At 35.0% G+C, this 72089-nt stretch overlaps 2 protein-coding genes and 1 pseudogene across 2 annotated transcripts; 2 read left to right on the forward strand and 1 right to left on the reverse strand.

Annotated features, from left to right (window-relative positions):
- Positions 1-8320: 8320 nt before the first annotated feature.
- LOC133196992 (zinc finger protein 423-like) lies at positions 8321-35376 on the forward strand. The gene is made up of 12 exons (XM_061332834.1): positions 8321-8375; positions 8903-9082; positions 25462-25709; positions 27525-27664; positions 27906-29183; positions 29559-29738; positions 29988-30228; positions 31779-32001; positions 32331-33890; positions 34233-34358; positions 34925-34986; positions 35116-35376. The coding sequence occupies exons 1-12, from the start codon at positions 8321-8323 to the stop codon at positions 35221-35223; spliced, it is 4401 nt and encodes a 1466-aa protein (XP_061188818.1). The 3' UTR covers positions 35224-35376.
- Positions 35377-53479: 18103 nt separating this feature from the next.
- On the reverse strand, positions 53480-54950 carry LOC133196634 (toll-like receptor 6). Its single transcript, XM_061332500.1, has one exon. It carries the CDS (start codon positions 54214-54216, stop codon positions 53509-53511), a length of 708 nt encoding a protein of 235 aa, XP_061188484.1. The 5' UTR covers positions 54217-54950; the 3' UTR covers positions 53480-53508.
- Positions 54951-65621: 10671 nt separating this feature from the next.
- LOC133196635 (uncharacterized) lies at positions 65622-66785 on the forward strand (annotated as a pseudogene).
- Positions 66786-72089: the final 5304 nt, after the last annotated feature.

The raw sequence follows: 72089 nt of genomic DNA on the forward strand, positions 1-72089 counted from the left end.
ACTTAAATTAAGAACTGGGGATTTCCTTGTTGAAGTAGAGACTCTAAATAGTTCAAACTCCATAGAAAGTGTCTGATTGATATTTTTGAAAACGTCAGCATTTACAGTGTATATTTGGACTTTGAAATATGATATCAAGTTATCAACGTTCAAATTCTCAATAATGCAACACCCCAGAGGAAGAGGAGTTTGACCCCTGCATTAGCCAGGTCTCAATAATTGGGCCTTTTCTGCAGGGATTCTTAAGAACAGGGTCTACAATACTAGATTACAGATACTGAATGAACTCAAAAAACAACCCCCAAAAACTTCAAATAAGGAGAGTCTCAGCAAAATTGCACGACAATGGTTATAAAACTTTCAATTAAGAAGCAACTTTCTCTAGTTGTTGAAATATTTGGAACATGTGACGTAAGCGTTTGACGTTGTAAAATTCAATGTAACGAAAATGATGCAATTTAGAAATTTCATTAATTTTCATTATGCTGGTTGATATTTCGTCCAGTGATTAATATTTTGGTTGATGTTTGTAATTATTGAATCTAATGGGTGCATGTATTAATATGATGAAAACAATTTTCTGTATATTTTCACCGTGTTTGTCAATTCGTAGATTCAAAATGTAGCATATATTATGAAACACCCTGTATGTATTTTTAAGATTGGAAACATTTTTGGCATTTTTCAATAATAAATGCTCTTTTTTCGACAAACTCTGTGTTATGTTATCCGTTTGGCAAAAAAACAGAGAAGAATAGACTCACGGCTAAAAAGGTACCTCTATTATATTAGAAGAGGATGGTATGATTAATTAAGTGATGTTGAGACTTGATTATCCACAAGTTGTTCTCTTCATGGTACAAAGTCTTTGAAAGTCTTTGAAACTGAATTCCCCCTTTTTTGTCCCCCGCTTTCCGTCTGTCTGTCTGTCACAAATACTTTAACCTTGCTCATAACTTTTGAATGGGAAGAGATAGGGCTTTCATATTTCACATGTACATTACCTGTGACAAGACCTTTCCAAATATACTATGATTTTTTACCCTGTGACCTTGACCTTGAAGTTTGACCTACTTTTCAAAAATTTTAACAATGCTTTAAATTGGTCATAACTTTTGAATGAGAAAAGATAAGGGCTTTCATTTTATATATACATGCATATTACCTGTGACGAGACCTTTCCAATTATACTATGATTTTTGACCCTCGTGACTTTGACCTTGAACTTTGACCTACTTTTCAGAAATTTTATCTTTTCTTATAACTTTTGATTGCGAATAGATAGGGCTTTCATATTTGACATGTGCATTACCAATGAAAAGGTGTTTCTGAGCATGCTATGATTTTTTTACCCCTTGATCTTAACCTTCATGTTTGACCTATTTTTCAAAAATTTTAACTTTGGTGATTACTTTTGAATGACAAATGATAGGACTTTCATGAATGACAAGTGCATTACCTGTGTCAAAATATTTTCGAATGTGCTTTGATATTTGACCCCATGACCTTGACTTCAAGTTTGACCTATTTTTCAAACATTTCATCAGTGTTGCTAACTTTTGAAGGAGCGAAGATAGGGCATTCGTATTGGACACGTGCATTACCTGTGATGAGCATTTCAAAATGCACTATGATTTTGAATCCCGTCACCTTGACCTTGAAGTTTGACCTCATTTTCAAAAATTTTAGCATTGCTCATAACTTTTGATCGAGAGAAGATATGGCATTTACATCTGACATGTTCATTACCTGTTTCAAGATCTTTCCGATTGTATACTCTGGTTTTTGATATTTTTTTCACATGTGCATTACTTGTGACAAGACCTTTTCAGATTTTATTGTGATATTTGACCTTATGAACTTCATCTTCATGTTTGATGTAGTTTTGAGAAGCAATAATCTATGACATAACTGTTTTTGATTCGATAATATATGTCTTTTTTCATTAATGCACAGACAAGACAGGACAAACAAACAAGACAGTTACATTATGCCATAATTAATGGCATCCCATCCACTAAGACACGGAAAGCAGGGGACCACGATTTTTTTTAATTTGCTTGATTGTATTTCCCTTCTATTTTCTTTAACTGTTTCATTGACACTATATGTTGATGTTTAATAAGTGTATTTTTTTAACCTATGCCACCTTTCATTTGATTCGTTGAAAATGCTTTACACCAGTCAAAATGTCTCAAAAATAAACAGTTCAAAACCTGAAAAGTTTAGTAAACTTCACAATATTCTTGCAGCTTCCAGCTAGGGACCTCCCCCACCCACCCATGCACCACCACCACGGTCTTGGTATTTGAGTCTTCTCTCCATTTTTTTTATACAAATATTTAGTCGTTTCTTGGAATTAAAATGCACGCAAATAATAACGAACGTTTTCAAATCGTGTATGGACTCAGAGATAGCAAATTTATAGAAAACGTGTGGGAAAATGTAAAACTTTGTTTTCCTTTCAATCATGCAACTCTCTCTCTCTCCTGTTTATGTACGTATATTGTATTACATATACATAATATATGACATTATATGAGTATTTTACAATATATCTTCTTGTTGCCCATCGAGGGTCAATAAACGAAATTAATGAAATTGAATTGAATTGTACCAAATGACTCATCTATAACTAGCCATATTTCAGGAATTTTTATTTTACTCTTCTTTGCTTGTTTAATACGAAAGCCCTTTGAGTTCATTTTCGCGTTTATAAAACGTTTGCATAAACGCGACACTTTCGCGTTTTAACACAAAATTAGAGAGAGAGAGAGAGAGAGAGAGAGAGAGAGTCATGCTAATCAGGAACCCGAAATATGGACGTATACTTCATTGTTAAATTTAATGCATTTTCCGATAGTTTTATTGCTCCTTTTCCATGAGGCTTTAATAGCCTAAAATGTCCCTGGTCACCCAGCCCTCCTTAATCAAATGATCAAATTGTTTATAGAGATTAAAGTTTTTTCAAGTGCTTTTCCGTGCAAGCACCTGCTGCGATACGGGACCTCAGTTTATACGGTCGCATCCGAAGAATCGGTCTTCGTCCCGTAGTGGGATTCGAACCCGCGGCCTCCATAGAGCAAGTTTACGCTTTAGTATCAACATCAAAAGGACTGCTGCTGTTTGGTCAGAATATAATATTTAAATGAAAATCTTGACTGATTCTTCAATCAAAATCAAACAAACAATAAAAACTAAGAAACTTAAGTTCATAGCACAATTCATTAGGCCTTCAGTTATTGGGGAGGGGGGGGGGGGATTCCAAATCACGCGCGCCCAATAAATAAATAATTTAAAATGAATAAATACATGTAAATAAATAAATAAATAATGAATGAATGAATGAATGAACGATAAAAAAATGTGATAAATGAAAATGTTTGAAACTGCGATCCTTAGCTCAGTTTTCTTCCACTGTTAGAAAGAAAGGTAGGGTTAATGAAGCCGTCAACAGTATAGGACAACACCAGCCAAAGTAGTGTGGAGAGGAAAAGGAAAATAGTTTTTGGAGACATGATTATATAGGTATATTATGTACAGTTATAGAGGTGTTGATTTTCTGATAGACTTTTCATCTGAGTTGTCTGATGTTCTAAATAACTTAAGATAATTAGCTTAGTGCAATAAAATGAAATATATACAAGAAATACAGGGGCGATACAAGTCTTGTAATTACTTCCGATTATCAAACAAACTTATCACCCTACCTAAATTACAATATATCTCGATCTCTGAAGACGAATTCTACGGAACGTAAGAGTAAATTAACCAGGATTTAAAGGGATATTTTTCATACAGTAAATATTAAATGCAAAGTTTACTAAATGAAAAAAGGTGAACAAAACGAAAGTAGTGTGTTACAAGAGTTATCTCCCATGCACCAGGATATGCGCAAATCTACTTTCAATTTGACTTAGGTAAGACGACTCGATGATTGAAAGGAACCCTGCTGGGACCGCCAGCATGCACCGCCTCCCTCAGGAAAGCTGGATCGGATCATTTATTATAGTTCCATACACCCAGCTAACGCGGCTGAAATTACCAGTATTGATTCGACGATCAGCTCAGGTCGCGCGGGACTTCGAGCCGCGCAGCTGTCGATGCGCGCCGAACTCCCAATGGACCCTCCCCAGGGGGTGCTTTAGTTACAGAGCTATTCAATATTTATTTCTGACGTCGACAGCAAAAATCCCACATGCTGTGTTTAAGCTTTCAGAGGAAACTTGTGCAAACGCTTTCCTCTTTTGACGGCTGATTCGAATAGACGTCCTTTTATTTAAAAAGAGAGAGAGAAAAAAGAAATGAAACGAATTTATTTTCATAGGTGATTTTGTTTGGGATTTAAACAATTGAACACCAAACGGCAATTGTTTTTATTTAGTAGAATAAAATGTCTCGAAGAAAACAAGCTCGACCTAGGCTGTGCAAACGTAAGTAAATTAATAGCATTAATTTTGATGTATTCATTTTAAAATGAAATCTGACACATCAATGAAATCGTAATTTTTGTCTCTTCTCTTTATGTAACCATTGAGTATAAGATTAATTAAGCTTTTGATAAGTTTGGGGCTGGTAAAATTTTTACTTTGTAGAAATTTATTGAAGAAAAACAATTATTTTATTAATTTTATTTTAAGTACAGAACATAAAATTCAAAGATTTTATACTGAAATTCTGCTATGAACCTGTCATTTTAATTGCTTTAGAAGTTCTGTGTATGAAAGACCAACATATGGGGCCACCCTCCCACTGTGTAAATTCCTTACTATAGAGGGAACCCCCCAGTAGTCCACCTGAACTTAGTGAACTAGGTGTTTAATTTTAATTCTGTATACCATTGTTTCCATCATGACACTTGTGAAAAACATGACTTCAGTGCCAGATTATTTTGAATAAAAAAAAAAACCTTAATTGTTCCAGGTGACGATGAAGAAGGAGAAAATAAAAATCTCCCAACAGGAAGTGAAGAAGAGGCCAGCAGAGCTTCCATCTCATCCCAGAAAGGAATGTCTCCTAACCAAGGTAAAATTACTGAATTATGTATGAAGGTTAACTTAAAACTGTTACTAGGTCATGACCTTACATGTACTTAGGTTGAGATTTTTATATATTGCTTCTTTGATGTTCAGAGCCTTTAATATTAACCTTCACCAAGCAAAGAGATTTATTATCTTAGTTTATCTTTTTCATAAAAGCTATTCATCAGGGGAATTACTGAATTACATTTTCCCTTTATTTTATCCTGATATATTTGACAAAGTTTACAAGTGTTTCTGTCTATAATAACTTGTTCTACATTGAGGCCTCATCATGGCTATATACATCTCTCTGAGTATTCATAGCCAAATTTTTGCTATTTTCATACCCCTATTAAAACTTATTCATGGTTACCGTAGATGTCATATTTTAAGTTGATATTTTATGTAGCTTTCAGAAAAGCAGAGGGTCCTCTAATGTGCATTACTATGGAAAATTATCTCTTAATGTGACTATTAATCCCGTACCTGTGAAACTGGAGGGGATTATAGGTTTCCTCCTTGTCTCTCTGTCCTGTTTGTCTGTCCCACTTGGTTTTCCACACTTCTTAGCTCACCTGAGCTGAAAGCTCAGGTGAACTTTTCTGATCACATTTTGTCTGTAGTCTTTCTGTCGATCTGCCCATTTGCTGTCTGTCTATCCATCTGTCCATCTGTAAACTCTTCACATTTTCAACTTTTTCTCCAGAACCACTGAGCCAATTTCAACCAAACTTGCCACAAAGCATCCTTGGGTGAAGGGAATAAAAGTTTATTCAAAATGCCTTCTTTCAAGGGGAGATAATTCAGAAATCGTGAAAATTTGGTGGTATCTTTTAAAAGTCTTCTTCTCAAGAACCACTGGGTCAAAAAAGTTGAAACTTATGTGACAGCTTCTTTACATAGTCTAGATTGAAGTTTGTTCAAATGATTACCCCTGGGGGTAGGGTGGGGCCATAATGGGGGATCAAAGTTTTACATAGGAGTATATAAGAAAACATCATTTAAAAATCTTCTTATTAAGAACAACAAAGCTATGTTTACTCATATTGATATGGAAGCATCCTTAGGTAGTGTAGATTCAAATTTGTTCAAATGATGACCCCCAGGGGTAGGGTGGGGCCACAATTAGGGATCAGAGTTTAACTTAGGAGTATGAAATGAAAATGTTAACAAATCTTCTCAAGAACAGCAAAGCCAGGATTAGTCATATTGATATGGAAGCATCCTTAGGTAGTGTAGATTCAAATTTGATTAAATCATGACCCCCAGGCAGAGGGAGGGGCCACAATGGGGAATCAAAGTTTTACAAAGGAATATAAAGGAAAAAATCTTTTTAAAAAATCTTAAAAGATCTTCTGCCATAGAAAAGCAAATCCATTATTTAGATAAATTGACATGGAAGCATCTTTAGGTAGTGTAAAATTCAAGTCCTTCCCCCCTCCCCCCCCCCCATCCCCATGTAAACTTTTCAATACTGAGTTGTGCTTTACACTACAGGGACCAACCTGGACCAAAAATTTAGGGAGACTTCACTTCTCCCTCAGAGAAATGTATAGGGAGAAGTTTTGAATTCTAGGGAGACTTCTTGGCACGTGTTGTGCACATTGATCATTATTAAACTTTTTAAAAATAAAAACATTTCATTGTTTATTACTTAAATACATTTCAATAATTTTTTCTGTATTATTTAAACATCCTATAGTAAAAATAATTAAAAAAGAGAAAAAAGATTTAAAAAAAAAAAAAAAACTTTATATTTTTCCAATTACAAGTTATATAAATATCTAGCAAAATATATAAAACAATATGACAATATAAAAGTTTCTAATTGATAAACTTGTTTATCAAACTTTTTTTCATTTCTTGCATAGTATGCACAATAAACTTTTAAATGATTCACACATTTTTCTCTCCTCTCAGGGTTAGATTTTCAGGCTCTTGGCATAGTCATAATTTTGTTATTTTCTCTTCAAAATTCGTTTTCAATAATAAATTCTTTTTCTAAAAAACAAGTTTTGATGCACTACTGCATGCCGATTGAACTACTTATGTTTATCAGATGTGTAATTTCTTTAGACAGTTAATAACTCCACAATTTAACAGTAAAATATGTCTGTATTCACAACATGTATTTATTATTTGACAATAAAAAGATCTAAAATCATCTCCCAGTTTTCGACAAATCCTGGGAGTCCGAAGCCCGGGACCTGGTAAAATTGGAAGCGGGCATGTGGAAATTGCATACTTACATGCACGAAGGGCATGTAAATTCTGAGGCCTAAGCCTCCGTATTATCAACTTAAATAATACCAATAACATTAAATGTACTTAAAAGTCTGATTTTTCATCTAAAGTGGAGCACCAAATAAAATATTAACGATAGTTTATTCTACCGCGATTTCCAAAGAACTCTTTTGCAAAGGAGACACAAGAAGTATACACATTGAAAACAATACGTGACTTCCAAGGAACTCTTTTGCAAAGGAGACACAAAAAGTGTACAGGTTGAAAACAATATTAATGGCAAGACAATAGATCTATAGAAATGGATTTCGGATCATTTCCTTGGCATGAAAAGGCAAATAAGAATAAAATTACTTGATAAAATTCTGGGCATGTAAATATTTGTTCGGGCTAGCGTAATAAGTGGTTAAACCTGCCCGAAGGGCATGTACTGAAAAAAAGATTTGGCGAAGACTGATCTCCAACATCTTTGGCATGACATCGATAGCTGTCCAGCTGTTTTGCGTCTTGTTGTGTATAATTTGTAACAATGGACTTTTTCATACACGGAAGGGTAAAATCAAGAGGAGTTCCGACAGAGTATTTGGTGCATTGGTCATTACAGGCAAAACAGGTGCAAGTGCCCTGCTTTTTCACTTATTTCAGCATTAATAAATCAGATTTATAAAATAGTGACGATACTACCAAGTTTCTTAATAGATTTTTTATGATTTTCAATAAAGGGGTTGCATATGTTAAGGCGACTTAAACTTCTCTTTCGTGAGAAATTACAGTGAAGTTTGGACCTCAAAAGCGACTATTTCGCCTCAGTCGCCCCCTAGGTTGGACCTTGATACTAGCTAATGTGCTCAGGTGAGCGATGTGACCCATGGGCCTCCTGTTTCTTAATGCTTGCAGATATTGAGCTTATTTTTGGTAGGGGAGTGTACCTCAATGAGTTACAGATCAATTTTGATTCTGTTTCTTTGAGTTTTGACAACCTTACAGCCTTTTTAATTTAGGGGAACCAGATTACACTTGCCTGTAGGAGACTAGTATTGCTTAATTCTCTCAGAATGCTTGTTGAATATGGAAATGATCACTCAATTTTACCATTACAAAAGCCAAAAGGTAACTCTCAAAATTTATATGAAAATCACAAGAGTTAAAAAAGACCACTGCAACCTTTGACAACACACAGTTACTGAATTGCTGTTCTAAAACCCCCAGCCACTCCATCCTTTCCATTTTAAGGCTTCAGAGTTGCCAAAGTGAGCAGATATAAAGTGTTATTTGCCAAGGAATTTATTCCATAATTGTCAGGTGTTCATGCTTTTCACATACCAGTATAATATAAATGTATGATCTGATTAAAGCAGTCAACAGTTAAAAAATAGAAATCTAGAAATCAACTGATGAAGTATAGTAGGAGAGGAGGAATAAATAAATACAAATAAAAATGTCTGGACTGAGAATCCAATCTGGGACCCTTTCATTACTAAGTCAGGTGCTCTACCACTGAGCCACTCCTGGCTGATATTCATGGTTCATATATATATATTTATTCACCAAATAACTTCAGAAGTTTCATGTGATTATTCAGTGGAATGTATTATAACTCTAAGAATTATCTAATAATATGTTTTTCTTTTATTTAGGAGTTACAGGGTATAGCTCAGCAGATGATGTTCAGTCAGACCCTGACCTGACTGGTCCAGTGGCCAAAATGGTCAAATTCGACTCCGAGGAGACCTCTGATTTGCGATGTGACACCTGTGGGGCTGTCTTCTGTAACCTGACCCAATTCATGGATCACCGAAATTTTGAGTGTTCACCAGGTGAGTTCAGAGCACAACCCCAATATTTTAATTTGTATGTAATACTGATGCTTAGCTAGCATTTCAATTTCATTTTAAATGACATGTACTTGATGTATCCAGTTTTAAGGCAAAATTCAATTTTGAAGGATCTGTAATGATATGATGGCATACTGCCCTAGTTGTAGACTTAAAAATTGTCTTTTTCTTGTATGGTAATCTGGACCAAACCCAAAACATGTTGATTGCAAAAAACATTGAATAAGCCAATTCCTGGTCAAAATGAATTTTTAGCAAGGAATTGCTGTGTTTTGAAAGAAAGTAATGAATAGAAGAGTTTCCCATTAATTGACTCTTTTTTTGCTTCTCAAATTTTTGAGTACTTTCTTCAGGGGAGGGGGTGGGGTTGTAGTGTTGCACCAATAATTAGAGAACATCGATTGTTGACAAAAAAAATTCTACCGATTCTGATGATGGATTACCATATAAGCAGAAATTTTAGCGGGGATTCAATTTTGGCATTTTTAGCAAGGGTGTTGAGAATAAAATTAAATATCACTAATACTTTACAGTGGCAGATCCAGGAATCTTGAAAAGGGTGGCCCGACCAGTTTGGGGTCGGGGTAGGGGCCCACAGCAACACCATACAAAACCATACAAAATTGATTTATTAAATCTTATGCATATTTTGGACACATAAGGGGGGGGGCCTCTAAATCTGCCAGTGCTTTATTCCTCCTTTTGAGGTTACTGTTATCTTTCAAGGCATCACAAAATTGCTAAAAGTACTTCTCGCTAAAATTCAATGCAGATTTTTTAGAACAAAAATCTCTCGAAACATTCCACTTAATCATGTTAATATACGGTGTTATTTTTTATATTGATCATTGGAAGCGTACTTCCTATAAAGTGCATCCCAGAATTATCCATTCCTGGTTTAAAATTTATTTCTTTGTAATGAAAGAAAATGGCATCTACACCTGTTATTTTAATGCTAACAGTGCCTGGTTAATGGTTAATGGTTCATATGGACATGCATCACACCTTTCACCATACTTATGTGTTACAAAGCCAACTAGCACAAAGCAGAGATTAAGAACCAAAAGGTGCATATATAGAAAGTGTAAAAGAAGCAAAACAACAAAGAAAACAATATAATATATACAAAATTATGACATCCAATTATAATTGGTAAAATCGCATCGGAAGTAGTAACCGATTCCAACCAATGATCCAATATGAAAATCAACAGATGTTCATCACTATGGGTTTGTGGGGGTGGGTTGGAGGATAAAACCTTAACCTACCCAGGTTTAGAGATATCATAGATAAGCATTACTTTAGGGCTCAACATTAACATTTGTCCGCTTGTCCAGTACCAGTGATAATTTTCACAGACAAGTGATTACTGCTGGGCACTTGTCTGATTAAACAGGTGATTTTTCTGTGAAGAAATTAATTTTTTTTTTTTTTTTGAGTTGAAAATGAAAAAAAACTAAAATCTGTTGGCAATTTTTTATAAGAAGATAAAAATCCAAAGCATACAGTGTGTAAATAGATGACTTTGATCCCGATCATAATAATAATTTCCTCACTCATTTACAATGTTCAATCCAAATTTTAATGTTTATATTGATCTGAAAAATATAGGTAAATCATATTGTATGCAGGTTCCTGTAAATGTGCTGCACTGCATACACGAAAAATTTGATTTACCTAATAAAAATTGTGTTTTCTTGCATATGTCATATTTTATGAGTCATTTCTCAAAATGGCTGTACAGAATATATAGAAGGCACATTGATTTTCAGAATGGCCCATTAAAAACTTTAACAGTTGTGCCATAGTCCCATTGTCCTTCATGGCCTTCCAAATTACTGTTTGTCTCAAAATTTTTAACCTTGATCAAAACTTTTGAATGAGAGAAAATAGGATCCCATTAAAAGTCATCGTAAGAATGAGGCAAGGCTACATTTCTGCAGCTAGGTGTTCATTGAAATTCAGTGTGGGTAACGTATTCAGAATTTACAAAAAATGTGATATGAATACATGTACTACAAAAATATATATTTCAAAAAAATTGTATGATGGGCATATTAGACAGGTTAGACAAGACAGTTACAATATACCATAGAATATTATTTTCCTTGGGATTGGAATGTCATGCTCTCATTGGTTTAAATGTGACACAGGACTGTCTGCTTTATTTCTATTTCTGGCAAGTGAGAATTACATGTAATATCCAGCAATATGGAATGAAATATGTGGAGATAACGAACAGTATTGGAGCTCAAAAGTCCATTAAACATTACAAAATTGGAGCAGAGCAAACACGGACCTCTAAGACATCAGAGGTGGGATCAGGTGCCATTGAGGAGTGAGCATTCCCTGCTGACTGGTCACACCCGCCATGTGCTCCTTGTCATGATTGGGAAATAACAGAAAAATCCGTCAATAAATCAGTGTGTAAATAATGGCCTGACAATTAGTATGAAAAAAGTCAGTTAGCATATGACTTAATGAAAGATTGTTTTTGCTGACAAGGTCATTGTATCGACCATAGAACTTACATTTGTTACATAAATCATATTAATCATTTATTACAGAAACCACTTTCCATAATGTTTTCTTTTTGAGATTAGAGTAACAGCCCTTTTAAGAAATGACATCAATTTGTTGTGTTTGCATCACAAGTGATGGTAGAGTTGAAATTCACTAAAATGATGAGAGAAGGAGAAACAAAATTAAATTAAATGGTAACAAAACATTTAAAATAAGCATAGATGCCTCAAAGGTTTTCCAAGATTACTTAATGATAAAAAGGTGAGGTTGATAATTCTTAAAAGTTTAACTGTGTGAAATTAGCAAAGACTTGATATAGTCGAGATGTTGGGACACTGAACTTTTTGAAATTAAAATAATATGTTGAATTCAGTTGTCTTGATCAATTCTTGTAGACCCATAATTATCCCCCCCCCCCCCCCAAGAAAAACATTGTGTGACTTGTCAAGAAAGTGACATATTAACTAATATTGCAAAATCAGACTAAATTTACTATCAATTATCAAATTGAATCAGTAGCTTACAATCATATGATTATATGATCGATAATTTGAACTTTAATTTAAAGGCTTAATTAAATAAAGTTAATTATAAAATATTTAGATATCCTTGGAAATGAAAACAATATTTCAATAGAAATCTGTGAGACCAACTTCAATTAATGCTTAGTGGGAAAATCTGTCTGCTATTCGCAAGAAAAATAGAGGAACATCCTTTGATAATGTTCAAGGATAAACCGTTATGTTTCAAAAAAAAAATTAGAAAAAAAATAAGCGACTCGATTTTAAAATTTTCTATTGTTTGTTGCTGACATGCTGCCTTCAGCGACGATTTTTCGATAGTCTGACAGCGACTATTGTAACAACACTGATATTAACAGCCAACTTTGGCGATTCCAATTTTTTTATCTGTTGGGAGTCCCCGATTGTTCAAAAACCTACCTTCCTTTTCACAACCCACAACCCCCCCCCCCCCCCCCCCACACACACACACACACACACAAGCCCAAAAAATAAGACTTTATAGTTATAAAAATGACATCATTCAAAGGATTTGATTTCATTATTAAACTGTTTTTATCATAGAAAGATCTATTCCTTTGCATGTCATGGTATTTAATGCATAATATACATAATTTGACAGATTCTACACAATTTTAGATCACTTGTTAATTGACAGAATTCAAAGGTTTCACCAAAATAATCAATTTTGGAACTTCTGATTTTGTTTTCTTAATATCTAGGGAGGCAAAATCCAAGGGGCACATGGATGCTAAACAAACAAATAACTTGGAATGGCCTTAGTATAAATATTGGATTTAAACATAAAATGCACTTCAAAAAAGGGTAAAAGTTGGTTTGAATCATTCATTTTTGCCATAACTTTTGATCAATTCTTTTTAATATTTAACCTAAAAAAGAAAAAAAATATTTATGCATGAAAATGCCAGTATTACGAGAAATTAAAATTACATTGAAACATTCATATGCTTTTGAAATAGGTACAAAGGTAAAATATTATATATTATCCTATTCTTTCATGTGTGGGTAGTTCATTTATTTAAATAACTATCATTGGTACATGTAGATCAGAAGATTGACCCCAGCAGGGGTTTTCAATTTTTCTAAAGAAAGATTTTACACTAAAAGTCACAAAAATGTTAAATGCCTGTAGGCAGCTTATACATTGTAGTTTATCTTAATTAATGATAATAAGATTTTTACTGTGACATATATCTTTAAATTTCTTGCAAGTGTTGGGATATGGGGGCATACTTATAAAGGATATATATATCTCCTTTAAATTGAGTAATATTAATGAATATACATACAGTGAAATGTTATAAATATAAGTATTACTATTTTACAAAAATTACATTTTCTGTACTTAATCTTTCATGTATGATTGACAGTTTTAATTTTACAGCATTTCAATATGACATAAAATTATTTTAGATATATTGCTTTTTAATATTTATGTTTTTTCAATCCTTGATTTAAAAGCATTGTTCCTAGTAACTTTCCCAACACGGTATCGACCATAAAATTTATGTTTTATGAGAGGCAGGATTTGATTAACCAGGTGAAACGTGAGTTTTGTGCTGTGCTCTAGACAAGCCCAGCAGGGAACCAGTTCATATCTTGGTGAATGCGATAAAGCCTCCCTAGCTCCTTGCACATACCTCCAGCTAGTCTGATAATTACGACCAACTTTAAAAAGAGCAGGCCGGCAGGGAGTCTTACAACAATTGACAATACCTTTCCTAATGCACACCACCCTTCCTTGGTTGCCATGGTTACTGGCATTACAAAAGCAGCTAGGGTTGTATGTGGACCCAGTGGGTTTCAGCAGTAATAATCTGTAGTGTTCCGAATATGTCACATTATCAATAGGGATAGGTGACGTATAGTAGATGTAGCTAGTGTTAAAAGTCACCTATACCCTGACAATATCTGATTAACATATCACAAGGGAAAACACAAATTATTGACAATATAATGCAATACAAAATATAATTCAAATATCTAAGGGAAAAAAATTGAAAGGAATGAATATAGGAAAAATTATTATCTGTTTTAAGGTGTTTTATTAAAAGGGGAATTGGGGTGGTTAATTTATTATTTTTTTAGTAGGTAGGAATCAGAATCACTTTAAGCTTAAGGACAAATGATACAAAAAACAAAACAAAACAAAACAATGTCTGGATTGATATGTATTTCAGAACCTATTTTGGTTGTAAATGATTCAAATATCAAATTTCTGAAATTCATGTTTTAAGAAATTGTAAACATTATGATGTTTGAACAAAATTCTACCTTTTTGTTGTCACCTTTATAAATCGTACAATTTTTCATCTTTTGTATAGGACATTAAAATTTATGTGCCTAAACCTATTCACTTTACTTAATAAAATAAACATGGCTTTCATTGTAATTTTCATGACTTTTTAAGAAATTTTGTATCACCTTTCCTTAAATATCACTTGGTGTATTAATGACATAGGTAATATATCTTAAAAAGTTATCCTGCTTTTAAAAGTTAATTTTTAAAATCCCCTAAAATAAGTATTTAAAATAATTACAAGTGATTTAGTATAAGATATTGGTGAGACATTGTTTGGTATTTATGTACTGAGTCCAGGTGAATAGAGAGAGATTTCTGAGGAGTCTCTATGGATTCCTGGTGTCTGAATCAATAATCTCCCGCTGTGTTCATTAATCTGAGACTTTCCATGTAAAATATGACTTAAACATGCCAAAACTCATGATGAAACAATGAAAGTTGTTTTTACCTAACATCCATTATGTTGCTAAATTTGTGCTTTGAATTGATTCTCTTGCTAATAATTTAAAGATCCATAAGCAATAGGATTAACTTTTAATATGTACATATATATTAATTATATACTTTTTTCCACAGTAGTTCACAGTAAAGTCATCAGTGGCCATCTACGTCTATATATTTTTACATCCACTGAATATTATTGTCATTTCTTATAAAAACCACTGTCGTTTATCAGTACTTTAACACTGTGACCACTGTAGCTAGCCACCTGTATAGATTTCTTGAGCAGTGGCTCTTCCATTAATGAAACATACAATGGGCCTAATGTATATCAGTAATACAATATTTTAAGAACTTTATCTTATTTATTTGATTATTTATACAAATTTAAATATAAAGTAAACAATAAAAATTGTCTTTGTTAATTAGTATGGGAATTAACGTTGCAGCTATTGCGGATAAAAGTTACATAACCCACTTACAAAAGTCATTATAAATGGCCATTTATAAGCTTATCCACTGTTTGACAGGGAAGCCATTGGTGGCCATTTATAAACTTATATCCACTGTTTGACATTGAAGTTATCGGTGGCCATTTATAAACTTATATCCACTGTTTGACATTGAAGTCATCGGTGGCCATTTATACACTTATCCACTGTTTGACATTGAAGTCATTGATGACCATTATACACTTATCCACCATTTGACATTGAAGTCATTGGTAGCCATTTTACACTTATCCATTGTTTGACAGTGAAGTCATTGGTGGCCATTTATACACTTATCAACTGTTTGACAGTGAAGACATTGATGGCCATTTATAAATTTACTGAAGGGAGAAACAAATTCATGGTAGTATAATATGCACTAATTATTTACTGCATGGCTGAAATTTATGAAAACAGGCCAGAGGCATATTTCAGTAACAGTGCACTAAAATTGGTAACACTACACTAAAATCGGTATTCAGAAGTACTCAAGTATGACAAAGGGAAAGTGGTAAGAAACCAAAAAAACATGCAGATTGATGATGACATGTTGTCAACATAATCAAGTATACCACTTGATACTCTGGAGTAAGCGCATCATTTTCTGCTGTTTACAGTAGATTTGAATTTTCTTGCAATTATTGTACAGCTTATGGAAGTTCAATAGGTCTGACTATTGCATTGTCTAAGTAAGGTCATGAAGACAATAACAAGTTGCTTTGTACTTTGTTGCAAATCTTTCCACCAATGAACATTTTATCATTGTCAGAGAGGAATATACCTGTGATATAAGAAAGTCCTAGCAGCAACCATTGAAAAGATATGGAAAAGGTTGAAGTTTTTTCAAAGTAAGTCAAACATGAAGGTCAAGGTCAAATGGTCAAAATTAATGGTGCCCAAGGAAAGGCCTTCTCACAAGAAATACACATATTAAGAAACATGAAATCCCTAGCACCAACCGTTCAAAAGATATGGCTAAGGTTAAAGTTTTTCAAAAGTAGGTCAAACTCCAAGGTCAATGGGCTATAATTGTTAGTATCTAAAAGAAGGTCTTGTCAAAAGTAATACACATGTGAAAAATGAAAGCCCTAGCACCAATTGTTCAAAAGTTATGGCCAAGGTTAAAGTTTTCCAAAAGTAGGTCAAACCCATTGTCAAGGTCAAAGGGTCAAAGTTGTTGGTATCTAAAGGAAGGTCTTGTCACAAGGATTACACATGTGAAGTATGAAAACCCTAGCACCAACTTTTCAAAAGTTATGGCCAAGGTTAAAGTTGGGTAAAATTTTGTAAAACTGGGTCAAACTCCACGGTCAAAAGGTCAAATATGATGATATTCCAAGAAAGGTCTTGTCACAACGAATACACATGTGAAATATGAAAGCTATAGCCCCAACCAATAAAAAATTATGAGCAATGTTAAAGTTTTTGCGGACAAACAGATAAACAGACAGACAGATTGACAGACAGTGCAAAAACTATGTACCCCCGAATCTTCGATAAAAATAACATTAAATAACCTCAAAAGTTTACCTTATGTTTCTCTACAGTATACATTTGTATACTGTTAGACACTGAGTGTACTCATTGTTGACCATTTAATGAATTATACAGTTGTACACTTAAACAGATAGACACTGTAAAATCACTAATAGCCATTACTACCCCTTTCCATTTTTAGAAACAGCTATACCACATACTGCAATTTAAGCAATTTACCACACATAAGAGTATAGAATATAGCCCTTTCTCAGCAATAGAGTGAGACAGTTGTCATACTGTAAATGTTCAACTGGTATTTATTATCTCCTGTAAAGTTTGAAAATACATGATGATGTTTTCTTAAGAATTTTAAATGAATTTTATAAAGAAATCCATTTATTTCTTACCATATAAAACATAAATTTACAATAATATAAATTCTTTACTTCACAAATTTAACGGATCAAAATTCTTTTACACATTAATTTTCAAAGTATAAACAATTGGTAATTCTGAAAGAAGAACCTTAATTATCATTTATTTTTTCTATCTTGCGTCCAGTTCTATGTACCAGAGAGTAAAATATTTATTTGAGGATTTTATTAAATTAACAAGGAACCTGTCACTTTTTGAGTTGATAAAAGATGACACAGAACAAAAGATGACCCCCAAAATACTTACCTAGGACAATTGTCATGTACATTTGTAAATTTTGTATTTACTAGCTGCCACCAGGTATCCCCAGGGATCATTAGGTTCAGTCCACAGAAGGGGTTCAAAATTTAACGCAGAAATATATAAAGTTCTGCAAGAATAACAAGGCTTCAATTTGTGAACTTAACACTTAAGCATCAATGCATTGTAAATTAGATTGTTGAAATCATCTTGAGCATAGAGATTAAGTTGATGGAGAAAGGGGATTAAGGTGAGCATTGTGGCCCATGGGTCTCATGATACATGTTATTTCCCTACATCTAGAGCCTTTAGTTTATATATACAGATACAAATTTTATTCAAGAGAAAAATGTTACATATATCTTGTCATTCTACTGATTTCATTTTTTTCCCTACTTATTTTCTGTGCATTATATGTAAAATCATAATTTTGGCTGCAAAGTGAGTTTTTGCATGCAAATTAATATCATGTAAATATTGCATTTTCATTACTATATTAACAAAACTATTGTATATGTCTGCTGACACGTCAGTGATCATCATTTTTTACCCAATATAACGTAATACATGTATAAGGACTGATAATATTCTTACATAAAGTTGTGTTGTATAAGTTTTAAAACATAAGAAGGACAGTATCTCACAAGTGATTGATGGAGACTAGGAAGTCTCCACAGGGAATCCAGACTTCTGAAAAATCAATAGATATTCTGCAGTCCTGTCCCAAGAGACAGGAAGGCAGTGGAGGTGAAATTTTACTGATGGGATTTCTTTGTTATGTTAGATTAATGCGGGATTTCACCACTCACAGGCTATTCCCTGCTGGTTTCTATATCCAAGCAAGCTTACAAATGCTGATCGAGGCCCCATTTAGGAGAAATCAGGGATCAGTGAAACTTTATGATGCTGTCATACAAGGAATCCTGAACCTATAGTACAGTTAATCTGACGATGGGTGTGTAAAACAGAAGTGCCTGATTCTGTAAGATAAGATCCCAGCACTCTTTAACTCTCAGCATGCAACACTGAGCACTGTGCCAACACAAACGATCCAAATTCCCTTCTGCCTGCTGTGCACCATTTCAGACTCGGCATGGTGTCCCCCATAGTAAAAATTCAATTGTCAATTTTTTTCATTCTGTGGTGAATGCAGCACAGCAGGCTGGCAGGTTTTGCTTTTCTAAGCGATTAAAAAAATATTGAACTAGCTGAGTTAAATGTCCAGTGTGGTCATTTTTATGGCTTAATTTATATTTGATGAACTACAGTGCATATCCTGCTTTTCTTTACAAAGATATAGGAAATGTACATCTCTTTTTGCCATCATCATGCAGATTTATAATTATATAGTTAAAGGGAGGCAACTTCAACTAAATAAAACACTGACAGAATTAGTTCCCTTTTTGTTTTATTTTTTCCCCTATTGCTTTTACCACATTGATATTTTCTTATAACCCTTTGTGTGCCCCTGCTGCTAAATAACTCTCATTTTCTGAACTCTTGCAATTTTGAACAAAATACATCTAACAAATCTCTGGGGTATCTAAACAGGATCTAGTAATTTCTAGAAACTATTTCATATTTCTCAGGAGACCTTTTGCAATAATTATGGTCCTGCTGCCTACCTTGGTTGCAGCTCAATCAAGTATTGATATGTCCCCATGGGCACTCTCCTTTCTCTTCATCAACAAACTGAGTATTATATTTTACCCCATAGAATAAACCTGATTCTGAAGCTTGGCTGCTTTAGTTGCTGACTGTAGGCAGCAGAGAGCATCACAGATTCATAAAATACAGCTCGCAAAGTAACACAAGAAAATTAGGTTAAAGTCATACAGTCTCTGTAAAATTGTGTGGTATGTTAAATTAGCAGTGACTTTTTTTTTGAATGGTCTCAGTTTTACAGAGATTGCATTTACCAAGTGTTTAATAAGTCTGGTGAATGTTAAAGTACATATTTTATGTTGAAATATTATTCTCGGCAAATGGTGTCCTGCTTAATTCACAGTTTTTTTTTTTGTTTTTTTTTTTTAATTGAAAAATGAATTTAAGTCCTTAGAAGTCTGTCTTTTTATTAGGTGATTCAGTTTCTTAAACATTAATGTGTAAAATAAATTCTACTTTTTATGACCTCAGAAGTAAAGAACAAAGAATCACTGTTCATTTCTGTGCAAATTATAATCATATCCTGTTATTTATAAGGAAGACCTCTTGCAGAAACTCTCAAATACAAACATGACCAATGCCATGGCCATGACATTGTTATTTAGAAAGACCAGAATCACTGCCTGAGAATGCAGACTTTCACATTGTAATCTTAATCCTCATTAATAATAGAAACTCGTGCAAATTTAAAGCAAACTTTCCTTACTGTCTGAAGGATTACATGAGTTTTTATTCAATTTATTTTAACAAGGTCAAGGTCACTCACTGAAAAATATTTAAAGTTATTGTCAAGGTCATACTTTTTGATACTGAAAAATCAGAACCTAAAAAGATCCATGTAGATACGGCAGCGATAAGATGTTTGGTTGAAAAAATGGTGCAAATTTGTATCCTAGCCATTACTTTGAGCTTGTTAACAGAAAAGTCTTGATGATCATACATTGCAAAACAATTGCGAAATCAATGATATTATATAAATACTGAATGTAGTTGAGGGTAGCATTGAAAATTTTTACCCCAAGAAACAATTGTTAACTGAGGTGCAGCCGATTTTTTCGAGGGGTAAAAATTTCCAATGGTACCCTCAACTAAATGCAATTTTTATTATATTATACTGAATGTTTTATACAGATATGTATAATGGTGAGCCATATGTGCATAGATTCTACAGAGTCAACTTTTTGGAATATATTACCTGTCGTCAAGTACATTGTACTGTTGACTGTTTCTATCCTCTGTCAAGCTGGAGGGGGTCCCAGATAGCAGGATGTTATTGGACCTTTGTTGGGCCAACAATGCTCCTTATGTTGGGCCACCGTATGCATTCAACATTGAGCCATCGGTAATTTGCTCATCGGCCCTTAATCAAACCAACTTGTTGGCTTATTGTTGGGCCAATGTAACAGTTAATATTGGGCCACTGTTGGGCCAATGTATTCTTTCAATATTGGGCAAACGTCATTTTTGTACAGTTGGGCCATTGTAAGCAATTGATGTTGGGCCAACGGTAATTTGCTCATCGGCCCTTAATCAGACCAACTTGTTGGCTTATTGTTGGACCAACGAACGGATATTATTATTTAGCCATTGTTGGGCCACTTATTCTTTCAATATTAGGCGAACATCATTTCTGGGCCAACGTTGGTTTGTATCTTATTGGCTCTCCATCAGGACAACTCATTTGCTCTTCACTGGTTGGCCATTTGTCCTCAAAATTGAATAACAAACTATATATAATAAGGTTATACTAGTTTTGTAGTACAGTTTAATGGTAAAAGCCCTTAAATACTATATATGCTAGATTAATAGTTTAATACATATTCACAATATCTCATAGAATTACCATCAACAAGTATTGCATTGTAAGTAGCTCTACATTAATTAAAAAAAAAAACTGAGGAAAAAGCAATCAAAATATAAAATTAAATTATAACATACTAGTATTTTATTGCTCAGTGCATGAAGAAAACATTAATAAAGAACAAAAAGTTGATGCTCACTTGAAGCGATACATGTAGGGTTACATGACTGTATACTCCCTCTCTGATGTAAATTTATGCACAAGTTCAGTAAATTGCAGGTATCAATAAGCACGTCTAAAAAATAAACAAAGCCCTCCTGTTCTTAAAATAATACTAAAATGAATCCCGCCATTTTGTTTACTTACACAAAAAAATGTTTCTGGCATCTGCATCGTGTTTGTTACCGACAAACAGACACAGAAAAGGGTAGAACTACTGGTATGTCACAGTATATAACAGAAACCAGAAGTCTCTGACGAGACTGTAGCTCTACTGGTTGTATTTATAAAGGAAGATAAAAGTAGCACTTGGACTTGAAACTTTACAACAGCAATAAAAAGAATAATGATCCTTGGTTTAGTATCTTTTGTGGCAAGATTTATTATTATATCAGACTAAAACTGTAGGAGGAGTAGCCTTTTAAAACAATTTTACAGAAATTTTGATTTAAGTAACCATGGCAACATCATTCAACAAAATCAAAAAAACAATAACACCAGTTATGTATCTCAGTGTCGTCTACTTGTATGCAAAGTTATACTGAAATCAGACAAAAAAGTGTAGGAGGAGTAGCGTTTTGAAAGTATTTCAAGAAAATTTCTAGTAACCATGGCTACACTGTTCATCCAAATCCGAAACTGGTACAGAGAATTATGTATCTTAGTGTAGTTTACTTGTGTGCTAAGTAATACTAAAATCAGACCAAAACTGTAGGGGTAGCATTTTGAAGGTATTTCAAGGAAATTTCTATTTTTAGTAACCATGGCAACAATGTTCATGGAAATCAGAAAATCAATATAAAGAATTATGTATCTTAGTATAGTCTACTTGTTTGCCAAGTAATACTGAAATCAGACCAAAACTGTAGGAGGAGTAGCATTTTGAATGTTTTCACAGAAATTTCTATTTTTAGTAACCATGGCAACACCGTTCATGGAAATCAAAAACCTATACACAGAATTATGTATCTCATTATAGTCTACTTGTGTGCCAAGTTATATTGAAATCAGATAAAAACTGTAGGAGGAGTAGCATTTTGAAAGTGTTTCACAGAAATTTCTATTTTTAGTAACCATGGCAACACCGTTCATTGAAATCAAAAACCGATACACAGAATTATGTATCTTAGCGTAGTCTACTTGTGAGCCAAGTTATATTGAAATCAGATCAAAACTGTAGGAGGAGTAGCATTCTGAATGTTTTTCACAGAAATTTCTATTTTTAGTAACCATGGCAACACCGTTCATCGAAATCAAAAACCGATACACAGAATTATGTATCTTAGTGTAGTTTACTTGTGTGCTAAGTAATATTGAAATCAGATCAAAACTATAGGAGGAGTAGCATTTTGAAAGTATTTCACAGAAATTTCTATTTTTAGTAACCATGGCAACACCGTTCGTTGAAATCAAAAACCGATACACAAAATTATGCATCTTAGTATAGTCTACTTGTGTGCCAAGTAATATTGAAATCAGACCAAAACTGTAGGAGGAGTAGCATTTTGAATGTTTTCACAGAAATTTCTATTTTTAGTAACCATGGCAACACCGTTCGTTGAAATCAAAAACCTATACACAGAATTATGTATCTTAGTGTAGTCTACTTGTGTGCCAAGCAATATTGAAATCAGACCAAAACTGTAGGAGGAGTAGCATTTTGAAAAATTGTTTACAGACGGACAGACAGACGGACGGACGACGGACACTTTACTATCGCATAAGCTCTTCTGGTCTCTGACCAGTAGAGCTAAAAAGTTAGGCACTGCCACTTTCCATCTGATCCCTCTGCTAAGTCTCCTCTTCTCTCTCCCGAGTCTCCTCCTCCCCCTTCTTTTCTTCTCTGTCCGTTTCTTCCTCCCCCATCCCTGTCCTAGGCATACCTTAGCCATTCTTTGATTGTGTTCTCAATGTCTTTTTAGAATCTCCAGTAGCACTAAAATTGTAGTATCTGGTACTTACAATTAAATTTACAAATATATCACTATATGTTTAAGCTGTCAATTAAGGAATAACCGTCTTTTTTGTTTCATGGTGTGATTAAGCGATTAGCTTGCATGATGAAGGCATTTATGCATAAAATTTCTACGCTTGATCATCATCATCACACCGATTTTGATTCAATGTTGCCCCATGTAAATCATTATTCAAAGTAAAATACATGTATAGAAAATTTGTCGGTACACTGAACAAATTTTAAATGAAAGAACCCAATTTATGTTTAAGTACTGAATAAATCTTGTTTTAACTTCAACATGTTCAACATTTTCAACATGTTTGATCATGTGCTCGACGTTAAGTGTATATAAGTAAAATGAGTGGTAGATTTCGGAAATTTATTCTACTAGACACAAATTTCAATCTAAATAAGGGGCAAATTATTTATTGTTTTAACTGTATCAAAACACATTTGTTATTTCATACTTTCATTTATTTTTCTTGTATAGAAACAATAAATTTAATCACTGATAATTTATTTTGTTTTGATAAATTATAAGAATTTTAACAAGCCTTGTAAATTTATTTTAGCTAACTTGTATTTTCAAGTAGGATTGGTGGTAGATTTATTTCTGATTGTAGAGACAATCGAATTTGTTAATATACAGATTTGTAATAATTAAATGTTTATACACATTTACCCAATGTTGGGCCAATATATCGGGCCAACATTGGGCCAATGAGCAAAATGACACTGGGCCAATGTCATTTGCCAACATCGGCCCAATGTTCTTGTTGACGTTGGGCCAACATTGGCCCAATGTCGCATTCATTGGACCAAATAGAAAATAGAGAAATAACACTCTACATTGGGCCAACGTTGGCCCAACATATCGGGCCAACATTTGGACGATGAGCAAACTTACATTGGGCCAATGTCATTTGCCAACATTGGCCCAATGTAACCGATGACATTGGCCCAACGTTAGCATGCTATCTGGGACAGTGTTGACCCAACAGCACCTGGCCTCTGCACTTCCCCGTGTCTGATTTACACAGATTTGTACACGATATCGTTTAAACTATAAACGTTAATTAAGCTGTGTCGAAGCAAACATATTATAAATACTTACAAAGTGGATGCAGATATGCAAGGTATCAGTCTCATTACGTTCGTGTCACATTAAAAATGGCGCGGATATTACAAATAGCCCGGATGTTGTCTACCCATGATGCTCAGCAGATTCATGGTATATTGGACCAACTTGGGGCCGATGCCAATCCCCCAACAAATGTTTTCTCTCATGATAATAGTTTTATGATATAACGCCAACAGTTAGCCCAACATTGGCCCCATTATATATACCAACTATCAATATTCCATGTTGGACCACCGTTGGCCCAATAAAGGTAACCCAACAGCGATAATACAACCATAATTTAAGATTGGGCCAACGATGTTCTGCTATCTGGGGTGGTTCTATCATTCAGAGGGTAGCAGTGTTTTTTAACAAATGTTTCTCAACTAATCAGATCCAACAAATTTACATGAACATTTAATATTATAGTTAACTTTATGGATTGTTATTACCATGATCCATGATCTTGGGCCAAAAATTGCAAAACCCAGCTGAGTAGCTTTTTGTATTCATATGTTTTTGCATTGGTAACCAAAAACTTTTTAATTTTATTGCCAAAATTTTACTACAGGATTTTGGAAGTTGTAAAATGGGGGTGGGAGTAATATCTTCTGTTGGTTTCAGACACATTTACTCTAGTTTCTTGTATGGAAAAAGATTCTTTTATGATATCCCTTTTAGGCTTGATATATTTTTATTAACATTTTTGAAAGACAACTGATGAAAAACAAAATTCTATTTTGATTAAGCATAGAACAATAAGCAGAGTATTATTTCCCATGTGGATGTCGCAATGAAACGGTAATACCTGTCAACACTATTACTACCTGCCTGTAATCATAATTGCTTTCAACTCTCCTAATTGCACCTTTAAAAAAAAGTGGGATGCGTATTTGTTAATTGAGAGCATAAATAATTCTCATTGAATTTCAAGATATTTTGCAATGCATTTGAGACCAGAAAATAGCAATTTGCTGATATTAATATTCTCCTGTAGGTAGGATTCCAAATGCTCTATAATTATTTCCTGGGTTTATTATAAAGACTGCAAAATTTATACACATTAGAATGATTTGTAGATGCAGAATCTATTTTTGTACAGGTTTAATAGGAACATTAATTCAAAAGGATATTTTTTTTTTGCAGCAACTGGGAATGAAACTCAGTGGACCATTGAGAATTTGGCAGTGAACATGGCACAACCCGATTCTCCTTTGTCGTGGGATTCTGGAGATGAGGGACTGAGTCTGGAAATGCCCTTGTCACCAGGGCTAGAGAACCTCACCCCTGAGGATGTCCCCGGAGTGGTAGGTGTATCCCAGACTAACCCTTACGGTTGCCACTTCTGTGATAAGGCGTTCATCAGACAGAGCTACTTAAAGATTCACGAACAGGTTTGAATTAAAGAAATTTGTTTTAGAAATGTTTTGTGAACATTTTTTCTAGCACAAAATGTACATGGTGTAATCTTTTAATTAGTAAAATCAAAGATAATTTTAAAAATCTGGTATCACTTTTTTTAGTTTCGTAAAATTTCACCAATGATCTTTTCAAAAATCTTTCCAAATAAACAAAGTAAAGAGACTTATACTTAATATAAACATGTAATTTATGTGTTATGTCTGTAGTTTTTATATACTTTATAATATAAATCTCATATTTCCGTTTTCTTTAAGATATGACATGACTTCATCAATCCATATTAAAACAGCTTGAATGTTTATTATATTACTCTGTGAACATATAGCAATATTTATTTATGCTTAATATTCTCAACCATGTCTAATCCAGATATTGTGTATTCAGAAATCTTGCCTAATACGATATAAACATTAAGTCCCATTCAGTGAATTCAGTTGTTTTAAATGTTGTCTTATTCGGAATGTTGTCTAATCCAGCCAGTTTTTAGGTCACCTGAGTGACTCAGGTGACCTATTGCTGTATATTCATTTCTCAACCTTCATATGTCTTGTTAAAGAATATTGTGGCCTCTAAGGTAAAAAAAAATATTTAAAACAAATTCAAATTTAGAACTCCAAGGCTTTTTTTTTTCTGGTATGGCAGTTTTTTTATACATGCACTATTCATAGCTTTATTTTACTTGGCTGCAGTATAATTTTTACCATTTTTAATATTAATTTTTTTTTTTATTATTATTTTTTTTTTTTTTAAATTTATATTTATAATTCTTTTGTTTTTTTTAGAATGTAATTCTGAAATTAAGACTTTAAAGAAAGAAGGGGGAAAATTAATTCAAAATAGAGAGAAAATGGACTCTTTATATATGAAAAAAAAATAACCTCAAACAAAATTTAAACTTTTTACAGTGCATTAAATTTTCATTAAACAAATAAAAGATAATATTACAAAATAGTATTATAAAAATTTTTGTAAATCATCAAAGTCTTTTTTAATGATTAAATGAATACAGAATGCACAGTGTTTGTTGAATACTTTCACAGACATGTCAGTGTTTTCAGTAATGCACACAGACTGAGTGTCATTAATGGCTATCACATGGTCCATGCAGAGGTCTAGCTTTTTCCCAGAGGTGTAAAATCAATTCACATACCAAACCCCAGAAGTAGATATCCAATTAGATGCTACACTATCAGTTGTCTTGGGAAAATGTTTTATTCCAACCAGTCTGTCCCCAATCCTATAGTTTCAGTTCCTGGAACATTATTGTTCATGGTGAATTTAGCACAGTTCTTAAGTCATTGTTTACCTTAAAAGGTGTCAATTTTATTGTGTTTTTCTTTTAAGTAAACCATCATTATTAAATATGAACATCTTTTTTGAGGAGCATTTCTTCTCCATTTGGGTCATTTACCAGCTTCATATTACAGTTAACAAGAAGAGACATAGCAAACTAACATAGCAAAACTGGCAAAGAGTTTTATATCTCAGATATCTATAAGGGTTTGAGATACGAAAATTAAGAATCAAATTCAGAATATGAGTCACTCACTTTTACATTTCCCTGGTATATATTCAACATGAAGTTGAGGTACTGCAGATCTACTGTATAACAATAACATTCAAGCTTCTAATTAAATGATATTTTAAAAAAATATGTTACAGTAAACATTAAATTCTTAATTAATCAATCTTTAAAATTTCAGAAAGAGGAGGAACTATATGTTGAAAAATAAATCAAAGTTGTTTTTATATTTCTGACATCTATGTTTTATCCATCTTAATCACAGATACACGGTGACCAGCTACCTTTCAAGTGCTCAGTGTGTAACAGAAGATTCCGGCACAAGCGCAGCAGAGACCGTCACGTAAAACTCCACACTGGAGAGAAAAAGTATAAATGTACCCAATGTCAGGCAGCTTTTGTTAGGTATATTAATTATTAATTTACTTACAAATTTATCATAAATGCATTGTATGCCATCCTGTGATCTTTTAAAGTTAAACACCTCTCCATGAATTAAAATTTCATTTATATTACAATGTACATATAATTGCTGCAATTGAAAGAGATAGTATTTTGAAAAGACCAGAGTATTTTTGAGCATATGATAACTCTCTTGTAAACAGCTTGTGTCTATACTGATTACCCTCTTCAATGAAACTTTCAGGAGTGACCATCTGAAAAGCCACATGAAAACTCATGAATCTACCAAAGTCAGTTTCCAGTGTGAAATCTGCCAGTTGACATTTCCCAGCCTTGACCTTATGATGTCACACATGGCCACCCATGAGCAGTCACCAGAAAGGAAAGGCATGGACCTGAAATGCATGTATTGCCCTCTTGTATTCACCACTCTGTCTGACTTCAGACATCATCTGATAGACCATGAGAAGGTTCCCAGTCAGAATTGCCTCTGTTCCCTCTGTGGCAGTGTATTTCCATCCCAAGAAGACTTAGATAATCATGTGGAAAAAGTGCATTTGGATGAATCAAGGAATAAATGTCCATTATGTTCAGAGGTCTTTTTGAATCTGTTTGACCTGTATGCTCACATGAGCTCTCATGGGAGTGAAATCAAAAGTCAAGGAGCAGGTCAAGTGAAATCATTGCCAGGATCTTCTCTGCAGGGAGAGGTTTTGGTGTGTCCCTATTGCTTTTGCAGTGACTTTGATACCCTTGAAGTCCTAGAGATTCACATGCAAAGTGTTCACTCTGTTAAACCTGCTGAGGTTTACACTTGTAACTATTGCAATGCTCCTTATAAAAACTTGTATAGTTTACATGAACACATGAGGGCTGTTCACCAAAACCAACCTTGTCTAGACATCAAGTATCCATGTTCCCTCTGCTCAAGGCAGTTTGGTAGCATAGAGACGCTCATACAACACAAGAGAGCTCTACACCCAAATGAGCACCGAAAATCAAAGGCTGAACTTTTGAAGCATGCTATGTTGGAACAGTGTAGACCTGAGCCAGCAGGAAAGCAAAAGAAAGTTCACATGCAAACAAGTCTTAAAATACCAACTCCAAGAAAGACAAACTTTACAAACTCAAACTACAGAGGAACCGAGCAGAGGAATGAGGAAATAACTTGTGAGCAGTGTAATGCTCGATTTCATGATTATCTCCATTATCAGAACCACATGAAGATGCACTTGGAGACAAAGGCTCCAGTGAAGCTTCAGGAGGCACTTTCCTCCCCAGGGTTGAACTCTGGAGTGTCTCCCGTGTCTGTGTCATCAGCTTTGTCACCAGGTGTCTCTGGTGTGCCATGTAAAAACTGCAATCTCCGATTTCCAAATGAAGAACAACTGGAGAAACACAGTGTGTCTCACTACCTTAGTGTGTCCACTGAATATGGTTGTACAACATGTGTGAAACTGTTCTCCAAACCTGATGAGCTTCAGAAACATTTAATGGACATACATGCTCATCATCTGTACAGGTGAACTATTTAAATGTAATTGATAGTTTTTTGCAAAATTAAATATTTAAGGTTTATTGATACTGTGATGAGAGAGATAACTCTAACTGATATAAATTACTTTTATTCTTTTATAAAACTGTCAATTTACCAGGCCGTTTCTGTCAAATTTCGCCCCTCAAGGTATACTGAAAGTGCCTTTTAATTATAAACTAGATTTCTTTTGGATAATAGGAAGCATTAAGGAAAGATTTTATATGAGTGAGTAGAGGGATCATGAACCGTAAGCTGCATAAAGTTGGAAAAAGATTAGAGTATCGTAAATTCTAGTACATGTACATTGATATGCTTCAATGTGTTTTTAAACTCAAATTCAGTGTTACTTTTTATTTTTAGGTGTGCATTGTGTAAGGAGATTTTTGATTCTAAGGTCAATATTCAAGTCCATTTTGCTATAAAACACAGCAATGAGTGCAAACTGTACAGATGTACAAAGTGTGATGCAGTATTCAGAACAGAGATGGAATGGAGTGTCCATCTACGAGTCAACCACCTTCAGATTGCTAAACCTTACAGGTATGTACATGTATGGTCAGTTGTAAAAAAAAATATGAGAGAAAGAACTAAAGCATTAATTACAATGTCAAGTAAACTGTGTTCAAAGAAAAGATCAATGGCTGTTACCCTGACCATTGAATTATCACAGATGCGATTGATTGTAATTGGTGATGTTTTTCCTAAAGAGTACATATAATGTTACTCAACCATTTTGCTGAGAATGAATTGTTTTATAAGTTGTGCTTTAAAGCTGAGTCCCATTGACAGGTGCTTGTTTTGTAAGGACAGTTTTTCATCAGAGATGGAGCTTCAGTGTCACCTGACCACTCACAGTAGACCATTCAAATGTTCAATGTGTTCCGAGTCATTCCATGTAGAGTACCTGTTAGATAAGCATGTACAAAGTGTCCACTCAACAGAGGAGGGGGATAGAACACAGACACCCTCCCAGCATGGCTCAGAAAGGGCTACTCCCAAATCGCAGCATTCACCAGCTGTCAAGATCAAGGTTTGTATATATGCAGATTTAGTCATTAAAAAAGTAAGATATGTTGAATTGATAAGTGGTTAGAATTTTCTCATTTTTAGCTCTACTGGTCAAAGACCAGAAGACCTTATGCAATAGTAAGGTGTCTGTCGTCCGTCTGTCTAGCTGTCTGTAAACAATTTTTCAAACTGCTACTCCTCCTACAGTTTTGGTCTGATTTCGATATAATTTGGCACACAAGTTGACTATACTAAGATACATCATTCTTTTTATCGGTTTTTGATTTTGATGAATGTTGGTGCCATGGTTACTAAAAATAGAAATTCCTGTGAAATATTTGCTTAACACTACTCCTCCTACAGTTTTGTCTGATTTCAGTATAGTAGACAACACTAAGATACGTTATTCTGGGTGTTGGTTTTTTATTTTGATGAAAGGTGTTGCCATGATTACTAAAAATAGAAATTTCTGTGAAATACATGTACTTTCAAAACACTACTTCTGCTAAAGGTTTGGTCTGATTTCAATATGATTTGGCACACAAGGAAGCTACACTAAGGTTCATAATTCTTTATATCTGTTTTTGATTTTGATGTACAGAGTTGCCATGGTTGCCAAAAATAGACATTTCTGTGAAATACATTAAAACGCTACTTTTCCTACAGTTTTGGTCTGATTTCAGTATATCTTGGCACACAAGTTGACTACACAAAGATACATGATTCCTTTTATCGGTTTTTGATCTTGATGAACATTGTTGCCATACATGGTTACTAAAACTAAAAATTCTTGGGAAATACTTTCAAAAAGCTACTCCTACTGCAGTGTTGGTCTGATTTCAGTGTATCTAGTAAGATACATAATTCTATGTATTGGTTTTTGATTTCAATGAATGATGTTGCCATGGTTACTAAAACAAAAATTTCTGTGAAATACTTGCAAAACGCTACTCCTCCTACAGGTTTGGTCTGATTTCAGTATAACTTGGCAAACAAGTAGACTACACTAAGATACATAATTTTTTGTATTGGTTTTTGATTATTAATTGCTGTTGTAAAGTTTCAAGTCTGTGTGCAACTTTTCTCTTGCTTCGTTATAAGTTTAAACCAGTAGAGATACGTCTCGTCCGAGACTTCTGGTTTAAGTGTGTTTTAAGCTTGCTTCAAAAAATCCACCTTTATAGAGTAGACCAAATCTTGTAGGTAAAAAAACCTACTTTAAGAACCTGTGGTTAGAAACTACAATAAAAAAAGAATTAAAAGAATTATGATGTGTACAAAAATTTATAATTTTATTGCCACTTATAATAATTAACACAGATAATCAGATTTTTAAGTGGAATTCTACATTTATTTTATATATGGCCATCTTTGGAACCATTTATGTATAGGCATTTACAAAACTAAAAATCAAAAATTTCATAAGAACTATAAACAAATCAAGACTTCAATATGTCAATTTTAAAAATATTATATTTCGTGAAATAAGTATACATACGTGTATCTTGGTTATCATTCATATCATACTTATGGCATGTCTTAATTCATAGTTTGATTTTATTTAATTCCTAGACTGAAAAGGATATAATGGATCTGAACTATGGTGGCAGTAAGGAGCCCCTTTCTGAGAGTTTCTTTTCTTCTCGTGCTAGTCCAGGGATTTGGAAGTCGTCAGATTTAACCTTCACATGTAATATCTGCGACATGAAGTTCTCTCATCACCCTGCTCTCCTTAGTCACAAAGCTCATGACCATGGTCTCTCAGCTATTCTTAAGGCAGTCAGTGGCGAACAAGGTATTAAACCATAGGGGAGTCTCAAAATTGTTTATTCTCATTTACTAATAATAATAATAATGTACAACTGATAAAACTTTAAAATTATGTTTGAAATGAAAATAAAAAATTTGATGATTTGTAGTACAATTTAAAACTTTAAAATTTAAAGCTTTAAGAAAATATAGCTGCATAAAAAAGTGTACAAGTCATGTACTGTGAATGTTGTTTACTTTCATACAGCAAAAATATCTTATTTAATCTTTTTGTGAAATGCAAACTTGTGCTTCAAGAAAAGAAAGTTATATGGATGAAGATTTATTAAAAACAATTTATCTTTTTCTTCATAGACACCAAACCCCAGCCTCTGCAGGAAAATTGCCAGAATCTTGAAAAAGATAAGAGTCCTGGCCCCCTTCTCAATAAGGACAGAATGTCATTGTCACCTGCTGAAATGTCCTCTCCAATATCTAAGTCCCTACCTGTCTTTATCTCACCTGAGAGAATCTCCATATCCTGCATGTATTGCAGTCAGACTTTTAAAAACAGACATGAAATGGACAAACACATGAAGATACACCTCAACAATGGGGATGAAAAATGCAATATTTGTGACAGGGTGTTCCCAACACCAAGCATCCTTGCAGAGCATAAGCTCACTCACTGTAAGATAAAGGAGGGCAATGTTTGTGTCCTCTGCAAGGTGGCTTTGAAGTCCGAAGAACAGTTCTATATTCATACTCAAGAACATGGCTTTCAAAGCACTTATATACAGTGTCTTATCTGTCGCCAAACACTTGTGTCAATGGTGGAACTGCAGATGCATGGCAGACATCATTTTCAGTCTACCAACAGCTCCTTCACTTGTTGCGTCTGTCTTGAAGCATTCAAATCCAAGGAGACCATGGTCTCTAAAGTAAACAGTAGTGGTCGTAACTATTTTGTCTGTAAGATGTGCTATCATGGCAGTAAGTCATTATACCACTGTGACACTTGTGGAGATAGCTTTGTGAACCCTCTTCAGCTAGAGGCACATGTTGTCACTCACCATGGCAACAAACAGGAGTACACCTGTCACAGATGTCAAGCTACATTCCAATCAAGTCTGCTATTGAAGGCTCACAACTTATCCCAGCATGCCTCTGAATCCACAAGTGAGTTTTCTTGCACTCATTGTCCAGCCTCTTTTTCAACTCATTCTCAATTGGAATCTCATCATCAAACACACAGAAAATCTTACACTTGCATCAAATGTCAGGAATCATTTGACTCAGAACAAGAAATTCAGCTTCATGTGGCAACCCATGTCATGAAGGAGGGCAATGTTCATGAGTGTAAGCTCTGTTTTCTTAGCTTCACGTCACCTGCTAAGTTGCAATGTCATCTTATACAGCACACATACCAGAACTCTGAGTACAGATGTAGTGTATGCTGTCATGTTTTTACCACTGCTGCAGATATTCAGCAGCATGCTGTAGAGCATGGACTAGGTGCCAGGAGATATGCCTGTCCAAATTGCTGCCAAAAGTTCTTTTTCAGTGCAGAGTTGGAGAATCACCAGATCAGTCACCATGGTGGCCAGGATGACAATAACACAGCAAACAAACAGCCCTTAAAGAATGGAAAGGAGATGAAAATTAAAAAAGAAAATCTGTACAATGTTCCTTTGTTACATGATGCTTCACATAAAAAGCTAAATGGTAAATCTACAGAACTTCATTGCCCAGCCTGCTCACAAATATTCTTCAAATTATCAGAGTTGACAAATCATATCCAAGAGCACTGTGAAGAAGCAGGGAATGGGGAGTCAGACACCAGTCCTAATGGAGATTTCAAGAGTTGTCCTGCCTGTGAGAGTCAGTTCACAAACCTGAGAGATCTTCAAGATCATTTAAAAACTGATCACAGTGGTAAGTTTTTAAAGCAATGCTGATATAAGGGAGATAACTTCTTCTGTATGATAATAGTAAACACTGGCTGTTTAAAGAATTACTATATTCAAGCCAATATTGGCCTTTATTTCTCTGTACATCTGGGGCCAATGGCTTCAAAACTAATCAGCTAATCAATTTTAACTGACAACTGTCTTTAGATGCCAAAAATAAATAAGAGATTTATAGTTAAGTCAACCATTCTTTTTAACTACAGTACATTTATATGCCAATGTGCAGATGTTCTGTTAAGACACAGTACACTGTCAATAGCTAAAAAGGACATATTATATGTAATTATTTGTCTTTGCATTTTTTCAGATACCAAACTAATCTGCAGTATTTGTAAGAAGACTTTTACCCACTCCAAGACCCTCAAACTTCACATGCGTTTACACAATGCCAGTAAGGGTTACGAGTGCACTGTCTGTCACAAAAGGTTCACAAGTAAGTCAAAAAGAATCATGTATTCTTGTAATATTTCTGCATGTAATTGAAAATAAAGTCATAATATCATGAACAGATTTTTTAAACGATAGCTTGAAAAGGAAAATTCTTAGCATTACTTTAGAAAAGAAATTAAGAAAAAAAATACTGTGGAATCATTAGATTTCGTGGTGGCTCAATATTCGTGGGTCCCCTTAATGCATGAATATACATCCTCCACAGATTAATACACAAGGGCTTCAAAGTCATATTTCCTTTTGTAGATATGAGTAAATACAAGAAATTACATCTCCATGAACCTGTAAAATTAAACAATCCATGAAAATTGGCCCCCACAAATTTGGATGAATCCACAGTAGTACAGTAAAGTTTGTCTAATCTAGATGTTATGTATTCCTGAATCTTGCCTACTTTGATGAAAACTTTAACTCCTTTTCAGTAAATTAAACTGTTTTTAAAAATGTTATATAATCAGGTAAATTTCTGTGGAATCAGTGTGTGTAGATTAGACAAGCTTTACTGTAAATATTTCTAAGTTTTCATATACTTTATTTTTCTTAATTTAGGAAAAGAAAACCGCAAGGCTCACATGAAAACTCACAAAGGACTGAAATCTACTTTATTCCAGGTACATGAAGAAGGAGCTTTTTCTTTAAACAAAATACATGTACATGTATGTAATTTTGAAGAATGTTCTTAAAACTTGATAATATCCACCTTCACCTTTTCCTTACAATTGTATTTTCTTGATTCACAGTGTTTAGCAGAGACAAATGAAAAACCTGTGGAAATGTTGAATACTGGAAATGAAATGACAGAGCTGGCATCAGAGACTGAATTATTGGCCATGAATGGTGTTGAATAGTTAGTTAGTGTTTTTATAATGATAAAAGTGCTATATTTTGATATTGTTGTAATTCATAATTATGTATAAACCAATCCAATGTATAAAATTTATGTGTAATATTCATATTATCAGATGTATTCATTTTTATCTACAATTTCCAAGAACTGACAATTAAAGCTATTCAGCATATTTTTATTTTACATTATGTGAATTATATACTTTTGAGATACACATATATGAAGACATAGACATTTATATTATTATACTATGAAAATCCTTTTTGTCATAGAGATGTTAATTTCACTTTTTCAATCTATTTCACTTTTGAAAAGTTTTCAGTAAAAAATCAGAATTAATAAAAAGTAGAAATATAATGTAATGAATATAATATTTTTAATCAAAGGGGGAAAAGGAGTTAATTAAAATCAGCCAGTGGATTGAATGACAGAAAATATGAGCCCGAAGGAAATGAAGTGTTTTCGTTGTTGAAAGCCTTTCTTATTTGAAGATAAATGTTATAAAAATGTAAAGTAAGGAACACTAATCCCATGTCAACAGACTAGAAACATACATGTATTACGCTTCTTTTCTGAAGCACTGGACCAATTCAGTCAAATTCACGGTATCCCCTGGTCATGGGTTTTAGCCTTGGACTGGGGCTCATTGGATCATATACATGTAATTTAATGAAAATGCATATCTCTATAAATAAAATTTATTAAGACTTACTGGTGCTGTGGTTAGGTAAAGATGGTCTTATGGGATGTGAAAAATACAGTTGTACATATAACAGTGCATTGTATCACCCTGTACATGTTGTTGCCGGCGGCAATATCATATGTACCTACCCTCGCTGCATATATATATATATATATATTGACGTCCATTGGTTCATATTCACACCAGCAGTAATACATTGTATGTGCCGAAGTAAGCCTTTTTTCCTGGGCGACAAAATTACCTTAGACATCGACGAATATTGCCGTCGGAGATATTTTGAATTGCAAACATTGGTATATATTATCTCCATTTATACTGTATTGAAGAATAATTTATGTGGATATGGAGAAAGGGAATAGAGAGAGAGAATTTTGGTCTTTTTTGAAATTATTTCATCACCCTTTTCACAGTGTTATTGTATATGAGATATAGAATTTCATTGCAGCAGCTTCATAGGAGTTTAAGTTTAGAAAATCAGTGATATGTCTTTTAGTGAACATGCTACCTCATGAAAACTGTGGATGTGATTTTTGATATCACCGTTATTATCATCCATATTACTGGTAGCCCTAACTTTTGTGGGCGTCATTACATGCATTGAGGGTAGCTTGCGCGGAACTGGAGGGGGTGAGGTGGGTCCGGAACCCCCCCCCCCCCCCCCCGAATTTGCAGAGTTACTTAAAGTATATACTGAAGAAAATAAAAAATGACTTTGGACCCCCCCCCTCCTCCTAGAAAACGTGGACCCCACCATCACCACCACGAAATAGGTGTTTTTCACCTTTTGGAAATGAATTTGATTTTTTATTTTTTACTTTTTTCAATTTTTTTTTTTTTTTTTTGCTTGTCAAGAAATTTTTGGGTTGGAAATATTTTTGACTGGGATGGACCCCCTCCCCCCCGGGAAAAAATTCCTGGATCCGCGCCTGGGGTAGTCACATATTGTCGCCGGCGACAATATGTGTACATGTAGGTATAGTTTTGCAGCCGACGACAAAATGTGCTGATAAACGACATATGTGCAGTGAGAGTTGGTGCATGTTTTCGCCGACGACATTGAATATGTACAAAATGTACCGTCCCATACATTAAAAATATCTCCAGTCCTGTATAGACGTCACCTACGTCTGGGAACAAATCATAATATGTAAATCTATTCTTATAAATTAATAAATTTTGCAAAATTACATTAATTACATGTATAAGATGATGTCCGTAAACTATCTCTTACGAAAGCCTATTGGGATCAAACTACGGTAAAAAATAAATTTTAAAGGCGTTATAACTTCTTTTCAAAAGGCGTTATAACAGGCGTTATAACGCCTTTTCAAAAGGCGTTATAACGCGAAAAAAGGCGTAATTACGCCTTTCCAAAAGGCGTTATAACGCCTTTGTAAAAGGCGTTAATACGCCTTTCCAAATAGCGTTATTATGCCTTTCCAAAAGGTGTTATTACGCCTTTCAAAAAGGCGTTATTACGCTTCTTTTTTTTTCAATACATGACTTACTTAGCCCACCCTGGGGGCTGATTATAATTAGATTTCCAGGAAAAAAAGATTTTTAAATGTGTAAAATATTTTCAGTGTTAAACCAACTTAGTCCTTCTCTGATGCCAGACACCTCTACCAAAGTGCATGGATTTCAGAAATTTGGTTGAAGGCTAATTGCTCATTATACCTATGCAAATAGTTTGCTTGTTTTTTTCCAAGAGGAGAGAAAAATATTTCAAATTTGACATGAATCTTTAATACATGGCTAGCAAAGCCCAAAGCTGGCTCTGCCTATATTCTGGATTTTCAAAAGTAGAGTGTTGACTTCTCTTAATACGCATGCAATCAGCTGTCAGCGAGATGTGCAGGGATATAGAAAATACTATAATTTATAATATAATTTATAATATTAAAACTATAATCTAAATATTGCATAAATAAAGATGGCTTTGGTTCAATCTTTCATAATATTCATTATTTTAAAATAACGCCTTTCCATTTTTAGATATAACTCCTTTTCAAACAGGCCGGTAGTACGAATGCGAGTGGGGGGGGGGGGGGGGGGCTCCCCCCCACTTTTTGGGAGAATAGTCTTGCTATAGTTTAAATATAAAAAGTCATTTATTGATTGCTTGGTCCCTTAACATTTTGTTGCAGGATGGTTAAACTCTGGCAAGTCAGTGCATTTAAAAAGGTTTTACCGAAGTTATAAAAAGATTCCCCTCCATGCAGTTTAGGCAGTTTATTTTTTTCGGGGGTGGGGTGGGGGGATTGGGTTTTTTTTGTTTGCTTGTCAATTTTATGGAAGGCTGCCCCCCCCCCCCTAACTTCAAAAGCACGGGCCTGTCAAAGACATAATAATGACTCTTCAAAAGGCATAATAAAGCCTTTTGGAAAGGCGTATTAATGCCTTTTAGAAAGGCGTAATAACGCCTTTTGAAAAGGCGTAATAACGCCTTTTGAAAAGGCGTAATGACGCCTTTTGGAAAGGCAAAATAACGCCTTTTGGAAAGGCGTAATAACGCCTTTTAGAAAGGCGTAATAACGCCTTTTTAAAAGGCGTAATTACGCCTTTTGGAAAAGCGTAATGACGCCTTTTGGAAAGGCGTAATTACGCCTTTTTTCGCGTTATAACGCCTTTTGGAAAGGCGCAATTACGCCTTTATTTGCGTTATTACGCGTTATAACGCCTTTTCAAACGTGTTATAATAGGGCGTTATAACGCCTTTTAATTTTTTTTTTACCGTAGTTTGATCCTAATAGGCTTTCGTAATCTCTAGATTTCACCTGAATAGTTATCACTGGCGGATTTAGAGGGGGGGGGGGCAGGGGGCCCGGACCCCCTTTTGTGTCCACAATATACTTAAGATTTAATAAATCAATTTTTTTTGGTGTTGTCGTGGGCCCCTACCCCGAACCCATACTGGTCCCCCCCCCCTTTCAAGATTCCTGGATTCGCCACTGATCTTCGCAAATTTAATGAAAAGATTACTTGCGTTTTCGATAAACATCCGTTAAGGACATTGGCAAGGTTCCTGGCTATTGTATTTTTTGCGGATCTAAGTCACTGGCAATTTTTGATAATGAAATATGGAGATAACAAACAGTATTCAAGCTCAAAAGTCCATTCAAATACATGTAATACAAAGGAGCAGAGCAAACACGGACCTCTAAAACATCAGAGGTGGGCTCAAGTGCCATGCAGGAGTGAGCATCCCCTGCCGACCGGTCACACCCGCCATGCGCTCCTTGTCATGATCGGGATAAATCCGTAGACAATTCAGTGTTTAAATAATGGCCCAAAAGTTAGTCAGTATTTTACTTAAAGCTGAACACAATTCGTAATAGGCAGAGATCTATGTTTGTACCCATTTCTCTCCATTTTCCGTTAGTTGTACGGCCCCTATATATACCGATTCAGTGTAATCAGTTTTCACCGGTGTGGACGGACGTTTTCTACATAGCTATTGCAAAACTTTCGGTAGCGACAAGAGTAACTGTGGTCCTTCCACGGCAGAAGAGAAAGTTACCAATTGAAAGAAACTTCCATCAGTTGCACAGATCAGTGCAGTACAAATAAACACAAATAGACGTAAACTGCAATAAAATGTAAAGAAAGGTACCCATGATAAGAAAGCAGTCCGATGTAACGAATGCGAAGGGTTTACCCCAGTGCTGATATCGGAGATAGCTAAAATGGCGTATGTCTATTTACGAGTCGTGTTCAGCTTTAATGATAGATTGTATTTTCTGAAAAGGTACCGTCACGGTAGCTCAGTCGGTAGAGCGCTCGCTCCGTGATCGGAAGGTCGTGTGTTCGAATCATGGCCGCGACTGTCCTAAGTAGATAAAAAATAGGTAGCAACTGTTCCTTCGCCAAGCGCTCGGCACTTTGAAGTGAAAGATGCGGGTCCTTCGGATGAGACCTTAAAAACCGAAGCCTTGTGTCACGGCAGGAGTTGGCACGATAAAGATCCCTCACTGCTCAATGGCCTGAGTGCCGAGTAAAGGTCTAAATTTGAAGCCCTTCACTGATATATGGTGACGTCTCTATATGAGTTAAAAAATCTCGAACGGGACGTTAAACAACATACAATCAATCTGACAAGGTCAATGTATCAACCACAAAACTTCCGAAATGGTAACTTTAAACGAAACCGTTGATATTCTTGTTTTATTAACTTGTTTGTCAATAGCTTGCCTCGTTTTAGAAATTGTTCGTACGAAGAGCATGCTCTTGCGTATCGAATCAACTGAGAAACCTAAACCCCATATGCGGGTGATAAGGGTATATTGCTGCATAAGTAAAGGAAGTTGATGATTGAAAAATTGAAGTCATCACATGTTTCATAAAGCTTGGTTGTTGGGTCTTTTTTAACGAGTTTTCTAGTAAAATATCCAGATATGAAAGAAATATGTCAGACTCAGTGGTGTCTTTTATTTTGAGTTCAAAGGGATATATCGAATCAACGTCGATATATCTGAATGTCAAATTGAAGGTCACAGCAAAAGACTTTTTTTTCTGTGGAAGTTCTGAATAAATTCTGCTTTATATGAATACAGAAATACATGTAGGGCTGCTAATTACGGGGCGCAATTAGTACCCATGGGTATTGCAACAAATTGTTGGAAGACTTGATCTCCAAATAATACATAGATATTGTCGATCAGGAACTTGGGCATATTTTAACATCAACTTCGGAGTACTTGTGTGTTTTTGACAAAAAAGTTTTGCAGATAACCCATGGCAAGGTATGTAAATTTACAAGTTCCATTTTTATTGAAAATGAAGTAGTCTGTGATATCAAAAAGCCTGGTCTTCAATTATCGTGGGAAATGTTTGTATAAAATTTGCAAAAAAGCGGGAAATGCTGATAATTCCCGGAAAATACTGGTATTTCTCGGGAAATAACGTATAGCTACATGCTTCATAATTTTAATCATATCTTTTGGGATGTAGAGAGTATTATATCTTGTTAGCTACGATATCTAATCACTTTCTTTTTGGTTTAAACAGTTTGGCTATCCAGTGAAGCGCAGAAAGCTTTTTTAAAAGAAATACTTCGAGAGTAATCGCCCTTGTAATTTTTAATTAGTTTCTTTTTATGCCGAAATAAATATTTCGTTAATGTTAATTTCAAATGAAAGTGTTCAATGATAATCATTATATGATTTCCTACTTGAATTGATAAAGATTGACTATTTTTAAGGGAAATTGGTATTTTTCTTAGTAGGTAAATAATAAAACACTATGTATTCTATATGGTATTGGGAGTGTATAGAATTTTCAGTGACTGTTAGTATACGGCGGTTATGAGATCAAACTTGATCAACATGTGCAGGTACATTAAGTGTTTGGACTTCCAAAATCATAGTTCATAGAAGTGGACGTCTGTGGTATGAAGGCAGAGATATTGATAAACACAGGGGTGACAGCGAGTCTAATCTCCACTGAAGTGATGAGTAAGTTTCTACAAGAGAATCGACCTAGGCTGAACTCTTTCAGCCAAGATATACTGGATGCTGGTGGCAATTGTCTCCAGATAAGTGGTAAGGGAACTTTTACACACAGATAAAGAATTTTTCTTGTAAGCTGAATTGTGTAGTTGCAAAACTGAGCAATGATGGAATTATGGGCTTTAATGTTCTGGAAAAAAATGGATGCACAGTTGATATTATAACCTTATAAAAGAAGGGACCTATGGATGTTACTGGATCGTACTGAACACTGTGACGGTACCAAAAAATCAAAAAGTAATTATAAAGGGGAGAGTGCGTGCACCAGAGGGCGAGAGCATTGCGCTGATTCATGGTCAAATGAAAACCAAATGAAAAATTTTGTGTCAAAAGATACCCTTATAGGTAGAACCTTAGTCAAGTCATATGAGTTGTGCCAATTCGAGTGTTAAACATGGGACCAGAAAGTCGAACCATTTACAGTGGCATATTGCTAAAATATCATCCGTCTAAGCAGTACAGACAGAGAGAAAGACAAAGAATAGTCCTGTTTTTGTATTAAAAGCTTGAGGAACTATTAAGGCGCAGTAGCATCGACCTGACAGAAGACCAGATATCCAAATTGCGATACTTTCTACGACAAGATTTTCATGCGTTTGCGCTCAGTAGCTCTGATTTGGGGTAAGCGGTTAAGCATGAAATAGATGTTTGCAATGCACGTTCTATGAAGAAACCCTTGCGATGCGTTCCTTTCCATGCTGCCGAGGAATTAGACAAGCATGTAATTGATATGCTGAAGGATGGAGCCATAGAGCGCTCCTCTCGCCCGTGGGCAACAGGTGTATTCTTGGTACGAAAAAAAAGGATGGTAGTACTCGTTCTCTGTTGAATACTTGAAATTGGAAGGCTTGACCATAATAGACAACTACCGTATCGATGATTTTCCACTCTGCACTTTTGCGGAATACTGGCAGGTAAACATGAAAGAAGACCGACCCAAGACAGCATTTATTACGCAAAAAGACCTTTTTCAGTTCTACAAGATGCCATTTGGACTAAGCTGTGCAACGGCTACTTTCTAAAGATTAATGGAGACCATCATGGCTGGTCTCCTATGAGAGATTTGCTTGATATATCTCGATGATGTGATTACAATAGGGAGAGCATTTGAAGACATGGTAGAGTACTTTCTTGGGCCATGTAATTATCACAAGAGACGGTCTCCACTGATCCTGAGAAGGTAGAAGCTGTCAGAAATTGGCCAGATCCTGTAATGTACCTATGGTCCGCTCATCCTAGGTATTTGCGGGTATAGTACAGGTTTATAGAAAAATTTGCTGTAAAAAGCAAAACCCAAAATTAAACTGACGGGAAAAGGCAATGCACTAGTCTGGACCAAGAATGCCAAGAGACTTTCAACATCCTTAAAACGCAATTTTGTAATGCGCCCAGATTAGCCATGCCAGACTTTAAACTGCAATTTATTCTGGAAGCAGACGCGAGCGATTTTGCAATAGGAGCTGTTTAGTGCCAGTGCATAAATGGAAAAGATTCGAAACCAAAAGCTGAGAGACAGTATTGTGTCACCAGAAAGGAACTTCCTGCAGATGTGCACTTTTGTAAATACTTCAAACACTTCCTGTACGGTAAACGCTTTACAGTGCGCACTGACCATGGATCCTTCCGCTGGCTGTTAAACTTCAAATGCCCAGAGGGTCAAGTTGTCCGCTGGCTAGAGACTCTGAGTGTGTTTGATATGAAGATGGATCATCGCCCTAATATTCAACATCGAGACGATTCATGTGGATTTACGATGGGACAAACAAACCATATTAAGGTTGTTGCGCATGTTACCAAGGATGTTTAGTATCTTTACGCAGTTTAGAGGATGCTGATGTACAGATCGAGAAGGTGAAAGATTGGGTATTGGCCAACAAAGAACAAGAGTTTTCCGAAGTAAGTACCGAGGAGAGAGTAATGAAATCCTTTTGGTCACAATTTAATTCTTTAAAATTAAAGAAAGGTGTTTTTTACCAAAGAGGGAAAAGTCCTGTAAAGTCGAAGAAATGCAGGCCATAATCCCAATGTCTGAAAAACAAACACCACTTTATGAAAAGCCTTGATAAAAAGTCCTCAGGGCCCTTCGGTGTGCGCAAGAACCTTGCAAATATTCAACAGAGGTACTACTGGCCAGGTCATCAAGATGATACAAGGTCTTACATTGCTGGATATATATTAAGTGTAGTCGAAGTAAAGCTCTACTGAGAAACGAGAGTGCCAAGGAAAATTACTATGTCTGATGCTTCGATGGAGTGCATTGCCACAAACATTTTTGAGGAAAATTACCCGTAACAGAGAGGGGAAACAAATATATCTTAGTTGTCGCCGATATCTTTTCTAAATGGATGGAGTTTTTCCCATTCCGCAACATGAAATCAGAAAATGTTGTACGCATTATTCTTCAACAAGTTATCATTTTCGTGTCCCATAAACCATACACTCAGACCTGGGGACCCAATATGAGAGCCAGTTGTTCTCCGATACGTACAAGCTACTGGTAGAAAGAAAACTCAGACCACACCATACCATCCCAAGTCAGGGTTTAAAAATAGCCACGCCCGCATGCTACGTGGATGATGATCATCATCGAGACTGGGATACGCATTTATCGTATCTGATGATAGGGTACCGCTCTGCTGAGAATAAGACCACTGGCTGTACTCCCAATGGATTTATGTTGGATCGAGAAGTGGCACGCCCATAGACATCATGTATCATATGCCAAGCGACCTCGACCAAGTACCTCAAAACCAGGGACTTGGGAGTTTAAGGAGAAACTCCAAGACGCACACAATGCGATACGTTCATGGTGAAAGGCATATGCAGAAGCGTTACCACGATGTCAAGCTGAGTGGGAAAAGTTCGGCAAGGGCAGTGATTGGGAAGGCCATCAAGGTCAATGGGACTATGGCGCAACTGTCAAAGTTTTTAATGGGCCATTTTGAAAATGAATGGGCCATCTATATATTCTGATGGGCCATTTTAAGAAAAAACAAAATGACAATCAAACGTCAAATATGAAAAAAACACGTTTTATCATGAACCAAATTTTATTTTTCACGTATGCAGTGTAGCACATTTAAAGGAACCCACAAACAATATAATTTTCTTGTATTTTGGATCAATAACTTCAAAATTTCAATTAAACATTGGAAATGATTGAGTTAATGTACCTTTGTTGTCCTAAATGAAGCGCTTCATGTAACAGGAAGCAGTTTTTGTCGCGTTTTAACCAATGAGATTTATTGTTAAAATGACTGCATTTTAAAATGAAACTAAAACAAGCAAGAAAGTCGTACGCAATATACTTCCGACTAACATCGCTAAAATTTGAATGCGCACCTTGGCGCTACCAATGAAATGATCGATTTAATGCGCCAGTTTTCACTTCAATGCGACTATGGCGCGTGGCGCAAGCCCTTCCCCATCACTGCATGGGAGATAAAGTATATGTGTATTTCCCAACAAGAAACACCGTTCACGGAAGCTCAGTCGGTAGAGCGCTCGCTCCGTGATCGGAAGGTCGTGAGTTCGAATCTCGGCCGCGACTACCCAACTCGAAAAAAAATAGATAGCAACTGTTCCTTCGCCAAGCACTCGGCACTTTGAAGTGAAAGTTGCGGGTCCTTCGGATGAGACCTTAAAACCGAGGCCCCGTGTCACGACAAGCGTTGGCACGATAAAGATCCCTCACTGCTCATTGGCCCTGAGTGCCGAGTAAAAGTCCAAATTTGAAGCCTTTCACCGGTATATGGTGACGTCTCTATAAGAGTGAAAAATTCTCGAATGGGGCGTAAAACAACATACAATCAATCAATCCCAAAAAGAAAAGTATTAACTCATCGAAACTTATTAGTTACTGGAAAGGCCCGTTTGAGATACTGAGCGAGATCTCTGTTCTGGGTCAAACATGAACAACCTGTTCATGTACATATAAGTATATGCAGACTTCCCTACTTATATTGTTCAGCTTTAGGTTGTAAGTGAGCGGTCATCACTGCTTATTACTTGTCAGAGTGTGTGGTCATCCCTGCTCTGGAATTTGCATCTTATGCAACTAATGTGTGGGCATCCCTGCTTGTTGCTGCGCAAGATCTAGCATGAGGACTTCCCTTCCTGTACCTTAATTTTGTGGCAGAGCACTGGTGTGCGGACATTCCTGCCAGTATCTCTTAACTTAAAACTGATTAGTAAGTGACAAGTGTTCATTCAACCCTGCTTGTTGCTGATCAAGGGTAGGTGTGCAGACATCCCTGCTTGTCCTTTGTGGAAGTGCGCTGGTGTGAGGACTCCCCTGCCAGTGTACTTGGTAGCTACCAGTCATAAACCTATATACGCGCAGTACCCAGTGATTAAGACTGCGTAGTAAATATGTTTACCGCATCTTAGGGCTATCCATTTCCATCACGGGTGAGTCCGCAGGGATTCACAGGTAGGTTCACCAGAGGTAAAATCTATACTGTTACCATAAATATGTAACCCAAAGATCCAATATTGGGTTTCTTTGATGTATATGAAGAAGGGTCCAAGATAGTTGTAAAATGTAAAGAATGGAGAGCATGTCAATTTAAAAAGTGACTGAAAAATCACAAAGAAAAATGTCATAAATCAAGTATTAAGACTAACCGGCTTTGTGTGACAATTCAGAAGGATGGTGAATCAATACCTGTGACTGTCACTTACCCCTGTTTGCAACACACATAAGAAGAGGCGATTTAGCTCTGCTCAAGGTATATATCCCCAAAACAGAAGCACATAACTGTCAAGAGTCAATTTGTTAAAACACCATGTTTGATTGTTGTTTGTCACATCCTTGGTGTTTATAAAAGGATCTAAGTTTATTGTGTCCTTTGAATGATTTAAAAGCTGTAAAATCCTTTGAAATAAAAAGCAATAAGATGAGAAATCAAGGACCAGTATTAAACCAGAAGTATGGTGGATCTTTGCCGAGAGGTCAAAATTATTTCAAGAAACGTTTTGCAGATATGCTCAGAAACTGTCGTAAATGCCAACTAGCTCTGCGACTATGAAGAGAATTTTGTCTGAATTTAGTTTAATCCAGATTGAGTTTAGAAACAAACTTAGGATGGAAAAGGCTAGGAAACTTGAATTCTGTTACAAGATGCTTAGGGGGAAAGAGGACCTTGAGTGGTGTATCTGTGATTTATATAGTATTGACACTAGACTATCTAAACATGTTGAATTGTGTGTCTATGTTAACTTTCTATATTTAATGTTCTTAACACATGTTTTACTCTGAATAACTCAAACAAATATTTTTAATTTATATTTCTCAGTTTTTAAAGTTTTTATTCTGTATATGTTTCAGTGGAAGTGCTTGCTATTTTGAAGAACAGAAACTTATCACAATGTGTCGTCCCCTCCCCCAATTACATAAGTAAAGCTATGATATTTTATGGGTGAAATTGGCTCTAGGGGAAATCGCACTTTAAAACTAATACATGTACACAGAGTAGGACCCCCCCGGAAAATTGAATCTTATCTGGTGTGGAATTTCAATAGGAGAAATCCAACTCTTACTCTAGAGTCATTTTTCCGTGGGGGAAATCCTACTCTAGAGCCAGTTTTCCGGAGGGAATGATTTTAGAAGGGAAAGCCTACTCTACAAGACCGGAATTTACCGATGGCAGTTCCCACCACCGGTATTTTCCGGTCAACCCTTGTATAAATTGTTGAAAAGGGTATGTTGCTCATTAAGTAAGGGAGGTTGACGATAAAAATGTTGAAGTCATCACTTTTATCGTAAAGCTTGTTTGATAGGTTCATTAACGTCTTTTTCAAGTAAAATAGCCAAATATGAAAAAGACGTTTCAGACTCTGTGGTATCGGTCTGTCTGTACAACCTACCGTCTGTACTTCAGTCTGTCTGTAACACTTTCGTTTCCGCGCGATATCTCGAGAAGCCTTTAAGCTTTCGCAATGAAATTTTACATAACAACTCCCTATGGCCTAAAAAAGACCCCTATTGATTTTGAGGCCAAAGGTCAATGTTATAAATTCTGTCTGTTTTAATTCTTTCGTTTACTTGAGATATCTCAAGAAGCCTTAATTTGAGCTTTTACAATGAAATTTTACATAACAACTCCTTGTGGCCTAAGGAATACCCCTTTTGATTTTGAGGTCAAAAGTCAAGGTTGTAAATTCATACATTCTGTCTGTGTGGTAACACCTTCGTTTCTAGACGATAGCTCAAGAAGCTTTTGAGCTTTGCAATGAAATTTTTAGGTTACCCGAGTCACTCAGGTGACCTATTGCTATATGTTTTTGTACTTTTGAACATTTTCAACTTCTTCTCTAGAGCCGCTACACCAATTTTAACCAATTTTGGCATATAACATCTTTGGGTAAAGGGGAACAAAAATTCTGAATTTCATGGTTCCTTCCCCCCGGGGTCCACCCTGGGGCCCCAGGGGTGGGGCTAAAACCACCAAAATTGATGCAAGCTTTAAAAATCTTCTTTTCTCGAGCTCCTGGATATCAAGCAGTCAAACTGTTGACAAGATTGTAATAAGCATTGGACCTTCTACCAAAATTGTGAAATCCATGGCCCCAGGGTCAGGGGTTCTGGTGCTAGGGGGGGGGGACTCTATTGATTATATAGTGAAAAAAATGCATTAATTCTTTGAAAATCTTCTTCTCTGCTCCTGGGTATTATTTAAACAAACTAAGTGCATGGTTATGATAAGCATTGATGCCTTTCCAAAAATTTTGAATTTCATGGCCCCTGGGTCAGGGGTTCTGGTGTTAGGGTGGGGCTCTATTGATTATTTAGTGAAAATACATTAATACTTTGAAAATCTTCTTCTCTGCTCCTGGGTATTACTTAAACAAAGTGCATGGTTATGATAAGCAATGATGCCTTTTCCAAAATTGTGAAATTCATGGCCCTTGGGTCAGGGGTTTGGTATCAGAGCGGGTCTCTATTGATTATATAGTGAAAATGCATTTATTGTTCGAAAATCTTCTTCTCTGCTCCTTGGTATTATTTAAACAAACTAAGTGAATGGCTATGATAAGCAATGATCCCTCTTTCAAAATTGAGAAATTCATGGCCCCTGGGTCAGGGGTTCTGGTATTAGAGTTGGGCTCTATTGATTATATAGTGAAAATGCATTAATTCTTTGTAAATCTTCTTCTCTGCTCCTGGGTATCATTTAAACAAACTAAGTGCATGGTTATGATAAGCATTGATGCCTTTTCAAAATTAAATTTTTAGTCCCAGGGTCAAGGGGTTCTGGTGTTATTGCGGGGCTCTATTGATTATATAGTGAAAATACATTAATTCTTTGAAAATCTTCTCTGCTCCTGGATATTATTTAAACAAACTAAGTGCATTGTTATGATAAGAATTGATGCCTTTTCCAAAATTGTGAATTTCATGGTCCCAGAGTTTGGGAGGGGGGGGGGACTCTATTGATTATATAGTAAAAAAAGCATAATTTCTTTGAAAATATTCTTTTCTGCTCCTGGTTATAAAGCAATTTTAAAACTTTTGTAAAAGTATCCTTGCCTTGCTCATCATACCTAAACACTTGTATCTTTGCTTTATAACTCGGAGTAGAAAAAATATTTTGAAAATAATTATGCATTTTCATGATATAATCAATAAAGCCCCCCCCCCCCCTTCACCAGAACCCCTGACCCTTGGGCCATGAATTTCACAATTTTGGAAGAGATATTATTGCTTATCAACACCATGCACTTGCTTTGCTTAAATGATACCAAGGAGCAGAGAAGAAGATTTTCAAAGACATAATGCATTTTCACTATTTAATCAATAGAGCCCCGCCCTAACACTAGAACCCCTGACCCAGGAGCCATGAAATTCACAATTTTGGAAGATGCACTCTTGCTCATCATAACTATGTACTTAGTTTATTTAATACCCATGAACAGAGAAGATTTTCAAAGAAAAAATGCATTTTCACTATATAATCAATAGAGCACCGCCCTAACACCAGAACCCCTGATCCAGGGGCCAAGAAATTCACAATGTAGGAAGGGGCACTCTTGCTCATCATAACAATGTACTTAGTTTGTTTCGTACCCAGGAAGAAAATTTTCAAAGAATTCATATCTTTTCACTATATATTATCAAAAGAGCCCCACCCTAACATCAGAACCCCTGACCCAGGGGCCATGAAATTCACAATTCTGGAAGATGCAGCCTTATTCAACATAACTATGTACTTAGTTTATTTGATACCAAGGAGCAGAGAAGAAGATCTTCAAAGTAATAATGCACTTTCACTATATAATCTATATAGCCCAACCCTAGCACCAGAACTCCTGACCCTGGGGCCATGAATTTCACAATTTTTGGTAGAGGGCTCAATGCTTATTACATTCATGCCAATAGTTTGACTTCTTGATGTTCATGAGTAAAGAAGATTTTTAAAGAATTAATGTATTTTCACTATATAATTAATAGATATAAAAAGATTGCAAGATTGCATTAATTTTGGTGGTTTTAGCCCCACCCCTCAGGCCCCAGGGAGGCAGGGACCATGAATTTCACAATTTTTAAAGATTGCATTAATTTTGGTAGTTTTAGCCCCACCCCTCAGGCCCCAGGGGGGCAGGGCCATGAATTTCACAATTTTTGTTCCCCTTCACCCATAGATGCTATATGCCAAAATTTAGAGCCCCGCCCTAATACTAGAACCCCTGACCCAGGGGCCATGAAATTCACAATTCTGGAAGAGGCAGTCTTGTTCAACATAACTATGTACTTTGTTTATTTAATACTCAGAAACAGAGAAGAAGATTTTCAAAGTAATAATGCACTTTCACTTTATAATCTATATAGCCCCACCCTAGCATCAGAACCCCTGACCCTGGGGCTATGAATTTCACAATTTTGGTAGAGGGCTGAATGTTTATTACATTCATGCCAATAGTTTGACTTCTTGATGTTCATGAGTAAAGAAGATTTTTAAAGATTGCATTAATTTTGGTGGTTTTAGCCCCACCCCTCAGGGGGGCAGGGGCCATGATTTTCATAATTTTTGTTCCCCTTCACTCATAGATGCTATATGCCAAAATTGATTCAGTGGTTCCAGAGAAGAAGCTGAAAATGTTCAAAAGTTTACGACCGACAGACGACGACAGACAAAAACGGATAGCAATAGGTCACCTGAGTCACTCAGGTGACCTAATAAAAGTTTCAATGAGCAAAGATATTTTTGAACATCAGGACCATTTGGTTGAGTGTTCTGGTCCTGGCCAGGTCTCTATTAATTTTTTTTAACTGAGAGAAGTTATTCCCCTTTGCCATTCACTTTTGATGATTAATCACTGTAAATAATGTATTTGAAAGTTAAAAGAATAAGAGAATTATGAAAAAAAAAAATATTGTATAATACAAAAAGTACTTTCATAGTTTTAATGATTAGGTAGACTTGTAACTAATAAACAAATAAAAATGTGACAAAAATAACTTAATAAATGCTCCTCAAAGACCAAGAGAGGAAATGTGAGAGGTCACAATATGGGGTTAAAAGTAGTACAGAAGAACTTATAGTTTGTTGATTGTCTGCATGGTGATAGTGCTAAATGGGAGATTAGAATTTAATGTATGAGTTGTTACTGAATACTAGACCAATTATTTCATTGATCCTGATCATCCTATTTCTCTTTTCTGCTTTTGGGTAACAAAGCTTCATCTATCAGTTTTATACTCTATGGATCCTCTAAATTCTTGTATTATACTCAGGTGACCATTAAGGCCCTTGGGCCTCTTGTATAACATAACTCCTTTTCAAAGTGTTCCGCCCCGTTTTTTTTTTTTTTTTTTTTTTTTTTTTTTTTTTTTTCGTTTTAGGTCATTTTTAATTCGATCACGCTCAAAGCTTTAAAGTTCCTCCCTGTTTGTGTTAAAAGTCGCGTGGCAATATTTTTAGCACAGGAGCATTTGGAGAGTTATTACATAATTATAATACAGGTTGTCGGTGGACTTTATATTCCAATTACATTTATTAGAACTATTTAGTAAAGGCTAAATCAGACACCATGTGTTTGGACAATTTGGACAATTTCGAACGTGAATAAACACATGTATTTGCATTTGATATCAATGTCAAGCGCCTCATTTATGTAGGGGTTTGATTCTAGCTTTGGATTCGAGAAGTCCCGGGTTCATATCCATGCACAGATCTAGAGGGAGGGTCGGGGTAGCTGCAGAACTGTAGCTCTCCGAAAAAAAATATATTGAAAGACCGGTCTGTCAATATTTTTTTTCGGAGAGCTACAGTTCTGCAGCTAGGGTCGGGGGGTCAGAACCCCCCCCCCCCCCGGAATTCGCAGATGTATTAAAAGTATATACTGAAGCAAACAAAAAAACTTTGGACACCCCCTCCCCCCCCGAAAACGTGAGCCCACCATCACCACCACGAAATAGGTGTTTTTCAAGTTTGGGAAATGGATTTTACGTTGTTGTTGTTGTTTTTTTGTTTTTTTTGTTTGTTTGTTTTTTTTTTGCTTTGTTTTTGTTGTTGTTGTTGTTGTTGTTTTTTTTTTGTTTTTTTTTTTTGGCTTGTCAAGAAATTTTTGGGTTGGAGATTTATTTTTTTTTGGCTGGGGTGGACCCCCCCCCCCCCTCCCCATGGAAAAAAAAAAATCCTGGATCGGCGCCTGCATATCTCAGACGATTCCGTATTTTTTTTTTAAATACTATTTTTTTTTTTTTTTTTGGAAATGTTTTTGCGATTTACTATAATTTATGATAGTACTCAACATATGAAATGAAGTTATGACGTCTGGCGTGTACAAACCTTCTCATAAAATCATTATTACAGTGTGATAAATATTTTGTATGAAATATATGGAGATATATTTACATTCAGTGTAATTTTCTTTATGAAATCCATTAGAAATCCACGACGTTCAAATTCCTATAACACACGCGAAACCTTGTCAACGCGCGGTAGAATACACAGTAGGAACTATATGCATTTTCAATACTCTAGGAACACCAAAATGTATATTTTTTTTTACTCGACTCAATTAAATAAAAAACAACTACCCTGTTAAATTAACGTAAAAATACAACAAAAGTCATTTTTTTCATCGCAATGTTCATTTGTGTTATTTAACTTTCCAACGTCACAAACGGCTCTACGTCTATTTAGCACACCGGCTCTGAAGGGCGCTAAATTTATATTAAACGAATAAACAATTATGAAGAGAGAAAATTAGAGAATGTAAATATAAGCATTGAATTCCTATTTTTGGATATCGTCGGTCCTTTAACACACCTGGCCGTGCCGACAAATTGAATACCGCGCGTTAGCATTAATGTAGAACTAAAGGGCCCTCCATTTTTGTTTAATAGTGATTTCCTTGTAATTAATTGGATCTGAACATGTTTTTAAAGAGACACCTTGACACATAAACAGGAAAATGGACACAAGTAGAATTTTTGCATGACAAATGCAAATTTTGCTCAATTCTTCAAAGTATTAGGTTTCAGAAAATTACCGGTTTCAGAAGCTTAAAAATTTACTTTTATTGAGAAAAAACATTTTTATAGCCAACACGAAAATATTGTCCTCCTTGTTGCGCAGAGAAGCTGAAGAGGTTACCTTGGTCTCAAGTCTCAAGAAATGAATGTAGGTACACTAAGGATTTTGATACAATCTCTCCCCCCCCCCCCCCCCCAAAAAAAATTATCCTAACAAATTCTTCACCTTTGCATGCTCCAATTCAATGTTGTTTAAAAGTCTTACGCCAAAAATAAAAGTCGCGTGACCTTGACGATAACAACGAAACGGTAGCTAAGACCTTTGTTCTTCCGGCACTCATAATTTCCGGTTTTTCCCATAATTTCCGGTTTTTCCTGCTTTACAGTGACGTTGATTTTGTCAAAACTTCGCTACTCATATTTTTTCATAAGTCAATCTTTCGCTTTATGACACAAAAATCTTAAAAGAAACACATTATTTTGGCGTTTTATGTCACTTTAAAACATTAAATTTCGAACTTAAGGGTTTATCACCACATATTAACGTCACTTTATAGTATAATGATGCCTGTATCCACAATTTTATCTATAAAATCATTTTGCCATGAGTTCGATAATTCTCTTCCTAAAAAGTTTTTGTCCATTTACACTGTTTGCCCATTCTGCATTCTGCGTAGATTTTAAAAGTGTTTTAAAGGAGCTTGTAATGTGTTTTGTATCGGGATTTTCCAGCAGAATAACTATGATTTTGTCACCTTTTCCATCGGCGACTGTGTGGTTTGCTATAGCTGCTTCATATTGACACCAGTGATCTGACATAAAATTATTTGACAAAACAAGGATTAATTTTCGACTGCAGTCGATACTGTTATGTATGTCTTCAATGAAAACTCCTCCTGGTAGTAAATTTCTTTCGTAAAGAAACAGACTGTAGCTATGCCTCTTTTCCAATTGTTCCACTAGTTCGGCCATTATCCACCTTCGATCTCTTGAACTGTAGGCAACAAAACCATCAAATTCCGCTTTATCTTCAGCAAGCTTTCTGTAACTTGACTGTCTGTGTGAACACATGTGGATGTAATATTTTATGTCCCATCGAAGTTTTCTGATTATTACAACAGAAAATAAAATGATGACAAGAATTCCACACACAATGAAGGACAATATTAAATACTGGTTTGGTAAATGACAGTCACGTGGTTGAAATTCGGCAAGAACATGCCCTTTCCATTTTTGTGGACTTTGACAGATGTAATCATTTGGATACTTTTTCATCCTCATGCTATTGTTTTTCAACCACATTTTGAACCATTCAAGTTTACAGTCGCAACTATAAGGATTTGAGGAAAAGTCGATGGTGATTTCTTTCTTTCTCCAGACAAAATCAGGGAGAAATGATTTCTGGATGGTGATAAGTTGATTGCCAATAAAGGATATTTTTTTGCAGTTTTCTTAGATTTTCAAATTCCTCTGCATATAATACATTTATTTTATTAAAATTTAAAATCAACTTCTTTATTTCTGACATATTCCTCACATAGGGAACGTGGTACAACTCACATTTGATAAAGGAAATTGACTTCAACTTTCTTAGAGGTTGAAGCATAACCGAGAAATCAAATTTTGCAAAGGACGAAAAATTTACATTCATAATTTGTAATCGTTTCAAAGTTGGACAATAGTTGAAAACGAATCGAAACCTATAATCTACATTCCCAATATCATTGCTTCCTATAAAGAGAGTCTGTAGAACATCAGAGGTCAAGGATGTGTTTTCTAAGTTAACACCTAATTCCAGTATGTGATCTAGAATTAGAGTTTTTAGTTTATGGCAAGTAACAAAAGAGTTTGACAAAATTATGTTAACTGGGTTGTAAGAGATATCAAGATACACTAAATTAGGCAAACATCGGCAGTGAAGAAGAAAACTGAACGTCTCCGTCAGACGGTTATGCCTTAAATGTAGCTTAGCTAAGTTCGGAAAAAAGTAACTTGCATCTCTATCTTCGCAGAAGTTAATGGGATTTTTTCTAACACATTATGAGACAGATCAATTTCTTGCAAATTTGACATATTGGAGAAAACAGCTATAGCTATTCCATTGCCACTAAGATCCAACCTTCTTAGTTTGGATAAACAGGAAAAAAACTTGAAATCTATTGCCAAAATCTTATTTTTTTTAACTACTAGTTCTTCTAATTCCCTTAGCCATGTAACTTTGAACAAATCATTTAGAGATCTTGGTTCGCGTATGTTTCCAGAAATATTTAAAACTTGTACTTTCGATATACCCAGGCGAATAAAACCCTCTTTCATACGTTGGAATGTTAATTCATTATATGATAAATCTAAAAAACGAAGATTTGTGAGGTTTATGAAGGCAAATGAAGATATTTGTTGAATATTACAATGGTCCAATGCTAGATACGTAATATCCATGCCCAATAAACTGTTAAAGATGTCGTCCCTGAGTTCTGGAATATTATTTCCCGACAGAATTCTTTGGATTGTAACCGGCAAACCTCTTGGCGCAGTGGAAATGTTTTTGTATGAACAATCAGCTTGGTATATATCAGGACAGAAACATTTAGTGTGGTAACAGAAAGACTTCGTTTTCAAACGAGTCCCCATCACAATCTGCATAATGATGACTGCAAACATCAGAAACTGCATGACGACAATCTGGGTAATGATATGAAATATGCAGTCATTGTTGTGTACAACTGAATATTCTTTAAAAAATAAAATTTAATATGTAGTTATCATCAGACATATTTAAAATATACAGTACAGGTTAGTCATGATGTTTTTCATGAACTTAGTTAAGGTATTCAATGTATAACGACCATAAATGAATGGTCCGATATTTTAAATCAAGTTAGCATTTTGAAGGTGTTATCAAATAAAAGTACTCCACCGAAGGAATTTACAAAATTTTGATTACTGTCCAATTAATTGCACCTTGAATTTTACATTGAAGTCTAAGGGTAGCGCATATTAGCATATTAAAAATTAATTTGATCTTCATACAAATATCGTGGTGAAAATATGCATAAACTCTCTCTTTATTAAAATATGAAATAAAATAAGTCATCTACCACAGATATTTTGACAAAATTAAAATTTTCTTCTTTTCATCAAGGGCAGAGAACTCTTGAAAATGTTTAAGGTGCAAAATGGCCTGCGGCTTCTAATATGTTATCAGTCATATGAATTTGGTTCATTTTACTTTCATCATTATCTAGAAATACATATTTAACTAGTTTAAAATGATTCAAAATTGTTCAATATTCCTTCATTATACATTGAATACCTTAATATTCACAGTGTAATTAATAAATGTTTCTTCACATATATACTCTTTAAAATGCATAAGTAGATGATATTCAATGTTTTGTAGTTGGATATGGCATTTACTTCACGAAGTGGACAGGATATTTTTGATATTTTCATGAGTGCGAGTTGGATATGGCAGCTTTAAACATTTTCTTTGATTTCCCCTTTGCCTCTGTCTTTTCTTAGGCTGTCATAGGCTTGGACGTCATAACCGAGCGGTTGAGACGTCATAGCTTAGCAGTTGTAAGATTGAAAAAAACATTGTAACATGGATTTTAGCACCATGCAGTTTTAGTCTCTATCAAGATGGTTTAGTTACTATCTCTATCTTATGATAGGCCAGAAATTTTTTTACTTACGTTGATATCCTTTCACTCTGTGAGAGAACATCACTTTGGTATCCTTTCACACTGTGAGAGAATATCACTTTTATTCAATAAATAAATCACAGTATTTTACTGTTAAAAATGTAATAAACCATCAGATAACATGCTATCCCGACATGACTACAATTTTGTTAAAACGGAAGAAAAAAGTTTTTAAGAAAAAATGATACTGATATATAACGCTGTTTTTCATTCGTTTTTTACGGCCATTCTCTCTCTCTCAGTATAATTTTTAAGTTTTTGTACAATGATAATAAAAACTTAATTGCATTATAATTTTGTCATTATGAAGAGCGAGTTGGATTAAGGAAAAAAAGAAACTTGAAACTTGAGTACATTGTTTCCTGTAACACATCGAAAGTGAAACTAATATAATTACATAAACTTTTGCTTTTTGTTTCCTGCAAAATACATACATTTTTATAAGGCTGAAAACTAATAAAATTTTACCGATCCTTAAAACAGAAATATATTTTTGTTATTCCTGCCCGCCCGTCGGAGATTTTAAATCATCGTTTTTCCTTGATCCTGTATTTTAGAGGTTAAAAAAATCTTGTTGCACATGATTGCATAAAGTGTAGATGTAAAAAAAAAAAGGTTTTGAGATTTCTATCTGGGTCCCAGGTGAATTAAAAGTGTGGTCCAAAATTATTTTGTCATTGAATCTCTTACATTTTCAGTGGTAACCAAAAATTTTGTATGTGATTAGGTCTATCATGTAGATGAGCCATTTAGTTTCAAGATTTTGAATCCTGTTCCAGCTTCCAAAGGGGCTCCAATGGTGCGGTTTCTCGTGAACTCTGTATACATTTTGTGTTGTAAGAACTGAATTCTTTTTGGAATTTGCACATGTGCAATAAGGTAAAGATGCTGCTCAGGTGACCTATATTTCCTCGATTATTGATCACGATAGTATGTTTACTCCCGAGTGGTAATACTTTACTAATCAAACTTATATGGATGATGTAAATTACGATGCATACAAAGAATTATGATTCTGCTTCTGCATATGATGTGTTTTTATTGAAGGGTGATCAATTGAAGCTTTATATCCTACTTTGACCGATCTTAGACGGGCTGAACTGAGTATTATCATAATGGTATTGCACGGATATCACTGAAGATGAATAGTCTATTTCTTGTGCTACAGGATCATTTAATTTTTTAAGTTACTGTTAATTCTATGTGGACCAAAACTGCATTGCTATTAAATCTGGGAATGCATGTCAGTAATAAGGCTTCAGATGCTGCACGGGACCTATATTTTACCAGATTGATCAGTGATCATAATTTTTAAAAATAGGTTCATTCCTATGTGATAACGTCAAGCTCAACAATGATATTGGATACTTACAACCAATATGATGCTATAATTTACATTTCAAATTATAGTTAAACTGAATTACTACATGTAAATACATTGGGAATCGAAAACATGGAGGTGCAATTTAATTATAATTGGAAAGCACACGAATTTAAACTGTTATACAAAGTCAGTTACGTATTAATAAGATAACTACGTACCTATTCGACTTGTTGTTGCTCCAATTTAGAATTGTTGCAAGATTAATTGTGGCAAAGTTTGGGTGTCTTCCTTCAGAAAGACATAGATGTGTACTGTTCAGATTGGAAAATAATTTGTACGTACACTTAAGCTTTTAACACTCTCACACATACACACACTTTAAGCACGTTTAACACCTTCCTCGTTTAGATGAGTTTCAATTTTATAATCCTGGAACCGTTTCATGATAATAATACAAGTAAAGCTTTTTTTTAAAAAGCTTACCTTCTTTAACAACAACCTTAAACAGTAAACTGACCTAAACATATCAGGCCGTATAATTCTTGAAAATTTCTTGGCTTTGTGTTTCTTCATTAGTTTTTTTCTGACATAAGCCCTATCAAGTGAAAAGTAAAAAGATGCTCGACTGTCTCCGTAAACTTCAACTCTGCCGCTGAGATCATTCGGCAAACCTCGGCTGATTCCGTCACCTTTGTGATATGTAGATGAGGTACATGTAGGTTGCACAACAGTATTAAATTTTGCTATATATTCTTACCAAAAATGCGCAACTTTGAGTAGGTTGTATTAATTGAAAACAACTTTTGAGAAGTTTCCTTCTCAGATCTTGTAAAACAATTCTTTATAAAGATTTTAATGCCAACAAATACATAGCCATCCAGCAAGGCACGCAAGTTTGTTTCGGTCGAAGTCGAGCAGGTGCTTGAAAATCAAGTCCAGGACCTAATCACTCCCAACTCAAATACAGTATATAGAAAAATCAGCAAGCCCTAAATTATAATGAATCTAGTCAATACAGGAAGTTTACATATTGTTTTTCATCTCATAAAAAAAATCAGCTGCAGTCTCATATTAAAATGCCCGAATCGGAACGGAAGATTCAGGAATTATTTTGCGTCAGCCATGATTTGACGTGGATCCCCACTGAGAACGGCTGATAACAAGCAGCACCATCACTTGACGATTTGCAGAGCAACAGATAAGAAGTGTATAGCCAGTGTTAAGAAGAAAAGACAAACAAGGATAGGTAATATATTAATTTTAAATTAACAAAAGCAGCTGAGGGCTATTTAGCAATTCCTGCCGCTCAGGGCAGAAGTTAATGCATGACATTTTAAGCCGCTGAGGGCTATACATTTTTCCTGTCGCTGAGGACAGAAGTTAATGCATGAAATTTTAAGCTGCTAAGGGCTATACATTTTTTCCTGCCGCTGAGAGCAGAAATTAATGCATGAAATTTTAAGCCGCTGAGGGCTATACATTTTTCCTGTCGCTGATGACAGAAGTTAATGCATGAAACTTTAAGCCGCTGAGGGCTATACATTTTTCCTGTCGCTGATGACAGAAGTTAATGCATGAAACTTTAAGCCGCTGAGGGCTATACATTTTTCCTGCCGCTGAGAGCAGAAGTTAATGCATGAAATTTTAAGCCGCTGAGGGCTATACATTTTTTTCCTGCCGCTGAGGGCAGATGTTATTGCATGAAATTAAAAGCTGTTAAGGGCAAAAGAAATGGTTCCTTAAGGCTGTACATAATTATTCCCGCCGTTGATAGCAGAAGTAAAATGCAAGCTATAAATAACCACTAGGGTGTGTTGGAACGCATGGAAGTTTAGAAGCCGCTGAGGGCCGATGTTAATGTTTGAAATTGAAAAACCGCTGAAGATTATTTATAACTTAATTTAGTACTAGTTTGTAAAGTCAAGCTGCTAAGGGCTGTTTAAGGGTTTGGTTTTGTGTGCAGACAAGTGAGACTCACTAAAAATAAAAACCTTAATATCTCAAAAATTAAGCCTTGCTAACACTTGAAAACTGGTCCATGTCATCTTCATAATGAAAACAATCTCTGGGTATATGCAGCTTAATTGACACTTGCAGTAGTTTGCAGCTATGAAGTACACAATACACCTGCAGGACTGCGCAGCCACAGGTTTTAGTAGTGCACCAAAAAATATGAAATAGTTAAACCAATTAAGTGGCTACAACTATTTGTGAAGAACCCTTGTTTTAAATGTAAACTCACTACAATAGGTACAATTCTTTAAATGCATACATGTTAGTTCAACAAGAAAATGTTAGCCATGAAAGTAGTCCCAACCACATGGCAATGTGTTAAAAATAGAATTAAAGAGACTCACTCTTGATCTAAAAATAGCACATTATATGAAAGCCCAGATATATCTAAAGTATTACTCTATGGTCTGTACAAAACACAGCTAAATTATTGTTAGAAAAATAATTTTCTCCTTAAGAAATATGCCAAAGAAGATGTTAAAAATTTGCAGGTGGAATGAAAGTGTGCAATTTAAATAAGAGGCCTGACCCACCATGTTCACTTGAGTCACCTTGGTGTTCTTCAGATTTCTAAGACATTCTTATCCCCCTTAATTCTCATAAAAACTTTGAGTCAATATTGTGGCCCCACCCTGGGGTCATAAAGCCATGTATAATCCAAAACTGATTCCACAACATGAGGATATTTCATTATCAGTATGGCTAACACGGCTTATGTGTTTTCTGAAGTTTTTTTTTTCACATGTATACATGCATTTACCAATTTATATATATAATCTTATCTCAGATTTATTTGAAGAAGAAAAAAAGTGGGAAAAAATACAAATAGGAAATATTGTAATATTATTACCAGCATAATATTAGGTCTGGACCATGATTTAGACCAACTTGATCTTCACTACTTGAGGATGCTTGCATTAAATTATGAGTAAATCATTACCTTGTTGTTCATTAAAGGATGATTTTTTCCTATCTATTCCCATGTCAAACTTTGACACTCCTATTTTAGGGTTTAATTTTTATGGAAGACAGATGGAGAGACTCTAGGATCAGAAAAGTTCAATATAGACTCTGTTCAGATGAGCTAAAATGTAAAATGTCTTTGATTATTGTAAAAAAAGTCACCAAGAAGAACAAAAGAAAAGGATGATAAATGAACTTTTTTTATTCTTATCACTTCCAGGATATATTATTTCTTTTAACGTGCATATGCAAGTTTGACTACTTTTTAGAAAGTTTCTTTAAAGATATAAGGTATAATTTTATAAATAAGCTTCAATTCTAACAATATAACTATAACTCTAAGATATTTGAGACCTGTGTTCTAAGCATGTGTTTCACAAGAGTGACTTTAAAACATTTTTTGCATTTAATGCACTAAACAATAAATTAGATAAAACATTATTAAAATATCTTGTATCAAGATCCCAAAATGTTCCTCATTGTAAACTTGTGGAAAGTTCAAATATGTACTTTTGTTTATGGTCATCATATGTTTTTTTCAGTGATGTTTGGAAAGTTCAATGTATTTGTACATACAACCATGAAATCAGAAATATTAACTTTCTCAAGTCATATCGTATGAAACTAAATCACAGTCTTCATATGTTGCTGATATTTTCTCCAACACTGCTTTCCAAAAGATCAAACCAACATGGACCAAAACCACTATCATTTGAATGATCTCCTTAACTTTGAAATCTGTAAAATATTAAATATAAATAATTTATAACATACCACTAAAAAACCAATACTGTTGATCACTCTCAAAGAAGGAACTTGAATTGCAAGTTAAATCTTTACATCATGACTAAGTAAAAAGCATGCAAAGATAGACATGTAAATTTCAGGGTCAAAAACTACACATCCCTCAACAATGATGGTCACGTAAATGTTGGTCAACACTGATTGTTGCATTGAATAGACATGTATCTCATTTTAATTTACAATTGTGTAGATCAGAGTAGTTTAATCCATATAAAGATAAATGAGTTTAATCTGTTTATAAAGAGGTCAACCATAAATAAGATCAAGGTAAACCCAAGTGATGGTCATGTCATCCTGCCTTGGGAAGTAGATGAGACAAGCATATAAGATCATAATTAAATAAAGCAAACAAGTATCGGTACAAAATCTGAAGGTTAAATGACAAGGTAAGGATTTGATGGCAGAATTTTAAAAACCTGATATGATGATATGTGTGTTAGTAAGCTACAAGAAGATGATCAGAAACAGTTCCTTCCAAAAGATATTGAAGTTTTCAATTATTTAAAAATAACCTCTGATGCGACTTCTCTTTTTTCAGTCACTGTTTACCTAACATTTGTTTTTTATCATTAAAGTCAACTGCAATATAAACAATTATTTTTATATCTATTTGGTTTATAATGTGACATCACAGTCATAAGGTTTGATTATTCATGATTACGATACTTTATTCGCTCAAGCAGCCACGGGTAGGAGAGAGCTGTAGGCGGACTCCAACCATGGCTTGAGACAATGTAATGGACACATACACAACATTCATTTAAACAAGATCTTTCTTTTCATCCAACCGCATATATATTTCTCATCATAAAAATTGTGCATTCTTTCATTTATTACCCATAGAATAACATCTGAATCCAATCATACAAAATGAAAATGACTAGTCAGCTCACGGTGATTATAACACCTACCTTATACCCTTATACACATGTCTATTAGATTAACAGAATCATTTCATTGCGATATAAAACTCACCTTACAGGGGAGGTTCTTGGGAGAGCTCCAAAACAGGTATCACATGAAATGCAGAAATTGACAGTCCAGAGAAAATATCTGAGCAGTGTTCTTTTTTGTGAAACAAGGCATTCTGTAAACATGGTAAACATAATTATAATAAATTTTAGGAAAAAAGTTCCAAAACAATTCTTTTAAATCTAGATATTAATATTAAACTTTGTTGAAGGTGTCAGTATTTTAACTGAATGGTATTTATTTCCTGAAACTGGCCCGATAAAACTTTTTTCTCAGACTTTATAAGAATTTTAATAGAGTTTTGCTTCAATCTCGAGAACATCAATAAATGTGAATTTCAATTTGAATTTGATTATTGTTTGTTATTTTCATATTTCATTGAAAGTCACTTTTTTTCTTTAAGCATTTTAACCTTAATGTGTCAAACTATCGGATTTCTTGATACTTTTTATTGGTACCATATCAGGATAGTCAGGATAGAAATAACAAGGTTTATCTGTACCATTAAAATGCAGGTCCTCAAAAAAAATTATAATAATAACCTTTGAGATAAAGTGGTGGCTACATGTACATTCATTATTTTTTTTTTTTATTTTTATAGAAAAGTATTTATTGATCAATACCAAGATTTATCCCCCCCCCCCTCCTCAGCACCTTATCTCTTCCTTACAAGTGCAACCAACAACCTATGTCTGATTGAGCATATGAAAAACTTTCATAAAATGACCATTTAATAAAAAATAAATATGCTTGGTAGCATTTGATTCAGCATGCTCAATGATAACTTAAGATCAGGTAAGACTCCCTTATTGCTCCCTATTTGATGAAATCAATGCAGTTGCAGAAAATCAATTTTTCAATCTTATCCATTTCAACTAGAAAATAATACTTTATGCAATTTTCTTATAAAAAAAATAATTATTTTTCAATTTTGCTGCACTCTTCATTTGATAAACAATTTACATATCAAGCAAAAACCAAATTAAGTTGACATCCTTGAAAATTTTTATCATTTGATTTATACTTTTCCCCATGAAAACTTATATGTATACTGCACTAATCTGCAAATTAGAATGACCAAGTCCAAAATGATGGTTTGTATACATAGTACAAACTTATGTGAATATTATTTATATAAATGTAAATAATTAATAATTTATATATATATTGCACCCCTTTTACAAAAAGTAAAACAAAAAAGCAATAAAATTTGAATATCAAAATATTCACAAAATTGATTTACAAATAACACAACTGATTTACCATATATGTGTACTACGTAGAGCCACTTCACTTAGCTGTCAATGGACTTAACTTGGTGTGCCTGAGGCTCAATGAAGGATCTTACACAAAAAATCGCTCATTCATGAAAACAAAATTTAGTTATTTACTCTACTCATAATATTTGAAACCCTGTTTTTGAATGAACTATATTTTGATACAATGACGAATACTTTTAGTATTTTGAAACATAGTAACATTTATTAGAGTAACCTTAAATATTACCCGCTACCAAATTGTGGTCTGCAAGAAACACGTGGAAATTCTCGGATCCTTCGTATAACGTTTAACCTTTTTAAAATTGATGTGCATCAGATCGCAGGCGTTGTCATACTCAAAATGTATTACTGATACTGGGAGTTATATTATATATCTGAGAGAAGGCTCATAATTCACAATAAAGACAAAAAATCTACCTACCAGCTCCTACTTTCAGTTTAGCCGAATATCGCATGACAGACAGATATAAACTATGCAGAGTGAATATAGTTCTTAATTTTCGTGCAATATTTTTTCAATATTATATGACATTGTCCTACATCTGTAGGATTAATATGCTTATTTAATAAAAAGTAATTCATAACCTTACCTGCAAAAGAAATAACAGACGTTAACTTCAGTCGGAACTGCTAAAACTGGGCGCGTATTAATTTATCCGGTGCATTGTAAAATCAAAGAGGGAGTATTCTCTGATATGGCGTAAACATCGATGTTACTCTTATGATAAATAATATTAAAACATTTCGATCGATACATTCTAATAGCTGGAGATGTTTTACGAGATGTCTCTCTAATTGCTTTGTGTAATTGGGGTACTAGAGACACCAGATTACAGAAATAGTCAGTACACTGTAGGTTTCAATACCGGAATGGCAGCCCATAGATTTCGCATGGCGGATATGCCTAGTTGATGAAAAACAGACAGATATGGAAAAAGTACGCACAGAATTGCTAGGAACGAAACAAATAGTTGTACCCATGACGTTCAACTATCTGCACATATACAACAAATGTCGTGTTATTGTTTTGTTAGACCTGTAGCTGTGCAGTCCTGCAAGTGTAATATGCACATTATTGCTGCAAGACACTGCAAGTGACAACCAAACTGCATACATGTCAAGACAGCTTTCACATGGAAGATGTCATAGGTCAGTTTTCAAGAGTAAGCAAGAAGTATTTATTAAGATATAGAGATTTTTATTTCATACGAGTTTCACTTGGATGAACACAAAACCAAACCCTTAATGTAAATTAAAAAATTTTCCTGCCACTAAATGAGTTAAAAATTTCAAAGCCAATGAGGGTCGTCTATAGCTATTGAATGAAATCTTAAGTATAGGAGAGTTGTTAAGAGCAGAGATAAATATATTGTTAATAAATTATGGCTACCTGAGTAATGATGCGAAAAGCCGAATTATAATATAAAAAATTCATAGGCATAACATGTTTTAGTCAACATATAACACAGCATTGGTAGCTATTTACAAATGTATATGCGTTCTACATAGTTTGTATAGTAAAAAAAAAAAAAAAAAAAAAAAAAAAAAAAAAAAAAAAAAAGAAGTACGTTCAGGCTTTAAGATTTAACTGTCTAGTATATCAAGGTAAAATTTAGTAATCATGGTAAAAAAATTTCTTATTACTAGATGCCCCCTCCGACCGTCTTGAAGCGGAGACACTCTCTGCGGGGGAAAGACTTCCCCGTCATCAAAGAGATGAGAGGGCTGGAACAGCCGGTGAAACAGTTTGCACGATATAAAATAAACCACAGCTAGAGGAGATGGACAAGGATGAAGTGATTAGCGCCTTTAGAGAACTGACCGGAAAATCTGAAAAAGAGTGCATGCAGATGGCTGGTAAAGAGATGACAGAACAAAACCTTAAGACGCTTCTTCATCTAGTAATTCTGAGGGCGAATGAGTTCGGCCAACCAGCTGGCCAAGAATTAAGCACCGAGAACAAGGTATACAGTTAACTTGTACTGATAATTAATGTAATTATTGCTAGCATCACCACCATGGGATATAATAATCAAATTACTCATTCTATGAAACTATTATTTAACTATATCAGCTTAAAAAAAAAAAAAAAAAAAAAAAAAAAAAAAAACAACTTTATTAACGGATGGTGTTATAATGAATGATTTCCACACTTTGTGTATACAGGAGAGTGAGCCGGAAGAGCCACCTGCAAAGAAAGTAAAGCCGACCCCGAGTGTTGGGAAGAGGCTACAAGAACTTGAGAAAAGTCAGAGAAACGAAGACGACAAAGAAATAGAAAATGTAAAGAAAAGGTGAGGAGTTTAGCACTTCAAAGCAACCCCAGTATCCCGCTTCTCCTTGTTACTTTGGATGAGCTCGCTAGAATAACTCGGCGGAAGGGCCATGATGAGGCCTCCGTGTTTGATGAGCTTTCCCGACAAGCTAATCTGAATCAAGATAAAATTGATGTTCCAAACTTTTGTTTGAGTGTTCTCTGGGGCAAGGCTTCTGATGTAGTAGGTAAAGCATTGTCAAAAGCTGTCAAAATAAAACCCGAAACGAAATCTACAGAAACGGAGAAGATAACTTCTACTGAAACTCAATCTCCACTGTTGAATCTATACGGGCAACCAAACTACATGGGGTATATTCCACCACAATACAATTTTGTACCTGGTACACATGCAGTGGGAACCCGGGTATCGGCGATACCAGCGCGCTCCATACAGGCAATCAAGGACTGGCTGCCTTTTCTGCGGGGCAAATGACCATTACATTCGTGAATGTGCAAAAATGAAAGCAGCAAGAGGAAAAATGAATTCTCAATGACTTTTTTAACAATGTGAAAGAACTGATTTTAGTCAAGTTGAACCAGTTTCTCAGATTTGAATTGTACATTTAACGGTCATTTCTTTAGATATGATATGATATGAATATTTAATTAGATTATTTGTCTTAAATTGACTTAAAAACATGTAGTGTTTTTCAATCTGAAAGAAAATAGAACTGATTAAATATTGGCATGGAATGAGTGTTATCGGTGTATACCTGATATCCGGGGACACTGAAGCCCTAGTGAGTACTCTCACGTGGATTGATGGTTTGGGATCATGTTTTCCCATGTTATCCTAGTAGATGATGCTCAATCCGAAATAAGATTATTAAGAATAATAAATATCTCGTGTTTGCAGGAATTTAACATTTACGTTCCTGGCTGGGAGAAAAGTGACGAATTTAACCCAGAGGAAATTGTTTTACGTAAGAGAGAGCATCCTACCTGGACAACACTGGGGGAATACGGTTCCAAACCAACAATCCATGCAGATGGACAAGTATTTATTGATTCCTATAGCGACTTACTGCATTTGTCTGTAAGAAACCCTGATCGATTCGTTTCGGGTGAAATTCACAAACACAAAGATGAATGGTTGCGTATAACTCAAAGAAATTCAGACAACATGTCAACTACAATTCAAAATTGGGTCAGTAATGGCATTGACGTTAGGTCCTTCCTGCGTCCGTTCAAGGGAAACTTCAAAGGGCAATCGTATGATAACAGACTTCCACCAAAACAGTATTTTCAAAATTCTAAGAATTGCAAAAACTTTGTTCATTTTATTAGAAAAGAAATAAGTGAGAGACTAGTCAATGGTTCGCTGAGATTATGGGGAAGGGTGGGAACAAGCTGTCTCCCTAAGATTATCATGCCTTTGACAGTGGAACCAAATAAGCCACGACTATGTCATGATGAACGTTTTTTGAACCTGTGGACAAAGGATTTACCCTTTACGTTAGATACACTTAAAGACGTCCATAGACTTGTTGGAAAACATGCTTACATGGTGTGTTGCGATGAAAAATCGGGATACGATCATATTAAGCTAACCAGAGAATCAGAAAAATACTTTGGAATTCAGTTTGGGGAATGGGTCTTCACATACACGACTCTACCATTTGGCTGGAAAGCCTCTCCTTATAAATATCAAATGATTGGGATGCAAATCACATCATACCTTCGAGAGAAGGGTCTTCATATGGTCCAATACATTGATGACAGGCTCGCAGTGTGTCAGAAATATGACAAAATTGATCAATCAGAACTTAAGGAACAAGCTTGTCCGTTACAAATGGTTAAACTTATCGTGACCGAATTAACAGCCTTAGGATATACACTGGCTATCAAAAAGTGTCAGCTAATTCCAACTACAGTAGTCCGATACTTAGGTTTTCTAGTTGACTCTTCTAAACAGGCCTACTTACTTCCATTGGATAAAAAGGAAGCATTCATCAGGATACGAGAGGATATCGTGCAGACAAATGAAGTTGATGTTAAAACTCTTTAACGATTTGCCGGAAAATGTATATCCATGGCAATCGTTATACCAGGTGCCAAACTATTTACAAGAGAGATAAATTTTGCAATATCACTGTGTATGAAGAATTGTAAACAAACAACCATTTCTCGTGAGCTGCGACAAGAGATCGAACATTGGAGGTTTTTAGACGACTGGGAAGGCTTCGCGCCATGGAGACAAGGAAAGCATCTTCAGATGTCACTGTCAACGGACGCATCCTCTTTCCGCTACGGGATTTCCCTAATGTCAGGCCAAGACAAGGGTCTATATTTTGGAGACTATTGGCCAAGCGAGGATGATCGACCGATTCATCTTAAAGAAGCATCAGCTGTCGACATTGCTCTTCAGTCCTTGGCACCAAAAATCAAGGATCACAGATTAGACATTCATGTTGACAACACCGCAGTCTTGCATGCTTGGGAAAATCAAAGGTCTCGTGACCGACAATTGGCTGACATCATGAAAAATATATTCCAGACAGTTTGGAAATTGAATATCGACTTAAGATTACACTACGTGCCATCAGCAGAAAATGTTGCAGACGCTCCCTCTAGGACTATTTCTTACACAGATTGCATGTTACATCCCAAAACATGGCAGAGTGTTGATGCTATGTTCGGACCACATACGGTGGACTTGATGGCGACGGATACGAATGTTATGATGTCCAACTCTGGAGTACCACTGAAACATTTTACGAAAAACCCAACTCCGCAATCAGCGGGTGTTAATGTATTTGCGCAAGATTTGTCAAGTGAGAAGCGTCCCTACGTGTTTCCTCCATTTCACCTAGTATTCCCTGTATTGTGTCTCCTTAAAGAACAAAAAGTAACACAGTGCACAATTATTGTGCCAATAATATACCCGCGACCAATTTGGTGGCTGCTTTTAAGTGCTCACTGTGTAAAATTTTTCACTTTAGGTAAACAAGGTAATAAATCTGTATTACTTATCCCATCAAAGAAAGGGTTCATTTCCGATAAAATGGGACTGAAATGGGAACTTAGAGCATGTATAGTGGACTTTAGCTGAAATTATAATAAAATTACGGACTCTTATCTTGTAGGTGGAAAATAATAAAGTTGGCCTTCCTGCTATTGACGAAAGGTTGAGCCAGCTTGAAAAGAATGAAGACAATAAGAAAGCTACAAAGAAGATGAAAAGCTTGGAGAAAAGGGTACGACTTTTCTTATCCCAGTTACCACACTCTCCGGACTTAACAAGTATGACGCCACACGACGTATGCAGATTTATGGTATGGAGTGATAGATTCGGGAAGACGCAGGTACACGAAATCTCGTGTCCACACTTGGGTAAATTAGGTTTATTTGAATGCCCATGTCCTACTAGGCTCGCGGCAGGAACTATTCATAATATGATGCAACAGATATCTGAAATCTTGTATACTCATGGAGGAACTCGATCATGGGATGTTCATACTAAGTCTGGAAATCCCTGCTTGTCCCCTGAAGTAAAAAACTATGTAAAACTTTGTAAAGAAGAACAGGCAAGGTCCCATGTGTTACCTAAACAAGCAAAACCAATATTTTTAGGAAAGATAAAGAAATTGACATTGTTTATTGATAGAGAATTTGCTCGCCCTGACCTTTCTTTAAGGGAAAAGTTCGTCTTAATCAGAGATCAAGCGATATTCAAGATCCAGTTCTTTGCGGGAGATAGAATCGGCGATGATTGCAATATTTTGTCGCAGGAAGTTAAAAAATTACAAGATAACTCCGGTTTTGTTTTCAACCACACCTACGGTAAGACGTTACGTGGAGATGGAAAGTCAAACACTTTTGTCGTTAAAAGATCTCAAGATAAGTCAATCTGTCCTGTTGAAGGGCTAGAGAATTACTACCTGGTCAAAACAAAATAAGGTGGATCTGAGTCTAGGATATCTCTTTAGACCCGTATCAGAGTCAGGACGAGTACTGGATCAACAGCTGGGATATTCAGCGATTTATGAACGACTAAGGTATTACCTGGTATCTTTGGGAAACCCCACACAGTCTACGGGGCGGTTTTGCAGTAACCATGGCGATTTCAGGCACTGCGGCATCTCCCCAGGAACTCATGAAGCCATGTCGGATGGTCGAGTGAACGATCGGCTTATTACTATAGCAGGACAAAAACCTTGACAAATGCTAGCACATTAGCAAGCAATATTGCCAACTTGTCGGCAGACACAGACGAAATTGAAGGATTTTATAGGACACATGGAGATTTTTCCTCCTTTAATCCAGCCTTTAACTCAACAAATTAAAGAATAAGATGTTGTCAACCTCATATGCTAATATTTTATATATACTAGTTATTCAATAAAATCATCATTTAAATAACCTTATTACTAAATTACTTTGTATATAATCAGGTCAATACTATTGTGTAACATCCTGTGTATTTAAATCTCATGACTTGGCATATAAAAGCATGAGGGAAAAAAAATGTTTTGTTGTTATCTAATTTGAGTGAGTATTGGGTAGAGAAATTTAACTAGAAATTTAACTGGATGTACCCCTTTTACAATTATAATTAGGGCTATAAAACATACTCATATCTAAGTCCAAATGAAATTACCCGATACTCTAACAGAAGTGCGTGTTGTTTCAGATAGTTATTAGTGGGGATATGTTAGGTTCCCCACTGAGAACGGCTGATAACAAGCAGCACCATCACTTGACGATTTGCAGAGCAATATTACCAAGGTGAAAGCCAGAGTGATGTGTATTGGTGTATTAACCGCTAATATAACACGTGGTTTTTAAATAAGATATAACTTAAGTGAAACCGGGGTGGAAATGAAACAACAAAAATCCATTCCTGGTTAAGTGGGTTTTATTGTAGTGTTGGTGTGATTTACCATGACATTCATTCATTCAATGACCCTGATTGTAGAAAATCACTTGATCCAAAAATATTTTCAATTTAAGAACATTAAAATCAACTCAAAGAAACTTCAAAGCTCTAAGAACACCCTCACACCCATCTGTACGCTTGGGCATGAAAACCAGTAATATTGAACAATAAAAATTCCCTCCTAAAAATCATGTGACCAGTCCAGAATGACCACTTACTGAAAAGATCTATAAATAGTAATACAGCTACAGGTAAATCCTAAAGAAGGATAACTAGTACTTTACCTGTCTGACTTAATAAATAATAGAATAACAAAACACATACCTTTATAGTTTGAATGAAATGAAATAAATCTTTATTAACACATTTCAATTTAAAACTCTGAAAATAATTAATATTTTAGGTCAAACAAAATTCCTGAAAATAATATTTTAAAACATATAAAATTTCTCTCCATTACTTAAGCTCTATTAAAAAAAATAAAAAAAAATAACAACACACACTTCCCTAGTCTAAATGAAATTACCCGATACTCTAACAGAAGTGCGTGTTGTTTCAGATAGTTATTAGTGGGGATATGTTAGAACCTCAAATGAAATACTGTTATGACACCTGTACGAATCAGCCGAGGTGTTGCCGAGTGCTGTCGAGTTTGAAAGACAGTGCAAAGCAAAGGGGAAAAGAATACATGCAAGCTGTAAAGCTTACATGTAATAAAGATCAATTCTGTTAACAATATATTGAAACGTTTTTTGGTAATTGCTATAAAAAAAAGAATAGCATGTTAATTACTGCCAATTTCCACTGTTCGTTTTGTCATATTTTTTCACGATTGAAAATCTTGAAAAATTGTTAAGTCGTACGAAAATTAAAGCATCAGAAAATTATCTCCCTTGCCTTGAACAGCATTTCAACCAAT

Source organism: Saccostrea echinata, unplaced genomic scaffold, assembly GCF_033153115.1.
Source record: "Saccostrea echinata isolate AGI-Se365-2 ecotype Australia unplaced genomic scaffold, CSIRO_AGI_Sech_v1 ptg000030l, whole genome shotgun sequence".
Taxonomy (NCBI): Eukaryota; Metazoa; Mollusca; class Bivalvia; order Ostreida; family Ostreidae; genus Saccostrea; species Saccostrea echinata.

What these genes read in the sequence shown, in the direction of transcription:
- LOC133196992 (XM_061332834.1), top strand. Translation starts at nt 8,321, where the DNA reads ATGCTTGTTGAATATGGAAATGATCACTCAATTTTACCATTACAAAAG. An exon ending in AAATTTTGAGTGTTCACCAG is followed by an intron (nt 9,083 to 25,461) that starts GTGAGTTCAGAG and finishes TTTTTTTTGCAG; the next exon opens with CAACTGGGAATGAAACTCAG. An exon ending in TGAAATCTACTTTATTCCAG is followed by an intron (nt 34,987 to 35,115) that starts GTACATGAAGAA and finishes CTTGATTCACAG; the next exon opens with TGTTTAGCAGAGACAAATGA.
- LOC133196634 (XM_061332500.1), bottom strand. Translation starts at nt 54,216, where the DNA reads ATGTGGTTGAAAAACAATAGCATGAGGATGAAAAAGTATCCAAATGAT.